General features: G+C 38.7%; 1 protein-coding gene across 2 annotated transcripts; it reads right to left on the reverse strand.

Moving 5' to 3' along the window:
- Positions 1-10,315: 10,315 nt before the first annotated feature.
- Slc30a8 (solute carrier family 30 member 8) lies at positions 10,316-48,945 on the reverse strand. Of its 2 annotated transcripts, XM_060390569.1 has the most exons (9): positions 48,578-48,648; positions 47,675-47,677; positions 36,663-36,859; positions 26,467-26,613; positions 21,452-21,605; positions 17,480-17,630; positions 14,561-14,666; positions 12,614-12,748; positions 11,024-11,214 (listed from the first exon to the last, which is right to left on the reverse strand). In XM_060390569.1, exons 1-9 carry the CDS (start codon positions 48,646-48,648, stop codon positions 11,069-11,071), a joined length of 1,110 nt encoding a protein of 369 aa, XP_060246552.1. In that variant the 3' UTR covers positions 11,024-11,068. The 2 variants fall into 2 exon arrangements, with proteins under 2 accessions (XP_060246551.1, XP_060246552.1); XM_060390568.1 differs by lacking the exon at positions 47,675-47,677 and having other exon boundaries at positions 10,316-11,214; positions 48,578-48,945.
- Between the last annotated feature and the right edge of the window lie 23,144 nt (positions 48,946-72,089).

Genomic DNA, 72,089 nt, shown 5'->3' on the forward strand with positions numbered 1-72,089 from the left:
CTACAACTCCTGACACACAGAAATACTCACCCCTTGCCTTTTCCAGCTCTATATCCGAGTAGTATCCAAGCACTAATGTTCACAAATAAACACTCCTATCATTGCCCACTTTTGATACTAACAATGCAGACACTGGCTTTCAGTAACTGAAGAAGGAAAATGGAGTGAAACTGCTCCATGCTTGGGAATGAACAGGAAATACACCTCAGGAAATGTGGCTGGCCTATGCTTTGATTGCACCTGAGCAGTTCTGTTAGGTACCATATTTACAGAGGAGAATCGGTGCAGGTGTGTTTCTCAGCATCGACGTCTAGCATATAAATACGAGGCATTTTTGGAGGACACCTAGAGTTTAGAAATTCAGAAGTTTCTAATCATGGATGTGAATAGGAGTCTTTGGGATGAGTATCAAGTTTTCTAAAGCACTAGTGTGCTCCCTAATATTGTGGTTGACTCATAGTTTATCTGTACTAAAAAAAAATGAATTCAACAAATTGAGTGAATGAAAACTCTCAGAGCAGAGTTAGATTTTTTTCAACTCCCTGTTACTAACATATCTCAGTTTTTGTACAGATGTTTCTACTTTTGGAGAAATGGCCACCACGGTTGAAAAATGAGTAGTAAATTTTAGGACACTTGAAAAATTAGCAAAATAATAGCAATAAGAAGAGAAGGAAAAATAATTGTATGTCCACATCACCAAGTGACTCAGTCTGATACTTTATAATCAATGTGAAAGATTATTCAATGTGAGATGTTGAAAATATCCTCTGTCACCTCCTGTGTAGAAAGGATTTGAGGTTGATTGGAGGGGTAGCTGAAGCTACTGTACCTGAGAAGCTATCTCAAGTATCCTTTTCATGTCTTAAAACATGGAAGAGTGCTTAAAAAACAGAGAATCAATTCCCTAAGTCCCTTTTTGAAGATGAGGTTAACCTTCAAAAATGGACCAAATTCACACGTCATTCTCTTTCCGTTGTGGTTTCGTTGCTCTCTGTGGTTTACAACATCTTCAGCATAACTGATATCCATCATCTGTAATATCTCCAAATATACCCAAGCATGGAAAATCTAGGAAAATAATATTTGATGGTACTATTGGAATGTGATCAGTAGCCATATCATTTTGATGGATGTCAATATGACAATTAGATTATTAGCAATCATCTATGCTTTTAAAGAAAGGAAATATAGGACAATTTTATGGATATATTATTTCCAGGGCTACGCTGATACTCCCGAAAGGGGTATAACTTAGACCAATCCCATCTCTTCTCAGCTCTTACATTTAAAGTTGTTCCCAACATTTGTCAAGTATTACCACATGACCTCTGACCCCCATCTTCCTCTCAAACTGGATTTTTATACATGTGACCACGATGATTTCAAAAAATGACCCCAATTCTTAGACCAATGTCCATTTCCCCCTACGCCAATCTGTTTGGCAAATAGGTTCTTTCTACCAATAGAAGACTGAAAGCTAAAATGAAAATTTCATAGCAGGCGTTTTTTTGATGCAATGGGAAATATTTCCACCATGATTTTGGTTATTGAAAGAAAAAAGACAAATTAACCTGAATGCTCTTCTTCCTGATTTTATTCTCAACAACATATATTAACATTTTAAAATAGAATTTAAACAGCTGCCCAGTAACAGAATGACAAGCGTTAAGTGTGAAATCTGAAAGTTAAGAAACTAAACCACATATGGTCACCATTTTTTCTTTAAAACATCCGCCTGTATTGGCCTGTTAAGTGGCCTCATCACTGTCAAGCCAAGAAGTAGGTATCCACAGACATTTGTTTGGTGCCTTTAATGATGTCTGTAATTAGTCATTTAGACAGATTGCCCTGTGATCCAAAACTAGCAGAGAGATGAACTGGGAAAATAATGTTCCAAAGGGACTTTTTTTTTTTTTTTTTTTTTTTTTTGGAGTTCAGTGTGGAAAACAAAGCTTTTCTCTGTGAAAGAGTCTTTGGATTATGTCTCATTAGGTGCCAATAGAAGTAGAGAACAACAAGGACTTTATAAAATATATGTGACTGAGAATAGATATTTTTTTCTTTTCTTTTTGACACCAAAATGCTATAAGGATCCTTGTTGGCTTGACAGTATCAGGTGATCTAAGTTTTCAATTGGCTAGCAAGAAACTGGAAGGCAATGTGCTTGGTAAGCGGGAATTGAAATGGAGACTGAGGAGTAGCTCTCGGGGTAAGAGTGCCTAGTTTGCAAACATGGGAATATGATTTTGAACTTCGGCACTCACATAAAAAGTAAGATGGGGCTGTGTATGCCTGTAACTCCAGCTCTGTAGTGGGTGGAGTCAGAGGATGTCTGGGCTTTGCTGGATGCCGGTCTAGTTCCAGCTTTACTGAGAGAATCTGTCTCAAATGAGTCAGGCAAAGAGTGATAGGGCAGGACAAATGGCGCCTCCCCCTCCCCTTAGTCTCAAAAAAGTGTTCAAAGGCAAGCACAATGGCATGCATTCATGCACTTACAGCAGTCACACACACACATGCACACAGGCGTGTGCACAAACACACACCAAGTTATGAATAAATAAACATTTTAAGAATGGAGGAAACAAACTTGTATGGTATGAGCCATGGAGGAAGCCAGATGTGGCTTGGAATGACTTGGGGCAAAGAGACAGGGAAAAAGGTTGTGTGATACTTTATAGGAATTGGTTAAGGGTAAGACTTATGAAAGCTACGGCTGCCCTCTTGAAGCTGGCCAGTTGCACGCTTTTTTGCTAATAGATACGCTTTGAGTGACTAATTCAGCTTCTGCTTCAAAGATGAGAGTAGAAACTTTTAGTGACTGACAGGAAGAGATTGGACTGATTTAATTAGTCCATGACTCCCTCAGCAGGAAGCATTTTCTCAGTAAACGCCTTTATCTCAGCAAGCCTCAATTACTCCTTCTTATAGAAACGCTGTTTAATTTTCACCAGCCATTTTGCCTGTCTGTGGTGATGTTTGAGCTGATGACTTAGGAGCTTCTAAAGAGTTGGATGATTTAAAGCTATGTTTGCTCCATAGATGGACATCCTCACCTTCATATTTAATAGCTTAATATGTCCTGAATGATAACCACACAGGTCCAAACTCTTCTAATTATTATTTTTTAGATAACCAAACACGTACATAAGAAAGTTTTCCCACTCAGGAGAGTGGTCAGAGTATTTAAGTAATCAGCTTGAGAGGTTACAGAGCCAATAAGATGAAGTGCCGAGATCCAAATTTAGGTAATCTAACTTCCAAATCAATGCTCCATGCAGAAACATTCTCTCGGTCATGTCCTTCAGAATTCCCATTTTCCATCTGCAACCAAACATATGGAACACATAAATTTCCTTTATGAGACCTAACGTCACCATAGAGCCCTAGATGAATCTCAACTCGGTGCTGGATGATGGAGAAGCATATTAAGGATGGAGGTGGCAGTGAAGTTGACCTGATGTTAGTACTCAGAAGAATGAGACATTTTTGCTTTGACGGAAATGATGTTTGGAAGGCAGGGGGCAATATACCACCTCAAAGCAAAGGATACTATACTGTCCCACTCACTTCAACAGCTCAGAATTCTGACCATGCTGAGGAAGTGGCAAAGGGCGAGTCAAAACTTCACAACTGACAGATGGCATATAAACGTGCTTGGCAACATCTGGTTTTTCATCTTAAGATTTTTTTAAATCCTTATTTTAAGTTGTCTTGTAATTTATCATCTAGATCTTCTCAGTGACCTGATTAAAGATGTGGAATTTCCAAAAGAAAAAAAAAAATCAGAGGATTAACTAGAAGCCATGAGACAATTTCTTTGGTAGACACATCACTCCCAACTTCATGATTACCTGGAATATGATGCATTTTTATATAAAATAAAATCTTATCATGATTTTAAACTGTACTAGAAACAGCGTGTCTTCCAGGTCATTTTATCATTAGTGCTCTGACCCACACAAAATATGACAATAAAGCATCATTCTATAGCTCTTGCGACAGAGGAAACAAACTTGCATGATCTGAGCGATGGGGGAAGCCAGATGTGGCTGGAGACACGAGAAACCTGTGCAGTTGCCTGAAAGTGCTCATTGAAGAGGGACACACATCGATTTGCCTCCATGAGCAGGGACAGATGTCAGAAGAATGCTAAAGAGCATGTCAGCAGAGGTGACTGATCTGAAAACATTGCACAGATGTGACCTCCCTGTCAAAGCCAATGTGTTCTTGGTCTTCAAAATTCCAGAAAAACACAAATATAAATGAAAAAACAGTGGCAAGGCCCACCTATAGGCTCAGAGTCATTGCCTCAACAATCATTAATGCCTTCTAGGCTTCTGGCATCCTGCTGGAGGCTGGCAATGATATAAAGATCATCTAAGACTGGACTGCTATTCTTTACACACTATTAACCATTGAGATGCAAAACTATATGATGATAAAAATCACAGAGCTGAAAGAGTCTTTTCCCATATGCTCACTTCTTTTTAAATAGTCTAACAGATAAACACGAGTGTGCCTTGCTCGTTTTTGTGCCTTTGCTGAGAATGGCCTATACTTAACCTTGTTGGAACCTCATTGTATAATTCAAAGTCCAACATGTTGTTACCAGGATGGCATAAAGCCTGATGCTCACTCAGCAACTCTCACCATTCCCCTTCATGACTCATCTCATCCTATAACGTGAGACACGGCTCTAGTTATCTAACCATATGTGTGACTCGCCTCTTCTGCAGCTTCCAGTTTATGACTGAGGTTCGTCCAGTTCGTGGCTCTTCTTTAGAGTCATCTCTAAGTAATTTACATAAATGCAGAAGTAGAGGTTATAAACTATGGCTGCTGACTTGTGATTTTCCAGACATCGGCCTGCACACTTTTATTTTAATTGAATTACCAGAGGAAGTGTGAGTTACTACTGTGGGTTAAAACATATACTATGTCTAATTCTTCTTTATAACCCATTGTTTAGCACAATGCCTGTTGCAAAGCAAGGGCTCAAGGCAATCTGGAATCAGTAAAGTCAGCACTTCTTCATTTCTCCTTTCAGGTTAATTATTATGTCAACAACTTGGAAAGTCAACTTTGAATTTTCTGTGTGCTCTTCTTACAAATCTCTGGGTTCCTAAGAGCATATTCTTTGGTGGGTCCCAAGATATAAACATAAGCAGAAATATAATTTTCTTGAGTAGCATCTCTTTGAAAATTTCATGAACTAATGGCCTATTAATAATCATATTAGAATTTAACACTAAAAAGGATTGTCAAGAGATTATAAAGGAATAATAAGGAATAAAAATCCTTGAAAATGATTTTGCATATTTATACACATGTTCAGATTCAAACTAGAAAAAATGTTCTATTTCAAGTACTGCAACCAATATTCTAATAACTTGCTGCTCATTTATTCTTTTATAATTAACATATTTAAATGAAATTTTCTTCCTTTCCTTCTTAGAGGTAAGCATGATGTTTAGAATAATATGATATTACACAGTCAAGATCTTGGAATGATACAATGATACTTGTCTTGCCCATTGTTCTTCTTCCCAGAAGAAATCCTGAAAGAAGACCTATAAGTAACAATACAAATAAAAATACCACTTAATTAATATTTAAGTCAGAGTCCAGTAATTCAGTGAAATGTTTTGGGGGCTGGAATATTAAATAAGCCATCCCATCCATTTTTTTTCTGTGTTTAACCTTACGTCTTGAGACCAGCTAGTTTAATCTCCCTGTGCAAAAGAAGGAATGAGAGAGAGATGGATTGGGACCCGCATTTGCTGTTCCTGTCTACTCACCCAGTGCTCGCCAGATTGGGAAAGATAAAGAGTTAAACACGTCTGGACACGTCTGGCTCACAGACACTCTCTGCCTAGTTTATATACCAAGGGGAAGAGAGAGAAAGGTACGTTAAGAAGTTTCTCTAGCTTTGATACACCATAACTTTACATAACATATAAAGTTAGCCCAGTGAATGTTCTATTTTCAGATGAATGGTACTGAATATCCTGCCTCCTTAATGAAGGATCTGGAAAATTAGTAGGTAGTATTGGACCCAATATGAAAGGCACCCTCAAATTCCCCTTCTTGGCTTCTTATTCAAGCTCCAAATCCTCACAACTTCCACTTTCCCCTGATAGTCTGTACATTTACCCACCCACTCCTGGTGTGTGTGTGTGTGTGTATGTGTGTGTGTGTGTGTGTACAATTAGCAAGTGTAAGTAGGCCCTGAGGATACTACTAGATATGCTGTCAAGCAAAAGACAAAGACAGTGTTCCTTGTAACAAAGAATGATTCAGCCCTAAATAGGAATAAATGCTCTTAGAATTGTTTAAGTTTACAAAGGTTCTAACATTTCAATCAAAGTCTTTCAACAAGGCAAAACTTTAGTCTTGATCAAGATCATCCTGAATGAGGTAACCCAGACCCAGAAAGACATACATGGTATATACTCACTTATAAGTGAATATTAACCATATAGTACAGGATAACCATACTGCAATTCACAGACCCAAAAAAGCTATGTAACAAGGAGGGCACAGGGAAGATGTTTGACTCTCACTCAGAAGGAGAACTAGAATAGACAGTGGAAGTGGTTGAAGAGAAGGAATGGAATAGGAGAGGGGTTGCTGTGGGAAATTAGGGTAGGGATCAGATGTGTGGAAGGTAGGGGATGGAGGACAGGAGGCATGCAGAGAGAAGCAAAGTTTCAGGAGCATGTCTGAGACAAGATGGAGACCTGGGACAGGGTAGACTCCTGGAAGAAGATGGAGGTGACTATAGCTGAGACCCCTAGTAGTACTGATCATGAAGATTGGAGAGGCCATTCTCTAGCCAGACAGGACTCTGAGTGGAAGGAAGGGAACACCAACCCATCCACAAAACTTTGACCCCAAATGTACCCTGCCTAAAAAATGTGTGTGTGTTTGCGACCATGCAGGGATAAAGGTAGAGCAGAGATTGGGGAATATCCAACCAATGCCTGGTCCAACCTGAGGCCCACCCTGTGGGAGAGAGCCAAACCTTGACACTATTAAAGGTACTCTGCTATGCTTGCAGATGGTAGCCTAGCATAGCTGTCCTCTGAGAGGCTCTACCCAACAATGGATCTAAAAGATGCTGAGACTCATGGCCAAACTCATGGGCAGAGAGCAGGGAACCTTGTGGAAGAGTGGAGGGAAGGATAGAAGGACCTGAAGGGGAAAGGAACTCCACAAGAAGACCAACAGAGCCAACTAACCTAGGCCCAGTGAGGCTTGTGGAAAATGAAACACCAACCAAGGACCATACATGGATTGGACCTGGGCCCCCTACACATATGTACCCAGTGGGCATCTTGGTCTTCATGTGGGTACCCTAGGAAGGAGAGCAGGGCTATCTCTAACAAGGACTCTGTTGCCTGCTTTTTGATCACTTCTCCCTGGTGGTGATGCCTTTCCAAGCCACCGAGGAAGAGGATGTGCTCACTCCTGATGTGACTTGATGTGCTAGGGTGGGTTGGTGGGGCTCACCTTTTCTGAGGGGTAGGGGAGGAGGAAGAAGAAGAGGGAGTAAGGGTGGACCAAAAAGAAAGGAGGGAGGGGGCTGTAATTGGGATGTGAGTGAATTAATTAATTAAGTAAGTAAGTAATTAAAGAGGGTGACTTGCTCACCAAGGCAGTGGAACAAGCATGCAGTCAGCTTAGTTTTTAATTCTAATGCAGGTGGCGACTGTGTCTTTTTTTAGCTCTTAGGTATCTGATCTCATAGTCTTTCCCAATAAAACATTGTGCAAGGGATAAAGGGTAGATGGATCTGCCATTTTAATCAGAGATCTCAGCAAGGCCTTTGTGTATACAAAGATTTTGCCAGATTTGGAGGAGGAGTGATTAAAACATTTTCATAAAAGTCTTACAAGGTGGGAAGATAAAAAGGTTTAATTCTTGTCAAAAACACAAGTTTTATAGTATTTTGTAGAAAAAAAAACTCATATTTAATATTTCCTAGAGTACTGGGGTTTAGAAACAGTGGGTAAGAAAGAAAGAACACTGTATTTTATATTTATTAGTTCATGAAGCTCAGACATAAATGTCTTTATAACAATAGAAACTTCACTTTCCAATGAGTAAACTAAAGCTCAGAGAAATAGGACCAGTTCTAGGTTAGAGATGTGGAAAGAAGCAGAAATAGATGGAAACCATATTTTCTAATTCTTTCATGCTCTTCACCCCACTGCCATCTCTCGCTCCACCCATGCTAATAGTGCCTCTCTTTCACAGCTCTGGGGTTAACAGCACAACTCAGACACATCTTTTATTAAATCACAACCTTTTCAATTAACTCTAATTCTAGCCAGACTTTTATTCAGAGTCAAGCTCAGTCTTGTCTGTGACTAGCCCAGTGTGTTCAGTCACGGATAGGATACATCAAAAAACTGCAGTCACTGCTTTGCTTTTAAAATCCACATTTTATTCATTCTGTTCTTTTGAAGAGTGAAAACTCAACCATTTGGACACACTTCTACAATAATAGCCAACTATGTATAAATATTACTTGACCAAAATGAGAAAGAGAGAGGGAAAGAACAGAATACAGGGAAATGTGTCAAAGAAAAAGCAAAGATAAGCTTCGGGATAAGGTAGATCTTGCATTGTGACTTGGCTTGCTTCTCTTTCAGCTTCATTTCTTTCATGTTCTTTAGTTTACCTGTTTAGGGCACCATTGACAACAAGGGTCTTCTTCAAGTCCTCAAATACACCAAGTTCTTCAGTGTGCTCAGTCTTTAGTTTAATTATTTTTTCTATATTATTATTTAATTTATTATTATTACTACTACTACTACTACATTCTGACTGCAGTTTCTACTCCCCCCTCTCCTCCTAGTCCCTCCCCTTCATCTCTCCATTACACCCCTCTATCCACTCTTTCTTTGTTTCTCTTCAAAAAAGGGCAGACTTGCAGTGGTGAATATCAACCAAACATGACATATCAAGTTGCAGTAAGACTAGGAACCTCCCTCATATTAATCTAGACAAGACAACCAAGAAGGAAGAAAGGGTACCAAGAGCAGGCAATCGAGTCAGAGACAGCCTATGCTCCCACTATTAGGAGTCCCACAAGAAGACCAAGCTACACAACTGTAACATATGTACAGAGGGCTTAGGTCAGTCCCATGCGTGCTCCCTTGTCAGTTCAGTCTCTGTGAGCCCCTATGTGCCCAGGTTAGTTGTTTCAGTAGGTTTTCTTGTGGTGTTCTTGACCCCTCTGGCTATTCCAATCCTTCTTTCCCACCCTCCACAGGATTGCCTGAGCACCACCCTGTGGGTCCTGCATCTGTTCCCATGAGTTGCAGGATGAAGCCTCTCTGATGACAATTGGACTAGGCACCAATCTATGAGTATAGCAGAATATCATCAGGAATCATTTCATTGAGTGTTTTTTTTTCTTTTGCCAGTCATGTTTGGTTCTATCTTAGATGCCTGGGTGACCCAGCTTCTGGGTCCAGGCCCTTCAAGCATTGCAAGACCCTCATGAAATAGGTCTCAACCTGGTTTGGTTTTCTTAAGAGCTGGCTCCTTCTATATGCCACCTAGCTAGCAAATTTTTGTTGTTGTTGTTGTTGTGCCCATATCAATTCAGTTGCTATTTTCTGAACTTGCATCAAACTCAAAGCCTCTCTTCCTTCTTATTACTGGGCTAGTTCTAATAGTAATTCCCAGCTGTCTTCATTTATTCAGTGTCTGTCTCCACAACAAAAGGAAAAATAGTTCTGTCAAGGCAAATGTTGGCATCCACTTCATTCACTGACAACAGTTTGAATAATCCCACTAAAACTAACACAGAAATGAAAGCCCCTAGTGGACTCTTAAGAGGTTAGAAGCTCAATCTAACCTTGGTTTGGGTCAATAGGACCTTTGAGAGTTAATGCTCAATAGGAATAAAAAGCCAGGGTCCTAATTCAGTGAAACTGTACCTTTATTTGAAGAGGAAGAGGGAAGTAAGCCAGGATGCTTAGCTGCTCTCATCCTGTGATGCTCTGCTCTGCTCTGCCTAGGGATTCTATAAAACCATTACCATCCACAGAAGCAACCACTCATGTATAGCTTCGCAACCTCCTGAGCCATGAGCCACACGCACGAACTTTTGTTTCCTTTTTAATTAACTACTATAATTCGGTTACAGAAATGAAGAACGAAGCTCTTCCCCAGTCCTCATCCCAAGTCTGTCTTCAAAAACATCTTTTGAATGATTGAATAAATAACATTTTAGATTACTTATCCTCTCTGATATTTATGTTCTGTCTATATAATACTTACTACTAAATTCTTAAAGTTAAGTTGTTGGAACATAAAGTACAGCATTTGAACAATAGTGCAATAGTGATCCATAAATATTGTCTAAACTTTGAGAGATATCTTAATTCTTTGATTGAATTGTTTCTATGTGTCCTGGATGAGAAAGATCGCATTCTGTGCCTCCTCATTTTCTTACATTATTAAATTACACTTTATGAAAGCATTCAAAAGTTAGCAATTTCAGAAATTTTTTTTCTTTTCTCATACCCTTTGCACAGAGAATTAAAACATAATTCAATACTTCACCCATACAGAACCATAATTTACAATGAAAGACTAAAAGAGGGAAGTTCTCCTCTATTTCACAAATGATGAACATCTCAGTGAGGATGATGGACGAGTCAAATCCTAATGCCTCAAGATTCACTTCAAATACTTGTTTCTCATGCCGAGGATTCCTGAATTCAACTATAACCATTACTGTAGGGAAGTGAACCATTTATTACCTGTGGTTGCAAACATCTGTTTTTTCAGCCACAGTTGGGAACAATCTGTATATGCATTCCTATAATTGAACACAACTACTGATTAGTATATAATCCAAGAAACTGATGAATCTCATATATCTTCATTCATGGTGGATGTAGCTAAATAAAAAGGAAGAGTGTGAGCATTGCACCATCATGACTTTCTCAAATCTATTCCACTGGCTGCTTAATTGTGCATTGTAGAAACTTTGCAGCAGCTTGTCATGGCCTATGAAACACAGGAAGCTGACAGTGTGACTGAGCTAGTCCTGTGGGTCTTCACAGAAAAAGCAGCTGGGGTCCTGGTCTGCTGCAGATTCTATCTGAATGGTGAGGGAGTGCAGATCAAAGTTACTGCTGAGGACATGAGCAATCCCTGTTTGCACAGACTGGCTGTCCTGGCTGGCAGCTGTTGATAAAGAGCCACAGAAAGATTAACACAGATAATGTGATAATGCATTCTCTCTCTCTTTCTCTCTCTCTCTCTCTCTCTCTCTCTCTCTCTCTCTGTATCTCCCCCCCTCCACAGGCAGGAGCTGATTTCAGCTTCAAGGGATTGGTATCTGAAGGACAGGGAGAGGGCAGAGCCCACAAAGGAAGTAGTTGGCTCTAAGATTCATCTTTGTTCACACAGACAATGCATCCTAGCAGAGCAAAGTACCTGTTACTATGGGTAGTTTTCCTACCCAGTTACCTCTTTAATATGGCACTGGTGGGAGCTTCATGTGGAAGGCAAGACAAGACTTGGAAAGAAGTAGAACCAGACTTAGCTATTGTGTCTTATTGGGCCCTGCTCGCCAGCCCCCAGGGATCTCCCTCTTGCTGCTCTTGAATTTAATTAGAATTTATATCAAGACAAGTGGCAGGAACAAGGAAACATTTAGAGCTCCCCACAGACCTTCCCTCGAGCATCCACTCTCACTGCCATCCCTTTTTTCTGTCTTAAATAATATCAGGAGGCTACAAAGTTCCCATGGTAACCTGATTGTTTACTATATTCTTCTACTTGTGGTTCTGAAATATTTGGACAAAGTATGCTGTAAATTTCTGGAAGTCAAAGCCAAGCCCCTTGGAGAAGATGAAGACATCTGATGAAGTACAGCCCTCAGATGACTGTCCCTGATGTTCTCATCCCTTGCCCCTAAGTAGTGTCTTTAACACTTTCACATCTTAATGTACTGTCCTTAGCCTGAATTTTCTCCTAAGAGGAAGAAAAACCTCCTACCTCCCATTTCTTCCAGTCCGAAAACTTATCATGGGCATAAACCCCTTCCACTTGAGAAAAAAAAAAACCAGGCTTGAGTTTCTTCTATGAAGTGTCTTGAATGGCCACAGGATTGAATGACCATCTTTCAACACACTCTTAGTTTGTTGGAATTTCAAAGCTCAGCCTCCATCTCCCTTCTTTCTTCTTCAACATCAGAAAAATATTTTGTACAAGGGAGATACTCTATTGAGATTTTGTTGTTGTTGTTGTCTAATCTGATCCTATTATTTAAGCTAAGGAGTTACCCAGACAAATAAGTAAAGTCATTTTTTTTGAGACTGAGAACTTGAAGAGAGACATTTTAGCCTTTATACTGTCTCTCTATCCTATGCAATCAGCACAGACAATGCCATTGGGACCACTGTTGCTATGACAACATTGATAAGGGGTTTGGTTTTCAGAGGTGCTGGGTAGAGCCACACATTTTACAGTTGTTTTGACAGACAATGGCTTGTAAGGGCAGCTCTAAAAGGAAGAGAAATGAATGACCTTCCTGGGTGTGGAGTGAATCTTGCCTGGGGTGTTTGCAAAACTCACTGACCTGTAGCCACATGAGCAGAGAGAATCACTTGGTTTACTGTGAGGGACCAGATGTGTAGATTGTGCACAGAGATCACGCCATCGACTGCAAGGATGAGCGCTTTCACACTGTCATAACTCAGGCCTTTCGGAACACCTGACAAAGAAAAAGTATGACCCTCTTGTTACTTATCTAAATGCACTGGCGATGAGGGCTAAGTCTGCACAATCTCCACCAGAATACCAACTTGCATCCAGTGTCTGTCAAATGTTTAAAATCTGACTTTGTTGAAGACTTTGTCATCAGTCTCAAGTCAGCGCAGACCAAATACTCTCAGAATTTACTCAGCAACATCTAGCAACAGTAATCATCCTGAAAATATTATACTAAGAGTGCTTTTCCTAGTGATCTGTTCATATTCTCTATGAAGCATAATGAAACAACATGGGCTTTGGTCTCCTAAATCTTGGGTTTGCATTCTGACTCCAATTACTGTGAATTTTCTCAAACTGTGATGCTTCTCTGACCCTCATCACATGCTTAGGAAAATATGGACAACAAGAGCAATGCATGAATCTGAATGATGTAGAACCTTTATGGAATAAGTCTGTTCTTTGTAAATTATAGTGCTGTGCAATGTTCATTAGCCAGTAAGTCACTCCAGAAACTGTGTTAGGAGGAAATGCTAATGTTGCAATGATACCTTATCATCTGGTTTGCAATTTCTCATTGTTTAAGCTGCCCGGGTCAGCATTCAGCATCCGTGTCACAGACTATTCTAATTTTACTGTTACTCTTCTTTCTAAACGAATCATGTAGAAGATATGGGAAGACTACCAGCCAATCAACTTGGTTTTAATATTTCAATTTATTTTCATCAGGTTTTCCCTATGTAACCCTGGATGGCCTGAATTTATTATATAGTTCAGGCTGGCCTTGAACTTATAGCAGTCCTCCTGCCTTTACCTCCCAATTGTTGAGCATATGGGCATTTGCCACTATACCTGGATAACTACCTATTCTTTGAGGCTGACCTAGTCTTGGCATGTATGTCACACCTAACTACATAGATGCAGCCTGGGAAGCTCAGAAAACATCAGTTCTTCAACTGTGTAATGCCAAATAAAAAGAAAAGCACCAAATACAGAATGAACAGGAGACATTCCCAAGTAAGCTTTAGTCATAAGAGCTACTGTCTTGACAGTGAATGTTACCCCTGTCATCCATCTCTGATTAATGGACGATGCATGGAGCCAGCTAGCCAAAACAGAATAGTTGGGGCTCCATTGTCTATGGGTAATGAGGTTGATAAGAGATAGATCCTACCATGGGCTAAGAATGAGCCTGGAAACATCACTTTCCCCAGCTGCTCATTAGCCAATCTTCCCCAGCCACATCAAAATCCCACAGCTCTTCTGGGTAGCTATTACTATTATTTCTCGTGGTTTAGATAATTCTTTCACTCAAGTATAGCTCTTTCCATTAGGAGAGTAGCGGTCGCTGCTTCACTCATCTTAGTGAGTCTAATTTTAAAGACATGATCTAGCAGAGTTCAGCAAGTACTTGCTGAACAAATAAATATCATCCTAGTGTTCTTGTACTTTGAAACACATGAGACCTAAGTATTCACTTATAATGCTGCCTAACAGGAAGACTCTTCTTGCCTTTCTTAGATATTTTCCAGTATACTTGGCAATATATTTATATTTTTGCAATATTTCCCTCTAATGTATCTATTGTTTATATTTGATATCTTTACATTGTGAGTTATAATTTAAAAGTATGTATATATACATACATAATTTGTATCTGTTCTATATAAGCAGAAATCAAATATTAAAAATCCTTATCACTCTAACTTTTCCTTATGATACAAATTAACAGAGAACATGACTTGGCCTCAGCCCTTTTATAATCAAAGGGAAAAAGAAGCATCAACCCTAGAAATATTGATGCAAGCACTCTTACCTTCCATGAGTAAGATGGAGAAGTCTTTTAAGATCATGACAGTGCTGGCCAAAACCAGGATGGAAAAAATAAATGTGCATACTGGGTCAGCAATTTTGTAGTCAGGCTGGAAAACAGCAACTTTGGTTAACCAAGCTCAAACTTTCTATCGAGAAACCCAGTTGATACAATAAGTAAACATCTCAGAGTCCTCTTTTCTCCACCACCCATTCACCTTCATGACCTTGGACATTCAACTCAAAAGCAGGTTGCATCTCCTGGGGACATTCTTTCTCTCAGTAGGATATATTCAGTCACTGATTTACATTTCCAGTGATTATTGGATGGAGGCTTCTGGAAATGTGTTCCCAATAACTTAGGAATTAAACTGAAATATATTCTTAAGTATTCTCTAAAAAAACACCTGATTTATAGTTTCTCAAATTAACATGAGAACACTGTAGTCATGGAAATGTATGAAAGATGGTCACACTAGCCAGTGCTTTTCAACCTTAATTATGGCAAGGGGGGAAAGGAAGAGTATCAATTATTTCAGCCTTTAAAGCACAAACCAAGGCATGATCCTTGATCATCCTCTCTCTCTCATCTCCTCTGTTTTCCTACCCCCACTGATTGATATTATTGAAATTGGAATGCCATATATGCTATTCTAATTGTGGTGCAGCTCAGTGGCACAGAAAATTCCGTGTTCCACTTCCTTTGGGAAATGTAGCACCAACTTAACCTTTGTGTGGCAACTTGAGTTATTTTTGTGAAGGTGTTACATGAGATCTTATTAGTTACACATCAAAGAAAATCATAAATTAAACTATTTGCCAAATTCACTGTGGAGGCCATGGACAGGCGGGTTACAACAAAGCTGAGAAAATTCTGCTATAGATTTCAGATGCTGTCTGATGGCATCCTTAGCTTTTGGACTGGTGAAAGCTAATGGTCTGTTAAGAATGCATTGCAAAATTTTGGTTTTTTAAAATTGAAATAGATTTCTTAATACACTATTCTGATTATAGTTTCCCCTCAGCTAATTCCTCTCAGATCCTCCCACTTCTCACCCACCTAACTCTCCACACCCTTTCTTTCTGTCATTAGGACATACACAGATATCTAAAATAATGATAACAACAACAATAATAATAAAGAATAGGATAAAACAAACAAACAAACAAACAAAACCCAGGAAAAATAGCCAAAGAAAAAGCTCAAGAAACACAAATAGATGCAGAGAAATATACATTTACACATACAAAAATCTCATAAAAACACAAAACCAGAAGCCATAATCTGTGTGTGTGTGTGTGTGTGTGCACTCATGCATGCACAAAGGACCAAAAAAAAAAAAAATCCTGACAAAGTAGTATGAAACAAATGAGACAAACAACCTCTAAAAATGCCATTGATTTCATTTTGCTTTGGCATTTACTGATGGGCATGAAGCCTTCCCTTAAGTACGGTTTGTATAACCAGAGAGATGCCATTAGAGAATAACTGATTAGAATAACTAATTTTTATTTGTGATTGGTTATCAATTGGAAGTAACTTCCGGATTGGGGATTGAGCTGTGTCCAGTTCCCATCCCAGCACTGGGACTGCATCAGACCCAGACCTGGACAACTCTGTGTGCTCTGCCACAGTCCATGTGAGTTCATATTTACCCAGGTCCTGCTGAGTGTAGAAGGCCTTGTTTCATTGGTATTCACCATCCCCTCTGGCAGACTCAAACTATTCATCTTTACAATTTTAAACTGTCTTTGCCTTTGGCTTGAAGCTTTTATTTCACTTTCACAGTTTATTTATTTACTGACTTCAAGCTTTTAAGGTACATTTTCCCCATCTGAGTTCAGATATCTTTTACTTTTTTTACTTATGTATTTTCACACTTTAGGAAAAAATACTCTTCTCTCAAAATTAGACAATAACAATAGCATAAGAAAAGGCAGAGTTAAATTCTATCATTTGCTGCACTCTCCCTGTCCCAAACATACATGTTTGTTGGTGAGTGCTTACATGTTTAGAGTGAGAGAGCCTTTTATGTGCTCATCCTATCATCCCAGAGCTCTGCTTTGGCAGAAAGGAGGGTCCTCCCACACTGAGAACAAGGTCAGCAGGTCCATGAATCAAGCACTCTTGACCCTCTTCCAGACAAGCAGTAGTCACAAGTTCCAATCTCAGTAAATTGGACTCCCTCCCAAGAAATATGATTCTCGGAGGCTGGAGAGATGTCTCGGTGGTTAGGAGCAAGTCTGCTCTTGCAGAGAGCCTGAACTCAGTTCTCAACACTTATATCAGGCATATAACAAATGTCTCCAGGGGATCCAACTCCTCTGACCTATATGGGTTACCTGAACTCACGAGCACATACTCATTCAGAGACACATAACTGGACATAATTTATAAAATAAGCATAAATAAATCTTTGAGAAATATGACTCTCTGTGGAGATAATAAGAACAGGTAAAATGCCTGATCAGACACATTCATTTCAGCATGATACCCAGAAATATCAAATATGGAGTAACAAAAACCCAAAACAGCAAAACAATCCTCTATAATAAAAGTGTGCCCTCTTTCTACCATGATTTATGTCTGAGTTTATTCTGTAAAATTCATCCAATAAACATTCTTTAAACAAACTAGATCTATCTTCCATTGTTCATATCTGAAGAAACCCAAGGTGTTCCTGGTTTCGTTGGTTCACATCTTGATACCACATCAAAAGGATCTTTCACAAAAGACTCAGAGCCCAACAAATAAAGACAGCTCTTTGGAATCCAGGAAAGACTGAGGCTTCAGGATTTACCAGTTCTAGATTTGTAAAGCAGTTTGTGCAGGGGAGCACAGGTTGAGAGTATTGGTATATTCGAGTCTTAGCTTCTGTGCTAGCTCATTCACAGAGCAGCTCTGATTACTAGACACACTCACCTTAAAGTAGATAATGAGGGCGCTAATTAGTACACTCATGCTCTGAAATACGTCCCCTAGGGCGTGCACGAAGCCTGCTCTGACACTGGCATTCGCTTGAACAGCTTTGTGGTTGTGGCCAAGGTGAGGTTGGTGCAAAACTGCAGTGAGTCTGAAAGAGATTTCAGACACAATAAACCTTTAAAAGCCTACACAGCATAATGAAGCAGTCATCAGCAGCATTTATTATCCAAACTGCCAGGTAGTTAAAATAGCAATGCTTTAAGGTACACCTTTAAGGACTCACATTTGAATATAAGTGTATCTTAGAATTTTTAAAACTCTCAAAAGGAAATATTTCAAAAATTCACCTCCCTTTTTTTCCTCAAAGAATTCACCAACATAATGCTACTCTGTTCCACAGCAAAACTGAGAAGCATTATAACTTTCATGAAAAGCAAACACTGACCCAATTAGACCACTATTGGTTACTCAAACAATTAAGTGCCACCATCAGTATATCTTGCAACCCTCAGTATATCTTGTAATTGTGGAACGAAGGCTTACAGCTGGCTCGGACTATCAGCTGTTTATCTCCCTTGGCAGTTTGCATGAACCTTCAAATACTATGAGAGTTAGTTCATAGAGAGCAAGTCAATTCTTGCTCAGTTCCTTCTGTGTATAAAATTTGTGGTGTGTTCAGCAGTAAGATCTTACCTTTGAGTTCTAGGAGACAACAATGGGCAACAATAGCTTATTTTTTGAGGAATCTCTTGGACTCCCAGAACCAACACTGGAAAGTAGGTTTCTTGTGTGTGATACAGGGCTCATGTTATACAGTCTATGGCTTTTGGAAGGAACACTATCAATCTGTCTGTGTGTTTGTGTGCTTGTGTGCCAGGACTTGTGCACGCACATGCTCAAGTGTACATGTGGAGACCAGAGAACCACCTTGGTATAGAACCTGGTTTTGAGACAGGATCTCATTAACCCGAGACTCACTGACTTGGCTAAGAATGCTGACCAGAGAACCTGAGGGATCTACCTGCTTTTTTTCTCCTCAGCATTGAGATAACACACCACTAAGCCTAACATTTTTCTGCAGCTCTTGGAGCTCAATTCCAGGTCCTCATGTTTGTTATACAAACACTTCACTAACTGAGCTATCTTTTTTGCTCCCAAAGCCTGAATCCTTATATTTTAAATTTTTGTTTAATTTGGTTCATTTGAATGATTATATACAATCTGTATAATTTTTAAAGGCATGTATATATACTTATTTATATAGATATATATGTCTCTATATATACTTATTTACATAGAGAGGGAAATCATCTGATATAATATAAAGGGCTTATGTGTATATATTATGCATGTATATATATGCACATTACAACATATTGCAAAGTTTAGCTCATATCTTTCAAGCAAACTGACAAAGAAGGAAAGACATCATGTATGGGTAACGTATCTGTTAAATGTCAGGCCATCACCGAAAGCATAATCACAGCTACCCACCAAGATTTGCTCATTCCATAATGCAGTTTTCAGATTGTCATAATTTGGACAGAAATTCACTGTCAACTATGAGTTACCATTCTACTCACCCCAGATAGGCTGGCAGCTTATAGATCATCTATATCTGTTATTTATGTTCATCACATTGTCATTCATTCTTTTACTTGTTTTATTTTAAGATGATGGGGAACACATATTTAAACACTGTTAAATATTTTTACTATAAACTGGGCATGATAGCTCCCCAGCAGAGAGGGATTACACACACACACACACACACACACACACACTCACACATCTACATTAAAATTGCCACTATAGTTGACCAACAGAGGAGTCTAGTTTAGATATACAGCAACTGGGTTGAATTTGCAAATTAAGCAGAAATATCTTCAGTTTATTTTTCTGTCTACAACTGTCATTAAAGACTCTCTTCATGGTTGCTGTTGGAACTTTCTATCCTATCTTTGGCCTCCCAAAGAGCAGATTTGGACAATTTCAGTTCTGATATCCCTGTATATTCTGAAATCAGTGTCTAGCACCACTTGAAGTCTACATTCTCAGTTCCTGGAGGAAACATTCTTGTCACTCTGTATGTTTATCTACAAATAACCATCTGTTTGCTTGCTCAGGGAAGGCAGAATGACCAATTAGGTAGTCTTTCTATGTATTAAAAATACTTGAAATGGTCAGATCAATGTTCAAAAGTAATGCAGTAAAAAGAAAATCTAGATGGTATTGTGAAGATCAAGATCCAACCTTAAGATCTCAGATCAATGTTTACTTGGTTGATCCACCATCATTGCATAGATTTGACATAACCTACTTGACATGTGACTCTTTGGAAATGAATACTTTCATTCTTCCTTTAGGACATATTGTTTCCTTATGCAGAGAAGGTATTATAACGCCCCCTCCAGTGACCAGGACAACTGTTCTCTGAGTATTTAACTCCTAGACAAGATAGTTTCACATTCATATGTCTGTATATTTTCTTCAAAAATGAAGCATAGTTTCAAGTTAACTAATTGCAAATAGGATCTAGTCATTAAATACCACTCTTAACTTTCAGCTCAGAGGTTTTTAGGTTCAAAATGTTAGGTAAAAAATGGAGTTGTCTAAATGTATTACTCTTACAGTTGTTGGGTTCAAGGTGGAAGCCAAGAAAACTCACTTCAGAGATGGCAGCTTAAAATGAAAGCTTTCAATAACCCGAGGAGACATTTTCAAACTATTAATGCTAATATATCTATCAATTGCAAAGATATCATTTTGCCCTCTCCAAGCAGACAAACAAACAAACAAATGCCATTGTAAGTACCATTCTAATTTTTTTAGCCACTGTCAAGTCTTTGTTGTCAAATCTACCATATAACATGTAGCAGTTTGTGCGGGAAGAGTGGAAAATTATATGTTTGGAACCAGAAGCGTTTTAAAATGTGATGGTGTGTGTATGTGTATATGTGGAGCACACACATGCGTGCAGTCATATGCATGGTAATGTTTACATAAAATTTACTAGTTAACTATTTTTATATAAAATTTAGCAGCTAATTATTACCAGTTGACTATTCAAAATGTTCAAAACACTCCAACGTCCAAAATTTTGAGCCTGAAACATATTCCAAAATTTCAGGTTTCAGGCCAGTTTCCATTATGTAGCAGGGATCATCAAACTGTATGTGATTTTCCTCTTACTGAATTAATAAATGACCACAATTCTTTGGGAGCTTAAAACAGCATGAATTTATTATCTTACTGTTCTGGAGGAGAGAAATCTGAAGCATGTTTGAAGGACTGAATTCCTTCTGGAGGCACTTGCGAAAGAAAATTTTTTCCCCTGACAGCTTTTCATACAGTAGCATGTTACAAAGACAAACTAGACGTTGATGGGGAAGAAACCCCTCCATTTTTGGTTTGGTTGAAATATACAAAGGTGAAGAGCACTTTATAAAGATGCTACAGAAGATAATTTAAACACAAAATCCACACCACAGTAAGTAATTTCTAAGGTGTCTTTCAACTCAGCAATCTGGCAATTCAGAATCTACTTACCTAACTGAAGTTGAACCATTTGCAAGTCACATCCCATGGGGTCATCAACACGCAAGAGAAGGCAGAATAATTCCAATTTGGCCATCTAGATTTGAATACAAATTCCTCCTACCTATTTAACATCACTGAGTTTCCCTGTTATACTCTGCAGGTGTGGAACATTGTGAAAATTCAGTTTGTTATGTATATCACAAGACCCTTGCCCAGTCTCTGGCATGGTGGAAGCTTTCAAATATGGTAACCAGTGGAAGCCAATGTTTTCAAACTCCTTAATCTTTATTGACCACCATTATTTCCTTAGTGTCACTCAAATACCATGTCAGAACCTTAGCATCCTCATAGTTACAGTTTATTTAAAAAACATTTCTCTAGATAAGACTGAAGATAAGCCAAACAGATGCTCAGTATGGAATGACTTACACAATGTTGGCTGCCACTGCACAGCCTGAAACAATGATCATGATGCTGGCTTGGATCTGGTAATCAGGATACAGTAGGCGCTCGCAGGCAAGGTACAGCAGCACACCAGTCACCACCCAGATGCAAAGGACAGACAGCAGGGCACCAAGGATCTCTGGGAGTCAGATTCACAGAAAGTGTCATGAATATCCCCTTCACATCCCCACTCTGCACACAAGAACCATAGACTCTTTGATCCTCCTGCCCATGAAAGTGGCTTCATCTTGTTTTTTTCAGTGATTCATGGAGCAGAAGTATGAATGGATTTGAGAACTGAAATAAAGCACTTTAGCATTGCATCTGTAAAACATGAACATCACAATTCATTATGCTCCCTATTACTGAGTAATTTTCAGCAAATTTTTAGAACGTATTAATTGCTGCCTGCCCTCCCTGTTCTCCTTGGGGATTTTAATTTACACAGGTGCTAAAAGGATGGAAACTTATTAGTGGGGGATGAAATAATGAGATATGAATGAGTAAAATGTGTTTAGAAAGTCCTAATTTCATCATAAAACATTTACAACTTGCCAGCACTGGCACCTTTAGAAGAATAAGCTAGTAAAGAGGAAAGGCTTCGGAGTGTGCTTTATGAAAATGGGTTTCATTTGCCAACCCGACATATTGTAAACACAGAGACAAACTCAAGGGCTTCTAAGCACTTTAACTGCTTTTTAAGAGTAACTGCAAGGAAAAGAAACATCCAAATGGAAACATTTGCATTAATATTTGAAGATGAGAAAGATCTCAGGGTGCTTGTTTAAGGAAGAAAGTACTTTGGCTCACATGGACATTCCTTAATACCTTGCCGTATTCTTTCACTCAGCCTTGTAGATGGATTTTTAAAACCCACAAGGGTCTACAGATAACCTGTGAGCCACTAGTCAAATGAATCCCATTATGCTATTCTCTACTCACTGTCCTGCTTTCATTCTGTTTCTGTGACAAACATCAACCTAGGAGAGGAATGGGATTATTTGGCTTAGCTTGCAAGCCACAGTCTGTCATTTAGGAAAGTCAAGTCCAGAACTCAAGCAGGAACTTGAAGTAGAAGCCATGAAGGAATGCTGCTTGATGGCTTTATGTTTAGCTAGATTTTTATAAAGATTTTATTTATTTTCTTTCTTTTTAATTTTTTTTTGCAATTTGTTCATTATGTATTCCAATTGTAGCCCCCTCCCTCAACTCCTCCCTGTCCTGCAGAGACTGATGCACCAACCAAGGACTGATGCATGGAGAGGTCCTAGACCCCCAGCTCATATGTGGCCGATAGGCATCTCAGTCTCCACGTGGGTCCATGTATAAGGGGAGCAGGCACAGCCTCTGTCATGACCTCGGTTGCCTGCTCTTTGATTACTCACCCCTGACGATGTGGCCTTGCTAAGCCACAGAGGAAGAGGATCCAGGCAGTCCTGATGAGACTTGATAAGCTCTATTTCTTATACAGCTTATCAAGACCACTAGCTCAGGGAAGGGTGCCACACACATTAGGCAGGTCTCCCACAGCAACCAAGACTCCTTGGACATGCTCACAAGCCTATCTAATCTGGGCAATCCCTTAGTTGGGAGTTCCTTCTCTGGTGACTCTAGGCTGTGTCAAGACAGTAAATAGCAACTAGGACATACCCTTTACATTATTCCTACATACTAGGACCCGATAAAGCCGAATTATGTACTATTACCCATTATGTGGCTGTTGCTTCCCTGACTTTAGTCATTTACATACAGTCTTCATGTTTTCCCATATTCATGTGCCATTTATCTTAGCTGCTTTGTATTTTCCTCAAATTAACTTCTTTTTATGCTTAGCTTCTTCCTAAATAAAGCTCTCCATAAAATTACAAGTTTGATGAACTACTTTATGTTTCATGCATAATAGAATGTATGTGATTATTATCCATGCAACACTCAAAACATCTGCTCATCCATCATGCAACATTTTTCACATAATAGAAAGTGCTAATGCAGATATTTAGGCCTCCAAGTATCAGACTCTTATGGTATAGCAACAACTGCCTTTGTAGCTTTTTATGAGTAAGAGTCTCTTATCTATAAGGCAGATTTTTAACATAGCATATGGATACAAATTGGCATGTGTGTGGCTTGAATTCTGTCACTCAAAGATTTGTATGTATAAATACTATTCATCTACAACTCATATTGTCACCGTATTTGGAAATGGGGTCTTTGCACATGACTAGTTACGATTCAGTCATTTAGGTTTAAGGTGTTTCTATAATCAAATATGGCTCATTTACTTATTCTAAGGGGAAATGTGGAAACAGATATGCATACAGAGAGTGCAAGAGGATATGAAAATTAAAACAAAGATATTTGAACTAAGGAACAACAAAGCTTGCCAAGAGCTACCAGCAGTAGGTCTGAGAGAGGTTTGGTTTTCAGTGACAGACCTCATAAGAAGCCAACTTCAGGCATGCCTTTTTCTCATATTTCTGTTTCTCTAGACCCCTAAGACAGTGAATGTCTCTTTGAGCCATCCAGTTGGAACCATGTGGTTAAAGCAACTCAAGGATACTAGTAGAACACGAAACAAACTCTCAAGAATTACTATTCAACTACTCAGATTGCTTAAAACTCCTTTTGACAAAGTTAATGAGAATCAAGCTGAAAAGTTTCTGTTTAACGGAAAACAGAGATGGGATTCACAGCTGTTGAGCAGTATGATCCCTATGCATGTGGGATATTAATCAGTATGTTCAAGTTGAGCAAGTCCCACACTAAGCCCATGCTTAGAGATGGCTCAGAGGTTAAGAGCACTGGCTACTCTTCCAGAGGTCATGAGATCAATTCTCAGAAACCACATGGTGGCTTACAGCCATCTAAAATTAAAAAAAAAAAAAAAAAATCTGGTGCACTCTTCTGGGATGCAGGTGTACATGCAAACACACATTGTATACATAATAAATAAATAAAATCTTTAAAAAATAGAAATATATAGTGAGACAGGAGTTGGGACAATAAAGCCTTCATACCAACCTCAAGGACCAGCACTGAGATCTAAACATTCGGCAGGGATCCAAAAGCAACTAGTTAGAAAAGAAACACATGAGGACACATCCTAAGTGCTTCCATGGTGCTACATGATTTCCAAGAAAACAGCTAAGCAAGGCCAGCACATTGGCCAGACTGGGCTGTGGATTTACAGGGCCCACGGAGGTACTGTTTGACATGGCAGCCACCAACCATGTGCAGACTTTTAATCAGACATTAGATCAAATTAAAAATATTGTTATTAAGTCATACTAGCCACACTTAAAAGTCCCGATACTTACATCGTATCCTGTATTTCAAAATATTTTGTCTAATAGCAGAGAGTTTTATTGAACACTCTTGGTCTTTTAGAATATCATAGATTTCCATAGTCGGGGGGGGGCATAATCTAAGCAGAGATGTGAAATTCTGGCTCTACTTTGCCTTAAAAAGGAAACATTCTAGTGCTAGAAAGTGTGGAGCACATGTAGAAATTTGTGCCAACAAATGCTGAGCCTTCAACCAAACTTCCACGACTTCCAAGTGTACGTTGCTCAGTGGCAGGCACAAGAGTTCCCTAAACTCAATCTCTCCAATTTTCTGTCACTGTTTATTTCTCTCTAACTGTTGAAGGGAGGCCAATCCAGAACACCAGCACGGATAAACTGCTTAGTGTGAAGACAGAGTTTCGTAGTATTCTAACCTCTTAAACCAGTAGTCCCCATTGTTAGTGAGCACACTGTCGGTGTGTGCCAACAACTTTCACTGCGAAGGCCAGCCATGAGGATTGGGCCACCCATGCATTGCCATCAGCTCCCCTTTTCCTTGACTTGCCAGCCAATGTAAAATCATAGAGCGGTAGCTACATATTTGCAACTCTGACACAAAATATTCCAACAGAAATTCCTCCAGCCAATATAAGAAAGCACAGAGAAGGGAAATACTGCTGCAATGCAGCGGGGGTTGGGGGAGAGATGCTAAAAACAACCCATAGTAAATACTTCCCAGACACTGAGCACTTCTCATAGGTCTAGCCACTTCCTGGGCAAGAGCTGACAGTCACTCCGTGAAAGAAGCAGCTCTAAGAAAGGACAAAAGAGTGAATTTTATTTCCTCCTCTTCTTTCTTGTCATCTCTTTCTCCCACTTCATTGTTATTGATGATTAGCTAAAGAAGTATTGAGCTGAGTCATGCATTCACTGAGTGGCTGTCTTGGTGCATTTTCTGCTGCTGTAACAAAATACTATAGACTGGGTAATTCATAATGAACAGATTTTTTTTTCTCACAGTTCTGGAAGCTGGGAAGTACATGACCAAGGTTCCTGAAGTTGGCAAACATTCTATACCACATCATAGCATGGCAGAAGAGCAAGCATGTACAGGGCAAGACCTCATCCTTCTTACCGGTATCCCACTCCCACAATGACAGCATTGGCCCACTAAAGAAAGCACAGATCTCATGCCTGCACGAAGTCCCATCTCAAGACCATACCAACAGCCACTAAATTCCAACATGAGATCCAAAGGCAGTATTCAAAATGTAGGAGTGACCTTGTGAGTGATTGAGAAAGCCCCTGTTTTATGTGTGACTCTTGAGGGACGAGTCTCTGAACCCTGATACTCTGTGGCTCTAATTTGTGATACGGCAGAAACTTTGCTTTCATCCTCTCTCAGAAGGATGCAGAGTAACTGAGAGAATAATTTCCTAGTTGTTGCCTCACAGAGACCCTGGGGATGGGGTGGCTGCTGACATGATACAACATTCTTGCTGTCCCACAGGAGCAGAGGAACTTCCTTTAATCTCGCTGTCAGCTGAATTAATGTTGAGAGCATACATCCCCACATGGCTGTTCTCTCCTAAGCACCAGCCTTGTGGTCCAGAGGGAATTTCTGAACAAGGCTTTGCTCTTTATCTTCCAGATTTTAAAACTCTGTTTGACTCTGCATCGCTCTGCTTTCACTGTTGCACAATCACAGAACTTTACCTGCTCGATACCATCCAAATGTCAGCCGCTTGGAAGGGGGCCTTGAGGACAACCATAAGGAGAAGAGGCTGAGCAGGAAGCTGGTCATGTCAATTAAGAGATGAGCAGCATCGGTGAGAACGGCCAGACTCCCAGCAACGTGTCCACCTATGAGATGCACAAAACAACACACTGGCCTATAGGCTCGGAATGCAATTAGGACTTACGTGCATAGTAAGCACAGTAGATTCACACAACTGGGGAAGAAAAAAAGTTATTGAATTCAAATTAAACCACCTCTTTTCCCCAATGTGAAAAATAACCATGACCCCCAAAAGCAAATAAATTTAAACACGTAAAAATAAATGTTAAGGGAGTCATTTCTGAGGTTGTGGAAGCACACAGAGAGAGGCATGATGAGGGAAATACAGACAGCATCTCACTTAGGCTAGGCAGGAAGCCTCAGGAACAGGCCTACAAGTATGTATGGCTGTAGAGGTGTTGACGAGATTCATGGGGTCTCATGATCCAGGCTGTAGGCTTGAATGTCTGTCTGAAAAACAGCATTACATTCTGGCTCACAGACTTGTTATTTACTTGTAATTTTACCACAGTCTCTACTGCTTCCCTTTGTTCTGATGAATTATACTACCTAGTTGCACTGGAGATCCGTGTTCTAAATAGTGAGAGAGCAGAGCAGAAAGGAGAAATGGAGGCACCAGCCAGTGGACATACCAAGAGTGTGAACAATCTGACAAAGCATAGGCTAGAAAACCGCAGGCACATGAGCCCACCTTAATTTTCTGGGCATTTGTGACACTCCTACCCCTTCCCTCTGTTTCTCCTTCTAAAAGACCTCCAGTCTCCAGAAGAGAAATTAAAGAAAAATTGTGTCCTTTCTTCCTGAACAGGGCTTGTTGTTTGAAAGCAATAACCTTTATTGCTCTCACTACCTCTTCCCGGCAAAGAGCGTGTGCTGACTGATGAGTCGTTCCTGCAGCTGTTTACTGCCTGTGTGCTACAAAGCAGCCGAGACTGTCAGTCATCAGACCCTTCATCATCTGACTCACCTTGTCTCCCCTAATGATTAAAAAAAAAATGCATAGACGGCTTATAATTGCAATGATCCCCACAGACTGGTGGCTCGAGCTGTACTTAATAACTGATTTGTCAAAGTTTAATGGTCTGAAGCAAAGTAGTCTTCAAGCTTGTTACAGAGCTGTCGGTGCAAAATCGGGAATGATTCATTAGCCAAAAGGCAACATTTTGCTAACAAATCAGCTGTCCTTCCAATTATCCTCTAATGTTCCTCTATCTGCCAAACTTGGTTCTGATAATAAAGCTGTGTTAATAATGCATTATTTCTTGCCTGGAGAATGACTACATGCAGATAAGCAGCATGCTACAGTTTCAACCATGAATGATGAGGTTTCTATGTGCCATGCTGCAATTGCCCACTAAGTCAAGGGAAGAAAGTATTGAAGGAATTCTTTAGCAGGCTCAGCTGGTCAAGAGGCAACCAGGAAGGCAAGAAGCTTGCTTTGATGCAGAGACCTGGGACCCCACAATCATTTTCCAACCATCAGAGCTGGTAATAAGAACTATTCAGAAAAGTATGGGCACTGCCGAGTGCTACAGAGAAAGCTGTTTGCAAGAGGTAGCATGTGCATTTGCCTCTGCAAGCATGAGGCATTATTGACCATTAATTCAACTATCCAGCCAGCACTTATTGAGTCCTTGCTGTGCATGGTAACACAAGCAAAGTACACAAAGGTAAACAAATTATAATTCCTTTCTTCAGTGATCTCCTAACACTGCACTGAAGACTTGCTACTTTCCTGGGACACCAGAGCACTGTGGTATTCAGGAACTTTTCAAAGAAGGGCTGAGAATTAGCAAGAAAATAGTGGGTTTTCACTGATAAGCAGGAACTCAGAAAAAAGAAATAAAAGAATGTTTCACTTTTCTGTAAAAAGAAAGGAAAGGAAAGGAAAGGAAAGGAAAGGAAAGAAAAGAAAAGAAAAGAAAAGAAAAGAAAAGAAAAGAAAAGAAAAGAAAAGAAAAGAAAAGAAAAGACATGAGCCATATCAGAGGATTATGGGAAATGAGACTGAACAGGTGGACTGGAGGCACTAGAGGAAGTGTTCCATGTCAAGCAAAGGAAGTTGAAGGTTACGCTATTGGATAAGGAGATCAGGAATTTCAGGCAAGGTTACAGCATGTTAAGATTTGTGTTTGAGAGAGATCTTTGTCAGCAATACAGAGGCTGTCCTAGGGGGAACAAGAAACTGATGGTTAGAACACACGGATCTGGAAACTGTTATGTGACACAAACTCAGAACGACAAATATCACATGACATGAGGATCCTAGCTTTTAGTGTGTGTTGGGGGGTGTGTAAATGTGTATAATCTATGAAACTAGAAAGAAGTCCATGAAATGAGGGAAAAAAGAATTATTGAGGAAGGAGAAGAAAGTTGAAAGGAGGATCTAGCGGTTGAAGGGTATAAATGGCGAACAGGGACAAGAAGGTGAAGAGGGAGCAAGAGAATAAACGAACAATTATATTTCAGAATACTATAATGAAATTTAATACTTGGCGTGCTAATTTAAAAAAGCCCACACAGCAGTAATTATTGAAAGAAGCTATGGTGAATACATGAAGCAGAGTGCTGTCTGCTCTATTTCTAGCCATGCAATATGTGTGCAGAATGAGCTTATAGCAAGACAGCGCAGTCCCAGAGGAGACTCAGCCCTGGAAACAGGTCACTTGCGCCCTGTGGAGTGAAGGTGACAGTACGACACTGAGCCTGCATCCCCCAGACTTAATCATTTGGCTGAAAATTCCCATGGCACTTTCCATGAAAAGACAGATGCGCTGGCAATGCTGAGAAAAAGAACCGTTCGCCTGATGATATTAATTTTTGTGGGGGTTTGGATGAGAATACCCCCATATTTAAATACGCCGTCCTCAGTTGGTGAGACTGTTAGCAAAAAGAAAAAAGAAAAAGAAAATTAGGAAGTGTGGCTTTGTTGTGTCCCTGAGGTTCCAAATGTCTCCATCATTACCCGTTAGCTCTCTCTACATTATGCTTGTGTCGAGATGTGAGCTCTCGGCTACAGCTACAGCCCCACCTGCTTGCCTGCTGCCATGCTGTTTGCCGTGATGGTTATGAATTCACACCCTCTGAAACTGTCAGCCTCAAGTAAACTTTTTCTTCTACAAATTGTCTTGGCCATAGTGTCTTACCATCCCAATAGAAAAATAACCAAGACAGCCTTGGGTCCATTCCTGGGCTACACTATTCTATGGTGTTAATTCTCACACAAGAATGACTAAGCTAGTTTATGAGTGACCTTTAATTACACTGGACTATTTAGTAGGGTGTCTCAAAAGTTTCAGCTATTATTTAGCAAGTATTTAAAATATACCATACTTTTCAGAGTCCTATTTTTAAATTTTCCTAATTTGCAGGAACCTCAAAAAATATGTGACCTGAAATGGGATGACAGACACAGGAGGAATTAGACAGAGAAATAGGAAGGGCAGTGTGATGTAGATTTAGTGATTATGTATAAAGTTCTCAAAGGGTAAATATTTTAAACCAAAACTGTTTGTGACCTGAGTCTCTGTGATACTGTAACAGAACAAAGCAAATAATAAAAAACTAATAATCAAATATGTGAATGTCACGCATTACAGCTACATCTTTCTCTTAGCAAGATAAATTCTCACTCTCAAATGTGTGTCTTCCTCATCCTGCTCCAGCTCTACATCACTGCCTGGCAATATCCTTCTTCCTCATCCTTATGTAACACTGAAAATGGTACCTCAGATGCCTCTCCCTGCCTACCATCAATTGCTTCCAGCAATGACACACTTGAGCTTATTTTCCTGAGTTCTCAGTGTCTGCACTTTATCTTTCCAAACAGAGATGTGTGTTCACATCTGCAATATTAACACCCCTCCCTTTATGGCCTTTGAACAATGAAGAATTTTTACAAGACACAAACACAGCCCCAGTTTGATAGCTCCAAAGATCCAAGAGTGAGTACACTGTGCCTTTCTCCTTCACTCCTTCTTCCCCTACACTGCTCAGCACACTGTGGTAGTAACTCACCAGATGCACTCCGATGGCCTGATTCTCTCCTATTCTAAATACCAGTTACAAAGCAAGCTCTGCTAAAGGAACTGCTTTCCCAGCTGGACCCCCAATTACTATTCTAGCTGTGTCTTTGACACAGTCTGGTTTAGGTAGTCTCTTTCAGGTCTTTTTTCAGAGTCATAAAAGCTTAATCTATATGAGATTAAACAACAGGCATATGTTATTAGCTTCTATAAATGAAAATGAATCTGGGGATAATTGAGCAGGTGTGTCCTAATCTAAGGATCAAAAGATGTCACTGAAGCAGATTATTGAAGGCAGGTAAAATGTAGATGGATTTCTGGAAGCTGCTGGGTTTCGTCATTCTATGTTAATACTTCTAGAGAAAAGAGAGTAAGTTTTTATTCAGCCTCTTTATATGAAGACTAGAAATGCTTTGAGAGGATCAGGCTTGTAGCCATGGTAGACAATGAGAAAGGAAGATGAACAGAAATATCCATCTCCCTTAAGCTGCTGTGCCTGCACCTCTATAGGTGTTACTCCCTGTCCTGTTTCAGACATGCCCACAGAGATATCTGAAGATAGAGCCTGAGAACTGCCACCTCTCAGACCACAGGCATATGTTTATGATTTTATAGACTGATTTATACATTTTTAATTTAAATAGAATTGCATCACTTTTGGCCTTCTATCAAAATATAATTGTACATTTCATTTGGAAACTTCTTAACTTACCCTTTAGGCCTTGCTCAGAGTCCGTATCTTGAGTAAGGACTTTCCAGACTCCCCTAAGAAGTCTTGAGAATAATCATTATTTTATCTGACTTCAAGCAATAGGTCTGCTGAGGACTGGTCTTGAATGATGGCCAGGGCTTTAATGAGAGTAAAACTTAGAGAAGATTTTTGTATTTAAACAAAAAGACAAAAGCTACAAGGACCCTAAAGCATAGATTTATTTCACAGAGAATGAATAATCTCTTTGAGTTAAAACTGAGTAAGTATGTAAGGATGTGGCAAGAGAAAAACATTACTAATTTATATGGTAGGCTGATTGTGGAGTATCTCAAAAGATATTTCAAGGAAAGAAATTTCTTTTCTTTTTCTTAGATGTCTAAAACTTCCAATATATTGATCACTTTTCATTTGGGAGAACAAAGTGGGGTCTGGCATAGACGCAGCTTCTGCACAAGTCTCTTTCAATTACATATGCCCTGTCGGTTTAGTCCCATACTCAACAAGCAAAGGGAAAGTGCTGAGGACTTTTGAAGATGGGTGTAGTGCTTTAAGAGCCGTGTTTAGAACAATAATCAGCTTGATGTTGACTCAGCAAGTATCAATCAATGTCCATTTTATTTCTGTCCTGATGAACTCTCTTGTTACTTTAATAGATCTACAGTCATAATCTGATTTTCAAAAGCTCTAAAATTCTAAATATGAGAAAACTCCACGGTAGAAACATGGCTGGTTTTGGTAGCTAGAAAATACAGTGCAAAAAGGAGCTAGGTAGAACCTATTTTCATCTATTCTCCTTTTTCTACTTATTTCTGCTTGCCTCTAGGTAATAGAATGCAAAGGGAGCCCCTAAAACATTGGTAGCAGTGCTGAACAAAGGAGAAGTGACAGAATTGTAAAGGGAGTCATCATCCCATGTATAGCTAACTTACAGTTTTCATTTACATATTTGGGGGGAAAATGAGACAACACTGAATTCCGAAAGCTTCAAGCTGAGGAACTCAAAGAGAAAGCCATCACATCCCATTGTAGAAAATAATTTTGAAATTTTCCATTAGGTGAATGGTTTTAGAAAAACTATAGGAGAGAAAAAAGTACTGAAGAAGTAGACATTTTGAGTTTACCAGTGAATGAGACAAAAGCTAAAGTATAAATTGAAAAAGCAGCTAAAACATTCTCTAGAAGAGATGATTACAAACCATATGGCTTACTTATTAAAATAAAATTATTAAAAATCAGTTTTACACATTAACTCATGCAACTATGACTCAAGAAGCTTACAATGCATCAAGACAGAAAACTACAGCTAAAATTTAGTTATTAATAAATGTTCATATTTTTCTGTTAACTCACATGACAATAATATCATAATTAGATTGGGTAAGAACAGAATGAGTTTGTGTTTAATTTAAAAAACAAAAAGAAATTAATAACCATCTTACTTTTTTGATAATTAGAGGGACAACAGATATTGTAATGTTTAAATCATATTATGTTACTGCCAGAGAATAAAAACTCAGATCAAAGAACAATCAGAAACACTTTGTTACTTATAAAAGGTTAATACATGATAAAATATATTAAATATCAATGGGAAAATAACTATACCATGATGTTGAAAAACTTTTTATCTGTTTAGAAAACGTATTTTAGTCTTTGTTGAATACAAAATATCTAATTTTACATTGATGTGAAAGTTACATACAAAAAGCTGAAGAAAATGTATTAAAATGTCTTTATTCTCTAAGTGGGTAAAGATTATCAAGTAAAAATAAAAAATCAACTCAGAGTGAAAGTTTCATAGTTACCATTATTTAAAACCTAAATTTCCTATAGAAAATTTTAATCTTTTCAAGTCAAAGCACAAATAAAAAGGCAACCAACAAACTAAAAAATTAATTATAAAGACTATAGCCTGGACTTAACATCACAAAACATAAGTGGTTCCAAGAGATAAATAAAATAATTTGAAAATTTCTCAACTAAGAAGGCAATAAGATGTTTTCTGATGGGAATTGCACTGAATCTGTAGATTTCTTTTGGTAGGATGGCCATTTTTACTATGTTAACTCTACTGATCCATAAGCATGGACAATCTTTCCATCTTCTGATATCTTCTTCAATTTCTCTCTTCAGAGACTTGAGATTTTTACATACAAGTCTTTCATTTGCTTGGTTAGAGTTACACCAAGATACTTTACGGTTTGTTTGTGGCAATTGTGAAGGGTGATGTTTCCCTAATTTCTTTCTCAGCTTCTTTGTCTTTTGTACACAGGAAAGCTACTGATTTTTTTTTCTTTTTTTCTTTAATTTGTATCCAGCCACTTTGCTGAAGGTGTTTATGAGTTGTAGGAGTTCCCTGGTAAAAATACATGAGTGACAAGGGGTCACTCATGTATACTATTATATGAGCTGCAAATACAGACCTTAAAAGAACAATTCTCAAATTCATATGAAAAAAAAAAACCCAGAATTGCTAAAACAATCCTGTACAATAAAAGATCTTCTGGACATATCTCCATCTCTGATCTCAAGCTGTACTGTAAAGCATGAGTAATAAAAATTACATGGTACTGACATAGAGACAGACTGGTGGATCAATGGAATCAAACAAAGACCCAGAAATAAACCCACACACCTACAGACAACTAATTTTTGACAAAGAAGCCAAAAGCATACAATGGAAAAAGGGTAGCATCTTCAAAGCAAATGGTACTGGTCTAACTGGATGTCTACATGTAGAAAAATGCAAATAGACCCTTATTTATTACCCTGCACAAAATTAAAGTCCAAGTGGATCAAAGAACTCAACATAAAACAAAACATACTAAATCTTTCAGAAGAAAAAAGTCTTGAACTTATTGCCACAAAAGACAACTTCCTGAACACCAACAGCTCAGGCTCTAAGATCAAAATTTAATTAGTGGGACCTCATGAAACTGAAAAGCTTCTGTAAAGCAAAGGACACTGTCAACAGAACAAAACAACAACCAATAGACTGAGAAAAGATCTTCACCAACCCTATATCTGACAGAGGGCTAATATCCAGAATATATAAAGAACTCAAAAAATTAAACACCAACAAACAAAATAATCCAATTAAAAAATGGGGCACATTCTCTGTTTAGAGAATTCTCAATAGAGGAATCTCTAATGGCTGAGAAACACTTAACATCCTTAGTCATCAGGGAAATGCAAATCAAAATGATTGAGATTCCATTTTACACCCTTCAGAATGGTTAAGATAAAAATCTGAAGTGACAACACATTCCAGAGAGGATGCAGTGATAAGGGGAACCCTCCTCCATTGATGGTGAGAATGTGAACTTGCCCAACCACTTTGGAAATCAATCTGATGCTTTCTCAGAAAACTGGAAATAGTACTACCTCAAGACCCGGCTATACCAGACCTAGGCATATACCCAAAAGATGTCCAACAAGGACATTTCCTCAGTTATGTTCATAGCAACTTTATTTGTAATAGCCAGAATCTGAAAATAAACCTAGATGCTCCTCAACCGAAGAATTGATAAAGAAACTGTGGTACATTTACACAATGGAATAATACTCAGCTATTAAAAACAAGGAAGTCATGAAATTTGCAGGCAAATGGATGAAACTAGAAAAGATTATCTCTGAGTGAGGTAATGCAGAACCAGAAAGACACAGATGGTATATACTCACTTATAATAATAGGATAACTATACTAAAATCCACAGATCTAAAGAAGTTAAAAAAATAAGGAGAACCCTAGGGAAGATGCTTAATTCTCATTCAGAATGTCAAACAGGATAGACACTGGAATCAGTGGAAGAGAAAGAACTAGATGGGAGCCTACCATAGATTTCTCTGAAAGACTCCACCCAGCAGGAGATAGAAGCAGATGCTGAGACTCACAGTGCCAAACTTTGGGCAAAGCTCAGAAAGTCTTGTGGAAGAGTGGGGAGACAGAAGGACCTGAAAGAGATAGGAGCTCCACAAGAAGACCAACAAAGCCAAAAATGTTGGGCTAAGGGGGCCCTGCAGAGACTGATAAAACCACCAAGGACCATGCATGGAGAAGACCTAGACCACCTACTCAGATGTATCAGATTGGCAATTCAGTCTCCATGTGGGTACCCGAGTAAGGGGAGCAGGGTCTGCCTCTGTCATGAACTCGATTGCCTGCTCTTTGATCACTTCCCCCTGGTGGGACAGCCTTCCCAGGCCACAGAGGAACAGGATCACTGCAGTCCTGATAAGACTTGATAGGCTAGGGTCAGATGGCAGGGGCATAGGACTCCCCCTTTCAGTGGACTAGGGGAGAAAGGTAGGGGAAGAAGAGAGAGGGAAGATGAGACCATGGGACCGGGAAGAGATGAGGGAGGGGGCTACAATTACATTATAAAGTGAATAAATTATAGAAAAAGTAAAAAGACCAAAAAAAAGCAATAAGATGGAAGTAGATGATACACAGCGGGACTAAACACTTTCAACTAATAAGTGTGTAAAATATTCTAACTAGTAATTGAAGCAGTGACTACTATAGGACTCTTATATACATCAACAAAGATTTTATTGTGTTTGTGTACTTGTGTGTGTGTGTGTGTGTGTGTGTGTGTGTGTGTGGTTCAAAAGAGTGTCAGACCCTTTAGAGCTGTATTTACAGGTGGTTGTGAGCTGTCCAACATGGATGCTGGGAACTGAACTCAAGTCCTCTGAAAACAAGTACTCTTAACTACTGAACTATCTCTCCAGTTGCAACAAAGATTTTTAAAGAGTTGGATGGAAAATCACTTTTATGAGGATCCTCCATACTGTTGAATCATTTCATATGTCTGGATATAGCTTTGACAGAATGATTCAAGGAATAAGAAAATTATTCACGTCTTTCAATGAATTACTTCAATTATTTCCATTTTAAGAATCCCTTTCAAGGGATTAAATAGAAATGTAGGCATAATTATATCAAGATTTTCTTCATTGTAGTATAATGCAGAAGCAGGAAAAAATCTCCCTAAATGTCTAACAATAGAGAAATGCTTATGTGAATTATAGTGGCAAGTATCGTTTGGGCATAAAAAATATTTTAAACAGTATTTGATAGCATAGATAATAGCATTCAGCATGGTCTCAATAATGTAAAAGAAAAAAAAAAATCCATGAGCTATGCACAGAAGATGTGCTGTAGGAAATACTCTATGGTGTTATTAGAGGTTATCATTTGAATGACTTTTTTTCTTCTATTTTTCAACTTGACTACCATGTGCCTGTTGTCATTCTATACATGCAGGAAACATTACATAGTTCTTTAGAATAAGAGCTTAGTTGTTCTTCCCAGCATGATGCAGGGTTTCACTAGTTTGCAGGGTAGGCAAGAGTTTTCCTGGGCAGCACTCACCCACCACCTCTGCCAGCATAAAGATGAAGCATATTGCTGAAGCAGCACAGAGCCTCCACTTAGCATGCGCTTGCTTGCTCGACCTGTTCTCTGTGGCCTTGTTGCTGCTGTGGCAGTGATGGATGCCTCCTGCCTCTGGCTGCTCTGGCCTGTCTCCAGGACACTGATCTTTATTCACAGGTTTCTGTCGAAGTTCTCTGTTGAGGATGATTTTGACAGGAGCAAGAAGTGAACATGGTTGCAAACACACACCCTTCCTGGCAGCCCAACCCTTTCCCTATGAGGCTCTTAGGACATTGGCAAATCAGCAAAGGAGTTATAAGTCAGGGCTCTTTTTACATTTCCTTCCAAACTCACAGTGGCTGTCAAGCATTGCCCTTGTTGAGCTATGGGAATAGAAGAAAAGAAATAGACATACTTAAAGGCAAGTCTTTCTTAGTTGTTTCATTAAAAGATTCTGGATATTGTGCTGCTAAACCCACCACCATCATCAGGGTAGGTTGTAAGGTATAGTTAATGTACAGCCATACACAATACTTCTCCAGGCTGAGTTCATGGGGGACCCTCAGGCACCCATTTGCAGAAAACTTATATCAAACACTCACTGTTATGATGAAATCTAGATTCTACTTGTGTGTAATAATAAACAGTGATCCTGCTCCAACACAAGCTTAATTTGGGGGTTTCCATAGAATCATAGATGGAGAGACTATTGATAAAATTTTGCCCAACTGAATCATTTCATAGTATTTAACTGAGATAAGTATGTTTCAGAAAGATAACTTGAGGTCAAATAGGCACAAAAGGAAAAGACAAAACAAACAAAAACAAAACAAAACAAAAAAACCCACTGTTTTATCACCATGCCACAGACTAGTTGCTGTTTCAATATCAGTCTACCTAAAATCAATTTATTTTGGTGCAGATTACACTGTCCATGGAGCTTGAACTAATAGGATGTTTTAAATTCAATAAACTTATTTGAGAACACTAACGATGTTCTCAGAATTAAGAACTTTACATTTCCATTTCTCAAAGTTCAAATTATAAATTAGCTTCTATTTGAAGCCTATGTCATTTGGATTATCACCATCTGGAATTAAACTTTGATGGTTTTGGCTTAGCAAATAAGTATTAGGATCACTCTAATTATTGTCATATTTGATTTTTTTCTGAAAGCTAACATAGCTGATTTTCATTAGAGAGAAGATAGAATTACAAAAAAGCACAAAGCACATGAAAATTACTAGTAACCATACCTCCCAAACACAATTACTGATATTTCACTGGACAGTGTTGCAACATATAGATATACATTTTCATACAATGAGAGTCCATACTGGTTAGAATGTTTGAGTTGTACATACACAAGACAAAAATTGTGTTGAAAAAGTAATGCATGAGAATTGCTGATTCCGCTACTGAAAACACTCAGAGGTGCCCAAGCTTGAAGAACTATTGGGCAGGGCCCCAGAGCCTGTCTCTCCTTCTCCAGCTATGCTTAAGCCTCAGACTCTTCCCACCTCACCTGACATGCTTGATGGAGTTTATCAGACTACATTTGTGGGGTTTCCTATGCAAGTGGAGAAGTTATCTGCCATAGTTTGAAAGGTCCCCCACACACTCTTGTGTTCCATTTCTTGATTTCTATTTTCTATCTGTGAATTTTATAGTTCCTCCTTGACTTTGGTCTTTCTCTGTGCTTCCTGGTAAAGCAGCCCTGAGTGCTCAAGGTGAATGTTCCCGTCACAATGGAGCTACTTTGTCATGTCACGAAATACAGAAATCTCCTGAAGCCATGGCTAAAGCTAAATACTTGCTCCCTGAACTTGTTTTTGTCAGGTATTTGTCACAGCAACGAGAAAAATAATAATCTCTCTCACAACTGACCTGAGAGTCTGGAGCAAGTCATTTTTGTCAAATGGGACCTGGGGCACTCTATGCAGAGGACTATTAGCACTGACCTCCTTACATGTAGCTGCCTGAAATCTACCATGCTGCCTCCTAGAGCTTAGAGTAGAACAAAGTCTACCCCCATCAACTCTGTGCAGAGCGGGCATTGTCTCTACACTATTGTCTGCAGAACAAAATGTTTTCTTTTGTTGTTTTTTAAATTTATACCATTTTAATATTTATGCCTCACATATCTTATCAAGAAAACATTCCTAATCCAAGATTCATAGGTTTATACTTGTTTTCTCTTGGAAGATTTAGAACTATATAATTTTAGTACCTTACCTTAATGCCCATAATCCATTTTAGTGAAAATTCTTAGTATGGTGTCAGAAACATATGCAAATTATTTCTTCTGTTCATGAATATTTAATTGCCCCAAAAAAGTATGTTGAAAAAAAATCCTGTTGACAGGCAATTGAGCCATCCAGTTGGTTTATATGTGCATTTATGCTGGTCTCACATGTTAATTTAACTGTGTATTTATTTGCCTTTCTTCATGTTTATGTTCTTTGCTGGTTTCATATACATACATAATAAATTTCACTTGTATTTTTTATCCTTTATTACTCTCTTTTGTCTCTTTACTACTGAAATCCTCTTGCCTCTCATACATTTATGTCTCCTTTTTCTGTGTGACTTTGTGTGTGTGTGAGTTTAGCTGGATGAAAAGAAAAATGTGCTCTCTAGAGTAATAGTGGCATGACTATTATGGGGATAACCAAATGTTAACTTTTGAAAACAGAGTATATGACAACTTGTGAAGTTGGTCCCAAGGACTAGGGTGTTGCCATGATAGGCCTGACCTTGTTTCTTCTTAGCAGAATGTGGACTTTGGATTAGAAAAGCAGTTGAATGCTTCAAGCAGGACTTAATGGGCCATACTAGCAAGAACACGGAAGACAGCGGTGCTGAGAATGATTTGAACTACGAAGGTCCAGTTTATGAGGTTTCAGAGAAGAGTATTACTATTTGGCCTAGTCAAATTCTTATGGTATTTTGGTGAAGAATATCGCTGCTTTTTGCCTTTCTTTGAAAGGTCTTCCTGAAGCTAAATTGGAGAGTTGTGTATTAACAGCTTTGGCTGAAGGGATTTCCAGACAGCCAAGTCTTGACAGTGTTCCTTGGTTATTAGTAACGGTGCTTATACAGAGCTATATGAAAAGAGCGAGCTGCGCAAGAAAAATAAAATAAAATAAAATAAAATAAAATAAAATGCACAGTTTGAAAAGAAAAGGAGCTTTTTGGTTTTTTTGTGTGTGGTTTTGCTTTGTTTTGTTTTAAATTATACTTTATTTACTTTGTATCCCCCCTCTAGTTCCCTCCCTCTTCCCCTCCCAACCCCTCCCTTCCTCCCCCTTCTCCACACATTCCCCTCCCCAAGTCCACTGGTAGGGGAGGGTTTCTTTTTCTTCCTTCTGATCCTAGTCTGTTAGGTCTCATCAGGAGTGACTGCATTGTCTTCCTCTGTGGCCTTGTAAGGCTGCTTCCTACTCAGGGGGAGGTGATCAAAGAGCAGGCCAATCAGTTCATGTCAGAAGCAGTCCTTGTTTCCATTACTATGGAACCCACTTGGACACTGAACTGCCATGGACTACATCTGTGCAGGGGTTCTAGATTATATCCATTACATGGTACTTGGTTGGAGTATGAGTCTCAGGAAAGACCCCTGTGCTCAAATTTTTTGGTTCTGTTGCTCTCTTTGTGGACCTCCTGTCCTCTCCAGATCTAATTATTATTTCCCACTTCTTTCATAAGATTCCCTTCATTCTGCCCAAAGTTTGGCCATAAGTCTCAACATCTGCCTTGATAGTCTGCAGGGCAAAAGGGGCACCAGGAAGTATAAACAGATTAAAGAAAACCCTCATGCTAAATTGAATAAAGAGAGTGGTGACCCCAGACCAAGACCCTACAAAGCTAAGCTTCCAGCTTGTGAAAAGGAATTAAAGAAAAGTTTAGGGCCACCTAAACTTTTACTGAATTAAAGAAACGTTTAAAGATGTGGTGGCACACACACCTTTAATCCCAGCATTCAGAAGTCAAAGACAAGTAGATCTCTGAGTTCAAAGCAAGCCTGATCTACAGAGAGAGTTCTAGGACAGCCAAGCTTAGGCAGTGAAGAAAAACATTGAGAGCAGAAAGCTGATGAATGGTGGGGGGGGGGGGGAGTTTCCAGGCCCAGAAAGCAGCAGAACTTGGCAACTTCTGCAACTTGTTTCTAACTTTAGAGTCAAGGATACAAAAAAAAAAGTGTGTTTGTATAAGGAGGTGTTGGAATCTCTCTCTGCAACTAAGGATAGCCACTGAGGCCAGACAGGTGTCGGTGATATCCCTGTATGAAGGCCCAAATAGGCCATTGCATACAGCTATGAATGTGAAGCCAGAACTGTCTTGGAGACTCCAAGATGTTGGCGATGCTAGAGTCATGGGATGGCTGCTGGGGAAAGCTGCTAATAGGAAGTGTAACTAGCCCAAGAGAATGCAGTATGTTGCAATCAACAAAGCTTAAAGGAGTTGGAGATCTGAAGAGTGCTTTGACATCAGACATGGAGATGAGAATTTGAAGTTTGCCCAGCTGGTTTTCAGTCTTGCTTTGGTCCAGTATTTTTTCATTATGCTCCCTTTTCTCCCATATAGATCCTGTGATCTTGTATGTTGGAAGCATTTGATTTTGATTTTACAGTGGGTTACCCTTGAGTCTTAAAAGAGTCTCTGAACTTTGGGTTGTTAAACACTGTTATGTGAGACTTACAGACAATGGGGACAGTTGAAGTTGGAATAAATGCGTTTTGCATTATGATATGGTCAGAATCCTATGGGGTCCAGGATGTGGAACATGGTAGTTTGAATGGCCCCATAGACTAAAAGATTTGGCATTATTTGAAAGGATTAGGACAAGTGGCCCTATTGGAGTAGGTATCACCTCATTGGAGGAAGTGTGTCATAGGGGGAGGACCTTTACACAGCAGAAGCTCAAGCTAAGCCCAGTGTCTCTGTCTCTTCCTGATGCCTACACGTGCAGATGTAGAAGCCTCAGCTACCTCTCTAGCACCATGTCTGCCTGTGTGCCGCCATACCTCCTCCATAAAGATAATGGACTATCCTGTGAACCTATAAGCCACCCTCAATTAAATGTTCTCCTTTCTGAGAGCTGCTGTGGTCATCGTGTCTCTTCACAGCAAGAGATACCCTCATTAAGACAGACCTCCGTGTTTAAGAGGGTTGTTCTGTTCTTATTCTCTTTCGTTACTATATAAACTGTGGTGTCTGTTTGTTAATTTGTCTTAAAGGGCATCTTGTGTGTTGTCATAATTATATTGAGTTCCCATATCAGGTTTTAAAATTTGACATCTTAACAAAATTAATTCTTCCACTGTACCAACATGGGTTATGTTCTAATTGAATTCTTTAAGTCCTACAATGTTTTGTAAATTATAGTATAAATTTGAGCGTTTTTATTTATTTAATGAATTTTTTATCTCTAAGTTATTGTGTATAAATGTTTTGCTTGCATGTATGATGTCTATGTACCACATGCAAAAGCCAAAATAAAGCATTGGATCCCCAGGGGACTACAGTTGCAGGTGGTGTGAGTCTCCTTGTGGGTTTTAGGAATGAAACCCAGGTCCTCTGGAAGAGCAACCAACGCTCTTGATCAGTGAGCTGTATCCTCAGCCCCTGTTTAATGAATTCTTAGGCAATGTGTGTGTACGTCATTGTAAGTAGAATTGTTTTTTAACTTTGTTTTCAGGGGTTTTTGTTATTCCTATACAAAAATACAACTACATTTGTATTTATCTGAGGAAGAAATCTCTTGTGTCTGTATGGAAGCATCGCCCGTCAATAAAAAGCCAATGGCCTGTTAGCTGAGGCAAGAAATAAGGAGGTGGGAATTCTGGAGAAGGGGCCGGGGACTTGGGAAAATAGCGAGAAGTGGAGGATTCACCCCGGGATTCTGAAGAAGATGGAGGTATGAAACTGAGCAGAGGTAACCAGCCATGTGGCAGAACTAAGGACAGAACAAATGGGCTATTAGTTATGCCTAGCTATATTGGCCTAGGATTTTGTAAACATATTTAAGCTTCAGAATCATTTCAGAAGCTGGGGTGTGGAAGGAAAACATGCATTTACATTTATCATTTACTACCACTTTACTGAACTTACTAAATCTAAAGTTTCTCAGTGTAATTTTTTTTAGTGTTTTTATATATAAAATATATAATCATTTGGAAATAGAGGTTTTTTTTCTTTTTTTTTTCTTTCTAATCTAGTCTCTCACTTAGTTTTTGTGTACAGAAGTAAGTCCTGGCTAACATACACAGTGCAATATCGATTAGAAGCAATGAACCTGGACACAGTTATCTTCTGTCTATTCTGGAATATTTTCAGACTTCATAATTATGACATTCCATTTTATGAGAGTAAAGAAATTCTCCTTGGGGCTGAAGAGAGATCTATGGTGGTGCTTTGTCCCGAAGAACCTGGTTTCAGCTCTGAGTGCATGGGAGCTGATAGCCACCTACCAAGTCAGGCAACTCACCACCACCAGTAGCTTCATAGGGGCCCAGCGCCCTCTTTTGGCCTCCTCAAGAACTTGCACTAATTAATTTTTGGCTTTTTGACACAGGGTCTCTCTGTGTAGCCCTGGGTATTTCAGAACTCACTATGTAGATCAGGCTGACTTCAAACACTCAGAGATCCACCTACCTCTACCTCCGACGTGCTGGCATTAAAGGCATGGGACACCATTCCTACATGCTCTTTCTCTTAGAGTTCACTAAGTATAAAGAAACTACACAGTAATAGTCACCAAATTTGGGGGATTTGGGGGTACTACTCATACGTTTCTCTCTCCTTCTAGTACTGCTAGTATGTGTGAGTTAGTAATTTTAGTAATTTTTGTCCATGTACCACATTTCTGTAATGTTCTGTTCATTTTTCTTTAACTTTTCCCCTCATTTTCATTATAGTACATGATAATTATTGTTTTATTTTCAAGCTCATTTACGTTTTTGTTGGCTTTTTTTTTCTTTCTGTCAGTTGATGTCAATAGCAAAGGTCTGTTATTAGGCCTTTCTAGCAATTTTTTTTTAAATTTGCTTAACATGCCTTTCAACCCTAGAATTTGTATTTTAATCTTATAAGTCCTATTGTTTTGTAAATATTCAATATTGGTAGACTGTCACCAAGTCTCTCATTAATTCTTTTAACATAATTACATTTTGTTCTTTTGCTACATTATAGAAGCTGCTATTAAAACATTTTAATTATAAGTCCAACATTTAGATTCATTTAAAGGTGCTTTCTATTATTTGTTTTTTCCCACAATTTATGCATTTATTTCTGTTTCTTTGTGTGTTGTAATTTTGTTGAAAACTAAAATCTTTAGTATATTTATTGTCATAATGCAGATAAAAATCCTTGTGGATTTTTGTTGTTGTTTGTTTGCAGTTTTGTTGTTATCGTTGCTGTTGTTCATTTCTTATTTGGTGACTTGGTTTATCCAGTTCAGTGGAGTCTGTTTCCTCTGGTTTTCCATGCCTGTGAATCCTCTGTGTTCCTTGAAAGGATCCATTTCTGGAAATGTGTCTTTAACCTATCCTCACCCTCAGAGGAGGAGGGTCATTTTAGTTGCATTTACTTTGCCTTTTTCCATGGCCTCACTCTTAAGCTTAAGGTCATTCTGTCTATAGCAGTATTTCACTCAGAATTTGGGCTCTTTAGTTGCGCTACTGTTTTCAACTGTGCTCCAAAATATGAATTACTCCACAATGTACGTGGTTCAATCAAATTTAGGGCTTGTGTTAGTCTGCTTGAACTGCAAGAAAATATCACCGGGAGGATAACTTAGCACAACAGAAATGCATCTTCTCACAGATCTGGAGTTTAGAACTTCACGGCCACTGTGATAGTAAAATTCTGCATCAGAGACGTTCTTACTGGATTACTGATGGCTTTCCTCTATAACTTCACATGACTTTTCCTCATTGTACACATGGAGAAAACGAAAATGAATTCTCTGGTTTATCATACATAACATTCATTCTTTTAAGCACATTTAAACTTGGTTACATCCTTAGAAGCAATACTGTTCTTCATAAGTTCATAGTGGGCCTTCAAGTGCCAACATGTGAATTTGGGAGTGGGAAACACAATGTTCAACTAATAGCAAGCCTCTTTGATGGATTACTTTTTGGTGCCCATCTGTGGTTAGCATCAACTCCAGACGGGATTTTTATTTCTGACTTTTTTTTTTAATCTCTTGCTGTTGCTGCTAAACTTTTAGCTGCTCTTTCTTTTACTGGCTTATTTCTGTCAGGAAGCCTCAAGCCCACCCTTCATCTCTCAACAGAAAAACAAGAACTCTATTGTTTTCCTCAGTGTTCTTCTGCTTGGAAATACCCAGTCTCTCCCTTTTTACTGAGATGAGTGGGTTTTGAGAACATGTTGTCTTTCATTTTCTGCATGTACCCTTAGGACAACTCCAGAGAAAATAAAAACTATAAAACTTGCCAGTTCAGTGTTTGTTAAGAGCTGGGGAGAAAGCTCAGTCAGTAAAGTTCATATCTGGCAAACAGAAAGGCTTGAATTTAATTCTTGGAAACCATTTTTTTTAAGCCATGTATATGGCATGTGCTTGTAATCCCAGCACTGGATAAGCAGAAATGAATGGCTCTCCAGGAATCGCTGATCAGCCACCCTCACCTACCTAACAAGTGCCAGACTAATGAAAATGGTGGGAAGCACCTGAGGATTGTCTTCCATGTGCACACACATCAACACACACACACACACACACACACACACACACACACAGGCACACCCACATTGTGGAAAAGATCCTAGCAGCTTATCTCTACCCTCCATCCCTATTCATGTTTCCACTGCACTTCTTTAACAATGAAACATCACCGAAATAAGAACTGCAGATGAAGAAGAGTGTGCACCCTAGTGACAATGGCACTCACAAGGCTCAATATTCCTTTGTCCTATAGTGAAGTATGTACAAAGATGCACCCAGCAATATCTGTCATGTTAAAATCCAGGCCTTAGGGCTGGCTATAACCCGTTAACATGGTAACAGTGATACTGCTGTGGGCTTAGGCTATATGACAGTTACTATCTTCCTGTCCTGCTCTTTTTCTATCCTAAACTGCCATATCAAGAATCTCAGGCTGATACAAACATATAAAAGAAAAACAGAGACTCTAGCGAAAAATCAACACAAAGACCCCAGGCATATAAGTGAATGCACCTTGGACCTTCTAGCCTAGATACCAGAAGAAAAGAGCCTCCAGAGAAGCTTAAGTTATTACTCATAGGATTATGTGCTATAAGCCACCAGGTGTGGGAGTAGCTCATTGCAAAACAACAGCTATAGAAAACAATCCCTCTGTGGAATTAGGCAACAAAGGTTTCCTTCAAGATTAAGGATCTTTACAGCATATAACAATTTAACTAGGAAGCTAGTGATGGGTAAAAGAAAGCAACAGAGAGAAGATTCTTAGGAGGCAAAGCTCTGAAATGTAAGAAAGTCCACAAGCAAGAAGACAGGAAGAGTTTGGGGAAGGACTAAGAGATCTGAAAGATACAGATTTTCTCAGAGGCAATTAGATTAGGTTTGGGGGCCCACACAGTATGGTGTGGATGCAGGATAGGAAAAGATATTAAACTGACCAAGTAAGAGCATAGATCCTCTCAACTTTCAAATCAGCCATCTGGCCTTACAAATGAAGAGATCGGAATTTTAAAAAATGTTCAAAATTTTATCTCTGTATTTAAAAAGAAAATACTGAGACAAATAGGATGATCATTGGAAATAGGAGAAAACAAGTAACAGGACAGGAGCCTACCACAGAGGGCCCCTGAAAGGCTCTACCTAGCAGTGTATCAAAACAGATGCTGCGACTCATAACCAAACCTTGGGTAGAGAATCATATGAAAGAAGGGGGAGTTAGTATGATCTGTAGAGGACAGGAGTTCCAAAAGGACCAAATATATTTGGGCACAGGGATCTTTTCTGAGACTGTATCTCCAACCAAGGACCATGAATGGATATAACCTAGAACCCCTGCCCAGACATAGCCCAATGCAGCTCAGTGTCCAAGTGGGTTCCTTAGTTAGGGGAACAGGGACTGTCTCAGACATGAACTCAATGGCTGGCTCTTTGACCTCCCCCGCAACCCAACCCCCGAGGGAAGAGCAGCCTTGCTAGGCCACAAAAGAGGACATTGTAGCCAGCCCTGACCTGAAGAGACCTGATAAGTTAGGATCAGATGGAAAGGGAGGAAGACCTCCCCCGTCAGTGGATTTAGAGAGGACAGGGAGGAGATAAGGGAGGGAGGGTGGGGTTGGGAGGGAAGGAAGGAGGGGCTACAGCTTGGGTACAAAGTAAATAAATTGTAATTAATATAAAAAACAATAAATAAAAAACCTGAAAAAAGAAAACGCTGAATATTTTTATGACTTTTATAAGCACTATGTCTTGAAAACCATACCTCATTCACCCTGTGAGGTGAATAAGACCATTACTATAAACTTTTGGCTGCTTGTATTACAGAATTCTAAAAATCCATTTTAAGGGAATTATTGTTATTTCAATAATATTGAACTATTCCTAGGGATAACAGCATGTTGTTCAGACTTCATATGAGGCTTTGTTTTTATTATTTATGATATCAGCAATTGACACCTCAAATTTTCTCAATGTGTGATAATAGATGTCTCTCATATAATATTCATTTGTAAAACAAAGTTATTAATAATCTTAAGGGAAAGTCCTTTTTGCAGTTTTAATATATTTGATGTAATCAAATACAGTGCCATTTTAGATTATGACTTTGGCTCTAAAATTTTCTCTACATGCATCTATTTTAAGTTTTCACTTACAGACTTAACACCCACTTGGAGTGAGCTTCTCATGTATACTAAAGTTCCCATTCTGACATATCTCTTTCTTTACTTTGCAATGATCTTGTTATGAAAAAAAAAAAAAAAACTCTCTCTACTTTTTTTTTTCAGTGCTTGGAATTGAACCCAGGGTTCAATTCTCTAGTCACACACTCCACCACTAAGCTACATTCCTAATTCCAATTTCCTTACTTTCTTTACAAATATCCCTTAGATCTATTGTGATTCAAATTTTTTAGACTTTATTCTGTTACTTCTTATTTTTATACCCAAGTAAACAATAACTTCTTTTAATGTCTTCTTTTAAAATTCTCATTAAATGTCCCAGTATTATTCTATATCTACTCTGTAATTACTTCTTTTTTATAGACAATTCATATCAGCCTCTCATTTTTAAATAAACAGACATCTAGAATAGAAAGATTTTTCCATTATATACACACCACATAAGATAGATATGTTCAATCAATAATTGTTTTAAAATGAAAATCAAAGAATATATTTATTACATATGACACTGTAGAAGACATTAAAAAAGTAGAACTATGGAAAACATGAAATTCAGCTACATTTATTACAAGTACATCTACTAATAAAAGATAACCCATTTATCACTTAATCTTGAGATGACTATAACCCTGGTTTGAGCCATTATTGAAAAGTATGATTTTTCTTCCTAAATATGATTTTGACAGTTTACTCTCTAACTTAAACATTGAAAGACAGCAACAGTAAACAATTAGATTGTTCTTGCCTATTTTCTGTAATAAAAACCATAGAAGATTGAAAAAAAAAAATAGAAGAAAAAGAAAAAAAAAACTTCAGTTAATGCTTCCTTTATGGCTTATAATGTTGAAGGAATCAGAACAACTATGCAGTCTACAGCATGTTTCAGGATATTAATCATACAAATCAGTGAAGCTCTCCTCAAATGCTCCAAAATGATCCTAATTTGCAAAGCAGAAATTTGCCATTCTAAAGTAATAATATATGTTATTCTTCTGGGTACTCAACCCACAGAAAATGGCAATGTGGACATAGTATCTAGTTACCTGTCCAGAGTGAAAGCATACATCTTGGTGGCTTGATCATTCATAAGGTAAGTTCTCTCAAGAAACTCCATAGCAGCCGGCACCGAGCTGCTGATGTTCGACTCCCTGTCGAGTTGTGGAAGCAACAGAAGCACGGAGGTTATTATCGTCACACAGTTTCCTAAGAAGACAGAATGAGCCTTCCAGTACTTGGGTTAACAGGCCTCCTGCATCAGTGTTGTTGGTAGTTCTGTGAAGACCACAGTCTCCTTTGAAGATCACCTGCACTCCTTCTATCACCTACAGAAACTGCTTTTCTGGGAGAATTGAAGGTAGAATCATAAGAAGCGTGAGTGTGTGTGTGTGTGTGTGTGTGTGTGTGTGTGTGTACATGTGCAGATGTATGATCTCTCCGTGTTTTCTAAGGGCTGGAGTTGCTCTGGGATGGCCTGCTAATGCTGATGTTGGACACTGACCTTCAGCACACACCCGAGTGAGCTGCAAATAATCACCGTCTGTCTTTCTCTACACTAACCTCATTTTATTTGCTTTTTTTCATTTTTTTTCTACAAACATTTCTCCTGGGGTGTAGCTCAGAGATGAAATCTAAGCAGATGCTAGATTTTAATTCTCCTCCTCTAGGACCATTTTGGGATTCCACTCCTAAAGTGGGGAACAACAATTATCACCCACTGAAATCTATGATCTGAATGTACTCTGGATACGGCATCTTTAATACGTCCTTGACAAGCTTTCTGCTCAGTAAACAACAATGTGCAGGGTAAACCGCACCTTTCGTGGCTGGACTGTCCTCAGCTGAGTATGGAGTGATGGTGTAGACACATCAATCACAGTTGATCAGGAATGAAGCCTTCTGGGTTGTTCCCAAAAGAACTTCAAGTCACAAAATTGCAAGCATTAGTTACCTTCCTTTGCACAGATGAGAAAGAGTAAGAGCCTGATCAAATGACAGTCATTTGACTGTAGAGAAAAGATCTATTTAGACTTCCTGGAAGAGACTGAATGGCAGAACAGAGAAGGATGAGCACCTAAACCACTGAGCCCTCGTTGCCTTTTCCCTTTTTATTCCCTCTGCTGAAAACTCAGAGAGGTACCCCTCACCCTAACGTCATGGCAGTATGCCATTTTGTTAAGCAGAGATCACTCTCAGTGATTGATAGGACCAATGTTATCCTTTACAAGGAGAATGGGATGTCAGTGGTGCTGGGGGTAGGCCATGAGAAAGAAGCTGCCCTTGTCTGAGGTCCTCTATCACATCAGTGGGGAGCCATACATATAGGAAACCACAAGACCTCAAAAATTCTCATTTGTAATGTGAATTCTAAGAGCTCTGCATTGAACACTGTTGTCTGACTATTAACTTTGCTCTGAGAGTGAAAAGTCAAAGAAATAACTCTAGGGAGGCAATCTGTCCTTGTTGGAGAAGGCATGGATCCCCGAAGCTAATGTCAGCAGAATAAAAATCAAAGTATTTCTTTCTCACGTATCCTAAGTTACCTGAGCAAAATACCAAGTTATTCTATAGAGACAAATTAGACAAAGCAGAAGACAACTACTAATCCATCCAGCTGACACAGGACTGTACGCTGTTGAAGGGATAATTTGTGAACAGTTTCTAGCACAGAGGAGGGAAATAGAATCTGGAAGGATGAATGTTTGAAAAACAAGGAAGCAATCAAGCTGAAATGCACGAAGGATGAGAGCAGAGCAAATACCGACAACACTTAAGTACAGAAAGGGGAGTTATTGAGCTGTAGAAATCAACAGAAGAGAGTAACCTGCAAGTTTTAGACTGTGCCACAGGCTGTTATTAGTGTAGACAGGGACATACAGGCATATCTGTAAATGTTCTTGAGTCCATGAGTACAGAGGTCACATAGTACCCGACAATGTGGATTGCCTGTGGGTAAGAAGAGAGGCAATGGATCACCTTGGCATAGCATAAAGTGAAGCAGAGATGAGAAGAGGCAGAACAGGCAATCAAAGCAAAAAAGGAACAAAAAGTGTGTATTCATTCTATTTAATTATAAATTTAACTAAATGAAATTACCCTGGTCATCGGCTCGGTACTGAAATTTCATATGTTGGGATCTTATTAAATATGCATAGCTATAAAATATGTATGGACATAGATAATACATTTAAAATTAAAAATTAAATGTCTATATTTATAAAGTATTGAGAAATTAGATACCATTTTCATCAAATATTTATAAATTTCTAAGTGTTATTCTTGAAGATCATTATTGTACAGCAAAGTATCTCATGCAAATAGCATAAAAGCAGAGAATAGTGGATGAAAGCAAATAAAACTCCCATGTTGGAAATGGAAGTAAGCTTTGTGACTATAAATTAAGGTGCAGATAAGTTATGATCAAGAATTTCCTTTATGTGAGACTGGGGAGATGGTTCAGTGGTCAAGAGTGCTTGCTCTGCAGGCAAGAGGACTGGAGTCAAAGCCAGGTATGGTTGCCTTCCTGATATTCTAGCACAGCAGGGCAGAGATAGGTGGATCATGAAAGCTCTTTGTTCAGTCATCCTACCTTCAATGGTAAGCTTATGCTTCAGTGACTATGGTGGAGGGAGATAGAAGAAAACACCCATATCTTCCTCCAGCCTCTGCGTGGGTGAGAATGTATAGGCATGACATACACAGGCGTATTCACCATCTACACACAGAAAGAATATTGAAAAATTTAAAACCTACGTTAAATATTTAAACTGTTCACATGTTGATCACCACTTTATAAATTCACTTTAATTGCACTATCATCTTTCTCCCAAATATTTAGTCAGCATAATGCTTATGAAAAGTTATCCTCTCCTGGAGAATGTGAGTCACTTTGACACGAACCAATCAAGGGTAAGTAGTCCTAATCGGACACCACAAGAGACATAGGGCACAAATTAGGAAAGCAACACAAATCAGAACAGAAAATCCCCTCTTGTTGACAGCTGGTTTTGGTGGGCATTCTGCTGTTCATCTTCGTTTCCTAGGCAACCAGCTTCGCAACCATCCTGAACGGCAGGTTGTCCTCTCCACCCACTCTCTATCATAAGCTTACAACAACTGAAGGGGCAAAATGCAATTTATAACCATTACCTCTGAGAATAAATATTGTCAGCCACAGAACATCACTGACACAACAGCCTTGGCTTCTTGGTGCTGGCTGTTTTCAGCACCAATTTCTTAATAGGATTTTACAAACAATAGCTAATCCTTGTACAAATATCATTCTTACAAGGTTTTTTAACATTTTATTTTCTGGGATAGAATGGCATGTGTGTTGTAACATATAGAAAGGTCAGAAGACAACTGTGGGAGTTAACATTTTCCCTCTACCATCTGGTCCCAGGGATTAAATTCACATTGTCAGTCTTGGTGGCCTGCTCCTTTACCTGCCAGGCCATCTCACTGGCCCCAACTCAAGCACCTTCCACATTGTTTTATGTTTTATTCACAGAAAATATATGTTTTTATGAAACACTACCAGGATCACCTCAGAGTCAACACTACCAAATTCTCACAGTGTGTGATCCCCTAAATAAATTTATCTCAAAGATATTTGTTGATGCGATTGTATATAACTGTCATCTGAAATGGGGTACAAAAGCAAGCCTGTTTTCAAATCATGCATTTGGGTTTTCATCACTTTTGGTTCTTTGCACATTTTGTGGATAAGAAGGGAGATGAATTAGTTTAATACATGAGCTCATAAATTAGAGAGGCTCAGATTAGAGCTCTGGTTTCAGCACTTCCTTAGATGTACGGCCTTGAACAAATTGGGTACCCTTTGTGTGTGTGTGAGTGTGTGTGTGTGTGTGTGTGTGTGTGTGTCTTTAAAATGGGAACTATACAGAGTTTCCCAAAGCAAAGAAGGAAGAGTACCTAATATAGTTTATAATCTACATGTTCTTAGTTTAATCTCTAGCACACTATAACAAGCTCTAACAGTCACACACTGCTGTGTTTTCAGTCACATTCAATAACAATGTCCCAGTCTTAGCAAAAGGCTGACAATTTCCAATGAATGAAAGTATTCATGAAGAAAGTAGATAGAGGAAATTGGAAAGAGCTAAGGGACTTAAAGTCATCACACGTTTAAAATTTTCAAAGGCTCTGGACTAAACAGTCTCAATTTAGACATTCATGTCTGCCTCACACTGTCCCTTTCCCAATAAAATGCCATTTCACATTACATCGTTCATTACAAGGTTGTCTTCAACAACAGGGGACAAAATTCAGAGTCACCTACTGTAGTCAACTTCTGAAAAGTCCAGGCTCTGTGTTACAATGCAGACAGTAATGGTCTTATTTCCAAGTTGAAATGCATTTCTATAGAAAGTTAGCTTTATGCTTTATGGTTATTTCCACCATGTAAGTTTCTCAAAAGTTCTAACTAGAAACATTAAAACAAGAACACTGACATTTTAATTTGGCTGTATTATAAGTAGCATCATTAAACTTTTATTTTAATCTAAAGTAAACATATACAAAACATCAATCATTTTCAATATTTCATATATTATTGACAAACAGACTGAAAAGCATCCAATTTTATTTTCTTTTTAATAAATTAGGTCCATATAACTTTTTTCTTTAACCATTTTTATTTTTAAAGATGTTGAGCATTAGAATCATGTCAGCAAAAGATTCAATTTGTATTTATTGAAAAAAAGAAGAGATGATAAAATATTGATACTAACACAATAAAAGAAATCCTTTATTAAGTCTCATAGATCCAAATAAATAATAGAAAAATATACAATGTGTTGGAAAATATTGCGTCTAGATGGTTGACATGTTTATGCTGGACATATTTTATCAATTATTCCGTATTAGACAGTTGCTGTGCCAAGCATTTTGCAAATTTGGACTTAACCCTTAAAATTATTTTTAACCCTTAAAAATCACTCTCTCATTCAGACATGGCTGATTTTCTCTTAAAAATTTCAAAGAGATTGTTTTGAACCTAATTTCACACATACTTATGTCTTTCTCATTTATGTTGTATATTCAAGCAAGGGGGATCTCAGGACAAAAGCTGTCTTTGGGAGGTGTTAGAATACAGAAGACAGTTAAATATATCCACTGCTGTTCCTATTCCTTTATTATGTGTGCAAAGTAGTCAATAAAAAACTAAAGCCCAAAGTCCCTTGAATTAAAAGTCACAGAAATACAACTTTCTAGTCATGTAGTATTAGAATTATGTAAGTACTGCCTATTTTATGTTCATGGCTCATTTGAGAGGCCTATAACTTGTCTTCAGGAGAGTTTTCAAAAAGTCCCCAGACTAGCTGCAAGAGAGCAGAAACTCATCTTGGCCTGTGAATTCCAAAGCCTGGATTTATGTGGCTCTGGCTGCCAAGACCATCTCTAAGGAGGCAGACAAAAGGGACCCCAGAAGTTATCCAACAATGAAAAAGCCATCGCTTTACACTTGAACTTCTAAATGCTTGGAGAGATGGCATTGCCTTTTCCTCTTGGCAGCACAACCACAAGGCTTTACAATTAATGTCTTTTCTGGTACTACTGAACTCACTTCCTGTGAGCTCACAATTTCAAGTGCTGCTGCTCCAATTGAGGCAAACTTCACCACTAGCATCAGAAGATGAGTATTTTGAGTTTGCGTCCGAGAAGTGAGGTTTCTTATTAGCTTCTCCATCACTTAGCTCTATCTGATCACTCAGATGTCGGTCAATACCTGCTTCAATTTCCTGCCAGAGAGAAGGCAATGATAATGGCCCCCTAAGAAGACTTCCCTCGGCAAAACTCATCTCCTTCCTCCTTCACACTAAACAAAATATATTCTAATTATTTACTATTTTAAATATTCTCATTATATATATATATATATATATATATATATATGTCATTCATTGTTAAATAGATTGAACTTTTTAAAAAATAGCTCTTGGATGTAGCAAATTATGTTCAAAATATAAAAAGGCATCTCCTTGAAATCAATGGCTAAGGTGCTTTGAAATAAGTCAGTCTTTAAAGAATACTCTGTCTTCACAGAATTATTAATACATCTGTGAACATATACATATATTTTAAAGGCAAGTTTGGCAGATTTTGAATCTACTAACTGAAGTTAGAATGATGACTAAGCAAGGTATGGTTTTCCCAAATACCTTAAAGGCTCACATGCCTGTCCTCTCCTGGACAAGGAAGGTTAGACATTCTTCGCACTGCTCCATAACTTTCCACAAGTGAACAAGGGTAAACTCATTTCTACTTTATGTCTTCTTTACTAGCAAGATGCACAGGCTCAAGTCCACAAAAGTTGTTTGTCAGTGGGGGGGGGGGGGGAAATTCCAAAAACAAACAAACAAACAAACAAACAAAAAAAAAAACCTCAAGGAAGAGCCTTAGGAAAAAACTCAGCTCACCATTCAACCCCAAAACAGCCACTCCATCTTCATCGTTCTCATCCTCCGAACTCCTAAGGAAATTCACATAGCTAACGATTAAGCTTTAAATTCGAACTAAGATTGAGCAGTTTAGACACTTATACCTTCTCCTGAGAATTTTTAGGAGGGAATTGCCCTTGAAAAGCAATGCATCCAGTAGTAATACCACATAGCAATCATAAACTTGTCACTCTAATGCCAGCATTTCATCCATAAAATCTATAATATTCATCCACAAAATCACATCAAAGAGTTAAGGCCCCAAGAAGTAAATATCACCAGTCTAGGTACCTCCAACATCAATGTTCAGTATTATGAACTCTTATTTTCACCCCTCAGGCTATTTAATCCAACTCTACCAATCAAAAACAGTATCAGACATCATACATTACCGTATAGTTACAGTTCTGCATGGCTTAAGGGAAATCTCACCGCCTGAGATGACAGACATTGAAACTTAAAACAACACTATTCTTCAGAGTGACATGATTTAAAATGAAACCTTCACATTGTCACATGCATGCAAATATTTTCCTATCTTTTAGAAAATGTCACTAGAAGGTGAATCTTTTCTGGCTTAGTCTAATTGTGGGAGTGATGACAGTTCTCAAGATATAATTTCTCTTCTAACACCCTTAGGGCAAAATTAGCCTGTATCTCTGCATTGAGGATCTCATTTACTGGGGCGGGTAGTTATTCCTCCTCAGCGTGGTGTTTACAAACATTCAGCAACTTATTATTCAGCTGAGGAGAGGAAGTGGGAAGGCCACCAAACAGAAAGCAATTTAGCTCAGACATTAAGTAATGTGAAAAGACTAATTAGAAGTGTGAGTTGGCCATCACTCTCCCTTAAAAACTTCCACGGGAGACTCCATCCTACCAACTTCCACAAATAAATGCGGCACACATGATAATCTGAGTGTAAAGATGCTAAGCCAATGAAGAGGAGTGTAGCACTGACTTCAATGTGATCAGTAAGAACCCAAGGGCTGTTAGCACTGAGCCTAGCACCTATGCATACTAGGCAAACATTCTACCGTTTCTTTACATCCCACACTTTTCTAAAAGAAAGTGTGGCACATCGTGGTGTGTAGGTCATGCCCGTGATACTGTCTACCTTCTCTTCAAGACAGGCATTCAAGAGGGTAAGTCTCTGTTGATTTGCAATAACACTGCTAGGCAATTGCTGATAGCATGTCCTTTCCTAGAACACTCCCTTTTTAACAGTGCAGAGGGACACTGCCTCTACCTCCTGCCAGGTTCGTTCTCACATCTTTCCATGAGAAGGAAATGGTGAGACCAGCCATTTCCAGTGTCTTCTTCATTTTGCACCCAGCTGAGATGATCACCTGCAGATATAATAGCAGTCCAAGTGCAATAAATAAAAACCCCAGGAACATGACCAGTGACCTCTACAGATTCTTAGAAAAATACTATTATTCTTTGCAGAGCCTCCATGACTGTCTCTACTATACTCCTGTTTTATTTTGTTTAATTACTTGTTTTCCTCGTCACTGATCAACTCTACAAAAATATAAGCTCTTGCTGGGCAGGGACACGGGCTATTTCCCTACTGTTATACCCTAACTTTTAGTAAACCATGTCTAACTTACAATGGGGGCAGAACATTCCTTTAGAAATAAATAAATGGATGGATGAAGAACCCATGAATTACTAGAAAGACACAATGAAAGTGTTTCAAGCTAAAGCCCTTGAACTCACTGAATTTTCATAATCTTCCTGATTTTATGTCCTTAAATGTAGGATGGGATTTTTACTTTTCCTCTACTCCAAATGTTTCTAGACTCGTTACAAAAATTAAACATATCAATTGACCTAAGTATCATTTCATAAATAACATTCTCAGTAATTGTTCAGTATATGAAAGATATCAAAATAATTCAAATGTATAGTCTGTTATTGTATAAGCTATTTTGTGATAATAAATAACTAATCATTAAATACTTTGAGATATAGCTTTGAAATCAAGCAACACAGAAAAATCTACATTAAGTTAGACTTTCCTATCTTTAAAACCTAATGACATGTGGAATTGTCAGGGATATTAAGCCTGAAATGATATTGCTAACTGGCAGCTCTTGCTTTTATGTCTCTTGCCTGTATGCTTCCTTGAGAAAAGAAAATAGCTGGGAAAAGGAAAGTATAACTGATGTTTCTGTAGTTTAGAAATAACAACAAAAAACACTTCTGACATTGACTACATAAATTAACATAAACCTAGGTCCTTTTTCATTGTTCTTATTCTTAGAATTCAGATATTTCATAGCCTATCAAAAGTTTCATCTTTTGATAAAACTTACACAATATGCTTATTCCCACGCTCTTAAATTGTATGTACAGTAAACATTCATTCTAAAAACATATATAGAAATAGCCAATTTATTACAAGACATGAAAAGTTCTGCATTATTTCTCACTGGTGCAGAACTAATTGGCTTTTCTAGTCATTGCACAAATATTTATTTTTCCATTTTATCCCTCTCATAGCTGGAGCTGAAATTAGTTATGGGCAAAACCAGCTGGCAAATGCTAGCGCAGAAGGAGTTTGATTTCCAAGTACCCCAACCCTGCTGACTTCCAAAGCCTTGAGAATTCTTGCCCATAGAGAGCCCGTATTACCCTCAGAGAGCTCTCTCTGCTGGACAATACAAATTTCCCAAGATCATCTTCACTCAAAACAACATCTGGTGACTTTTTTACACGAATTGAAAAAGGCCTTAAAGTGCAGATATCTGCTGGTGCAGAAGCAGCGATGAAAATTGGTGTTATAATCTCCTGGTTCCTCCACTGACCTACATACGAGTCATGAAAAGGCAAGCTGTTTATACCTTCATGTAAAATATAAAAATATAGAAAACTATAGAAAATTTTAAAGGGAATCAAAATTCATAATAGTTCTGGCCATTTTTTTTTATTTAACCCTAAATTTCAGTCTATGGAAATCCAAAGCCTTCTCTATATGTGTATTTTAATAACTTTCTTAAAAAAACACCTCCCCCTGAGGGGGGAACAGCCTTGCCAGGCCACAGAGGAAGACAATACAGCCAGTCCTGATGAGACCTGATAGGCTAGGGTCAGATAGAAGGAGAGGAGGACCTCCCCTATCAGTGGATTTGGAGAGGAGCAGGGTGGAGATGAGGGAGGGAGGGTGGGATTCGGAGGGAATGAGGAAGGGGGCTACAGCTCTACAGCTGGGCTACAAAGTGAATAAACTCTAGTTAATATAAAAAATTTAAATAACAGAAAGAGCAAAAGAAGGAAGACGGTGTCTACATCCAAGTGTCTATGCAAGCTATTGTCCTAAGCGAAGAAAGAAACTGGCCTCACCTTGTGCACAGAAGAAATCTCTGTATGTGAGGAATTGTATGTGACTAATTTACAGAAGACTGTAGGTCATAACCAAAGAGGAGTGCCTTTGCAGTCATGTGAACTGTTTCAGTGGTGTGAAATGGAACCAAAGCACTTCAGTTGTTTTGCTAACGTATTTGAGGTGTTTGCTATTTTCTCTTCTGGTCTACTGTGTCTTCGTTTCTTTTATAAAATATTTCTCTTCCTTCTCATAAAATCATAGCAAAATTTTGAGTTTACACATTCAGAGATTGGTAATCTCCTGCTGCCCTCTTTGTTAGTTCTTAATGCTCTGACACAGCTGTGCATCAAAGACAGTTTTCTCAAATAAAAACTTTGCTCTTATTACAAAGAATTCTGATGCTATAATTTAAATATCTATTTTGCTTATCATTTTGTAGCATAAATTATATTAGTAATATTAAAGTTTGGCACAGTGCTTTGCCTTCACTGTCTTCTGGCCAAAGATTCCACTCCTTTATACAGATCTTGTTGTTAAGAAAATGAGCACTAAGGAGCGTTCCTCATATCCTTTAAAATATTCTCTGAGTCTCAATGTCTGGCGGGGATGGGAGGGTGCGTTCAGCTGGCTCTGACTTTGTCAGTTTTTGTTATGATCTGCATCCTTTGCCTTGGATATCTTCTACCAATTATCTATGACAAAATCTGGAACAAGTGATGTAGGCCTATAATCCCAGCTACTCAGGAGGCTAAGGTAAAAGGATTACAAGTTCAATGTCCTCCTGGACTATAACATACCTTCAAGGGCAGCCTGGGTAACTTAGAGAGAGTGTGTCTTGAAAGATATATATATTTTTTAATTAAAAGGGGTTACATGTAAGAGGCACCGGGTTTAATTTCTAATACCGCAGACATACAGGTGGTGTGGAGGAGAGAGAGATGGAGGTGGCAAGCGAGGACAGGGGAAAAGAAGAAAGGAGAGGAGAGCAGAGGGGAAGGGAGGGAAGGAGAGGAGAGGGGATGAGAAGGGAGAATAGAGGAGGGGAGAGGTGGGGAGGGGAGAGGAGAGGGGAAATCATTCATCAGAAGCTGAGTCTGGCAGCACACAAGAGTAACACCCGCACTCAGGATACTAGGGCTAGTGGGTCACAAGTTCAAGACCAGGCTGAGCTATGTAGCAATACCTTGTCTCTAATATTTTCAGTGTCTTTTCTCTGGCCTAGCAACAAATTAAGGAATTAAAGTCATTAACTTGCTTTATTGGAGGCACATTAAGAATGTTATAGCCAGCTAGGCATGGTGGCACATGTCTTTACTGCCAGAACTCAGGAGGCAGAGGCAGGTGGATCTTTGTGAGTTCAAGACCAACCTGGTCTACAAAGTGAGTCCAGAACAGCCAAGGCTACACACAGAAACCGTATCTCAGAAAACAAATTTTTACATTCTGTTCTAAAATTGTAATTTGGTAATATAACATAATTTTATGAACTTAATAAAAATCTTTGTATTTTATGCTTAAGACAAGCAAACTTTGTGACAGGTGAATGAATTATCTGTTTAAAAACTGTTAAAATAATAAAATAAAATATTTCTTTTAAAAAGTACAAGTTTAAAAATAAAATATTGCCTTATTTCATGAAATTATTATATTATTCTACACATAAAATATAACTTACAAACTTCTGTTTCAGTATTTTAAGTTGTATGATCATGTTTCAAGGGTATCAATGGCTAATAATGAAATTAGTTCAGGTTTCTAATTAATGTTGCGTTTAAAGTTTCTTCGATGTTATTTTAATATTGATAGACTATTTATGCAAATGTCATCCATTAGTCTCATTTTGATGTCAGTTTATGCATTGCATTAAATCAGCTAGGTGACATTTTTAAAACATGCATTCATTTGGTTGGGGAGTAGACCTTTAGTCTCAATGTCAACTGAATAAATGAGAAAGTTTAAATGTTGTCATATTCTGGTGCCATCTATTAAAACTATGGCCCAGAGGAGCATGGCTAAAATCTGAATGACAAGCATCAAACAGTAAGGGTGAAAGCGGTGGTGAAGCATTCTGCCTTCTTACAGAGCCCAGAGAAACTCCTCAGGAATCCACTCTAACTTCCTGCTCCTCTACACAAAGCAAAATGCTCAGTGCTAAAGCTGGCGCAGTGAATTCTCCCAGCCAGCCCCTCTCGTGGGGTGTGAATCCCAAAGATATATAGGTGTGTCTAGTCATAAGGTGAATTCCATTATGACCCACTAAAGCAGAGGAAAAAACCCAAAGAGCAGAATGGACCTCTGTGGGATTAATTTACAGGGGAAGAGCATGGTCTTCAACAGGACACAGAAGACCTCACGAGACTCTCCGTTTTTATTGTGAAACCCAGATTTAGTGAAGACGGCTTTTGGAACCTCCAGGACTCAACAATGATGGAGCTAAATGGGTCAATGACAAGAGTTTGGGTGACAAGACAGGAACAGCCATATGTTGGCTGTTAGAGGCATAAGCAGAAGGCCTGATCTCGAATTTCGGTTCTGCTGTATTGAGTTAAGCATCTTTGAGAAAGTAGCTTAATTCATTTCCTTATATGCAAAAGGCAAATGTCCCTGATAATATTTAATTTACAAGATATCTGGAAGAATTAAATGACGTAATATGTGAATACTACGTAGGACAATGTTTAGCACCCCACAGGCTCTCTTGGCAGGTTAGTATTATTAAAGGATGCCTCGCTGTTGCAGGAGAAGTCGCTCTCTTAATTTCGTTTCCCCACATAGAATGCTGCAGCCATCCAAAGTAAGTCTGTACCTATCCAAAAGTTGCCACCATTACTTGAGGTATTTGCTTGTAAGTAAGTAACTTTACTTTATAAATAGCCAATAAAACCACATCATCTGTAAACGGGCACTGTTCTAACATCCTTGGTTCCATTTCTATAATATTCCTTACATCTTGGACTATACTGCAATGACATCTTACATTTTAGCTTTTTGATTTATTGTAGTAAATAAAAGATAATGACCACCGTAAGATCTTTAAGTATATAATATAGCATAGCTCACTAAAGTTACAATGCTATATATAACAGCTCTTTAGAACTTACTAACTTGCTTAAGTGATGTTTTATATTTTAGGTTTTTTTAGTCCAGTTTCTACTACTAGGACAAAAAAGTACCAGCATGTGACTAACTTATTAAGGCCTTTACAGCCATTGAAGCAGGACAGTCTCCCCAAGCATGGTTGGCTACCATAAAAAGCTAAAATGTTATGCTCAGGATGTGAAGCTAAGCACTGCACTCAGGGTCAGCCACTTTCGACCCAGAGAAGAGCATGTCTGATTGCATGCGGGTTGATGCCCCAGGTCCCGCCTCTGAGAAACAGGTATCGGACGGGTCTGATGCTCTTTGGGTGGATGACACCTAAATGAACATCGGTACAAAGTCCCAATTTATTTCTAATATCAGAGATCAGACCTCTACTCTTGCCTGATGCCTCTAAAACAAAAAGGGGGAACTGTAGAGAGCTGTGTAATGCCGCACCTTAAAGATGGAGCTGGTTTCCGCCTTCCACCTTCCCGATGGTGAGTGCTCTCTGTCACAAACAACTCCCTATTTGGCTAAGGCTGAGGATCTGGCTTGCTTCCATGTATGTGGACCTATCTGCACAGCCCACGAGGCAAGAGGCTATTTAAGTTGTGGGCTGGCTTTCCCCAGGGTCAGAAGATTGCTCAAGGTTCCTGAATAAACTGCATTGAGAAGAAAAAAAAATTTTAAATTTAATCAAAAAATAAAAATAAAAAAAGAAACAAAAAAAATTAAAAAAAAGAAAATCTATTTATTTGTGCAACTTTTGGGGATTAACTGTCTTTGTGGCAGTGGTGCTGAGCCATCCCTCCCCTGAGTATGTAATAGTGGATGGCATCGTGATGTAAGCATGTGGGGGAAGGCAGATTGGATGATGTCCTGGGCTGCTTTCTGTTGCTATGGTGACCGAAAGCAACTTGGGGCGGAAAGTGTTTACTTCTGTTTACAGATTACAATGTATCACGCAAAGAATCCAAGGCAGACACCTAGAATAGGAACTTAGCCAGAGGCCATGCAAGAGCACTCACTTCCATGTTCTGGCTTGTGTAGCTACCTTTCTTATACAGGTCCAATCCAGCCACCAAGGATGACTCCACTCACAGTGAGCTAGGCCCGCCTTCATCGCTTAGCAATTAAGAAGATGCCCCACAAGACCAGTCTGATGGAGGCAATTCCTCTTCCCCGTATATCCAGGTTTGTACCAAGATAACCAAAACTATGACATGGGGAGACAGGAAGTTATAGACGGGACACTCTATCTGCTTCTCCATAATAGCTCTTCTCATAGAGCTAACTTACAGCTGTGCATGAACTCTTTTAATCTGGGCGGAAAACAACACACTAAATGATCTAATGTTTCCCACTAGGCTACATCTCTTAGCATTGCCACACTGGAAACCACAGTTTGTGGGTAACAAACCATAGGCAACAAACAGCAACTCACAAATCTCCGCTACCCCAGGAATGACTTGGCAATTATTTCTTTACTTTCAGCTTCTCAGAACTTCACTGCTGGATTACAGCTTCTATGCGCTGAACACAAGGAAATGCTTCTCTGAGGATCTGACCTCATTGATGCTGGGCACTCACTAATCACAGCGAATTCTTCAGCCCCAGCTCACCAACACTGACTGCTCTGAATAGCAAACTTTACTTCCACAGAGTGGAAGAAAAGTTTCCTTTTCCTTTCATTGATTGTTTTCCTCACATATTATATTGTACTTATGCTTTACCCTCCCTCTGCTTCTCTCAGGTCCTCCCTGAGGACTTCTCCTACCATCTCGACAGACCATTTTTCTGTCTCTCTGTAGAAAACAAACAGGCATTTAAGGGATAATAATAAAATTTATAACATAATATATATAATATAATAAATATAACAAAACAAATACATTGAAATAGGATAAAACAAAGAAAAGGAAAAGAACCTACCTGAGTAAAGGCACAAGAAACAGATATATATGCACAGAACCTCTTTTCCCACACTCAGAAATCCCATGGAAATACAAAAACTAGAAGCCATAATATATACACAAAGCCTTTAGACAAATAAAGAAAGAAACTAAATTAAATAAAAATAAACTTAAAGGCCCTCTGTGGTAGGCTCCTGTCCTGTTCCCTGTTTTCTCCCTCTTCCAATGTCCATCTCGTTTGCCTTTCTGAGTGAGGACTGATCATCTTACCCAGGGTCCTCCTTCTTGCTTAGTTAGCTTCTATAGGTGTACAGATTTTAATATATTTATCCTATATTATATGTCTAATATCCACTTATAAGTGAGTATATACCATGTGTGTCTTTCTGCTTCTGGGATACCTCACTCAGGATGATCTTTTCTAGATCCCACCATTTGCCTACAAATGTCATGATTTTCTTGTTTTTAATTGCTGAGTAGTATTCCACTGTGTAAATGTTCCACAATTGTTGTATCCATTCCTCAGTTGAGGGACACCTGGGTTGTTTCCAGATCCTGGCTATTACGAATAAAACTGCTACGGACATGGCTGAGCAAATGTCCTTGTTGTATACTTGAGCCACTTTTGGATATATGCGTAGGAGTGGTATACCTGGATCTTGAGCCAGTCTTGATGAGACCTGATAGGCGAGGGTCAGATGGAAGGGGAGGAGGGACTCCCTTATTGGTGGATTAAGGGAGGGACATAGGAGAAAAAGAAGGAGGGCCAGTGGAATTGGGAAGGGGTGAGAGATGGGGCTACAGCTGGGATAAAAAGTGAATAAATTGTAGTAAATAAAAATAAATAAATTTTTAAAAATAAATAAATAAAAGTCAGAGTTGTAACACAGAAAAAAAACCTTAAAAACAAACAAACAAACAAAACTCCTGAAAGGACATTATGAGGCAAAGAATCAACAAAGATAGCCTTGAGTTGGTTTTCTGTTATTGCTGTTGTTGGCCATCTCCTACTGGGCATGCAGACTGCCTCAAGAGTAGTTCCTTTCCCCAGTAGACTCCCTTAGAAAAAACTACACTTGCATTTGCAAATGGTTATCAATTGGAGATAGCTTCTTGGTTAGGGATGGGGCTGTGCGTCCCATCTTCTTTCAATTCTAGGACCCCACCTAGCGCATCCCTGTGCAACCCCTGTGCATGCTACCACAATCTCTATGAGTTCTTATATGTATCATCCCTGCAATATTTAGAGGGCCTGATTTCCCTGGTGTCCACCATCTTCTCTGGTTCTTACACTCTTCCTGCCTATTCTTCCTCAGTGTTTCCTGAGCAGTGAGGAGAGGGATTTGATCAAAACACCCTGTTTATGCCCTAGTATTCTAAGGGCTCTCACTCCCTGCATATTGTCTGGCTGTGTTTGTTCCCATATGTTGCAGAAGAAAGTTTCTCTGCTGGTGGCTGAGCAAGCCACCCATGAGCCTAGCAGAATGTCATTAGGAGTCATTTTATTGCTACATTCCTTTAGCAGAATGGTAGTATTTGGTTTTCCCCTAGGTGCCTGAGCTATCCACTCTTAATTTGTTTGTTTGTTTGTTTGTTTGTTTGTTTGTTTTTGTCATTCAAGCAGTATTGGGTATGGGTCCCATCTCATGTAGTGTGTCTTAAATCAAATCATGTCTTTCTTGGTTCCTCCCACAGCCTTTGTGCCACCATTACACTAGTATATCTTGCAGGCAGGACACCATTGTAGGTTGAAGGGTTTGTGGCAAGGTTGGTTTTTACACTTCTATTTTGGTGGCATGCAGAGTAAGTACCTTTCTGTACCAAACATGCTAGAAGAGAGATGAAGGCATTGCATAGGCTCTATCTCTACTTCTCCATGTTCAAGGAGCTGTATAGGTGCTGTCTTCAGCAATGGAGATTTGCTGTCAATTTGTGAAGAGCAACCTATAGTCTTGGCCACAGCCTAGGCTGCTTGAGGTTTTCCATGAGCCCTTTTTGGCCAACAATTATATGTAATCTATTTCTAGTATCAAAGCTGCATTTGTTGACAAGGATGTCCAGTTGGAGCTCCCCTTCCCTATTACTTGGTTATTTCATTTACATCACCTTCATATATACTTATTTTAGGAAGCTTTAACTGTATTATGTTTCCATACTACCATTGAAATGGCCCTTAATTTTAGCTGTCTTTCCCTCCCTGCATTCCATCCCTTGATCCCCTTTCCTCTTCCCAGCTCTATTTGATCCTCCCATTCCAGCCCCACCCCACCATCCATCCATAACTACCTATTCTATTTCCCCTTCCTCGGAAGAGCTGTCCCTCCCCACTACCCCTTACACTGTGGTTCTACCAATTGTAGCTTGCTTATCAATGACTTAACTTCCATATATAAGTAAATACATACCATAAAGTCTTCTGGGTCTGGGCTACCTCACTCAGGATCACTTTTTCTAGTTCCATTCATTTAACAGCAAATTTCATGATTTCAATTTTAATGGCAGAGTAATAGTCTATTGTGTAAATGTACCAGATTTTCTTTATCCATTCATCCATCCATGAATATCTAGGTTGTTTGGAGTTTCTGGCTCTTATAAATAGAGCAACAATGAACAGGATAAGAAGTGTATCTGTAGTAGGATGAAGTGTCCTTTAGGTATATGCCCAAAAATGGTTTAGCCAGATCTTGAGGAAGAGCTATTTCCTTCTTCCTGATGAATGACCAGACTGATTTCCATGGTAGTTGTAAGAGCTTTGCACTCCCACCAGCAATGGATGAGTGTTCCCCCTACTCCAAACCTTTGTCAGCATTAACTATCATTTGGCCATTTTGATATGTGTAAGATGTTAGGGGAATAGGGACTGTCTCTAACATGAACTCCGTGGCCTACTCTTTGATCACTTCCTCCTGGGGGGTGCAGCCTTGCCAGGCCACAGAAGAAGATGATACAGCCATGCTTGATGAGACATGATAGGCTAGGGTCAGATGGAAGGGGAGGAAGACCTCCCCTATCAGTGGACCAGGGGAGGGGCATAGGGGAAGAGAGGAGGGTAGGAAGTAGAAGAGAAGAGAGAGGGTAGGAGAGACTAGGAGTAGATGAGGGAGTGGTGATACAAAGTGAATAAATTGTAATAAATAAATAAATAGATAAATAAATAAATATTTTCTTAAAAAGATGAAGTCTCAAAATAATATTGATTTGCATTTTCCTGATGACTAAGGATGATGAACATTCAAATATTTCTCAGACATTTGAGTTTTCTTTTTTGAGACTTCTCTGTTTAGATTTATATCTAATTTTTAATTGGGTTATTTTCTTAAGTTTTTAATATATTTTGGATATTACCCTTCTATTAGCTATGTAGTTTGTAAAAAAAAAAAAAGATTCTACTTTGTAATTTGGGGAATTCAGAATCATACAACAGGATTCCCTCTTTTTCAAGACTGAAGAACATCTCATTGTATACATATACAATATTTTATTCTGTATTTCATCAATGTTTTTGTTGGCATAAAAAATAAAGGGGTTCATGATGATATTTCATAATACATGTTCTTATAATTTTCTCTAAATACTATTATTTTTTTATCCATTTATCCATCAGTGGACATGGAGGTTGCTTCTACATCTCAGCTACTGTGAATGTATTAGGTACTTGTCTCATGCTGTGACCAACAACATAAAACAATGTAAAGAGAAAAGGGTTACTTTTGCTCACAGTCTGAGGCTGCAGTCCAGCCTGGCAGAGAAGTCATGACAGTGGGAAAGACTTTGATGTATGACAGCAAGATGCTTGTTTATGCCTGGGTGAGCCAGAAAGCAGAGATGGGACGAGATATGGGGCTGAAAACTAAACCCAAAGCCTTGACCCTCAGAGAGGTGCTTTATGCATCTTTGGGTAAGGTGATCATTTGAACAATATTAATTCTGCCAACTCATGATCTCAAGATTCATTTGTATTTATTTGTGTTTTACACACTTTCTTTCATCAATATTTAAACATTTCAATGATTAATCTTATTACCTCCTTAAGTTTATTTTTAATGTTTTTTTCTCATTTTTAATAATGTTGTTAATGTTATTTTTTATTTTCCTACTCAGAACTTTGTCAGTGGGCAGAAATCCAAAAGTTGCTCTATATTGATTTTACATCTCACGATCTTACTAGATTCATGCATTAAAACCCTTTATTTTAATCTATATAATGGTAAGGACTGTGAAACCTCTCTTAATTTAGAATATATACTTCACCTTCTCAGTACCACAATTTCTACAATAACCCTGAAATTCTATGGACATTTTAAGGTTAAGATGTTACATATACAAGCCATGTGAAACAAAACCTATGTTAATGCCCAGGCTTGGGAGCAAATGATGTGTTGTGGGATTGGGATATTGTCTATTACAGTGCAAGGGAAGAATGGCTGAACAGATGGTCAGAGTAAAATAGTACCATGATACTTGAAGTGATTCTTCCCTCATACCCTTCAGCTTCCTCTTGGCTGAAATGGATGAGGCAAGTCTGAGGGAAATGCTGGTATTAGTCAAGAAGCCCTCTTTCTTATTTTCTCCCTTGTAAAACCAGGATGAATTATGAAGATACAAAAAAAAAAAGACAATTTCTTGCAGAATTCCAATCCCAATGCAAGTCTCAATATTGTCCCTGCACAAAGCAAGTGAACGAAGGGTGAGAGAGATAAGAGTTAACGTTGTGAGGTGTTTTGTGAATGTACTGGAACTCTGAGGAGATGCATAGAAAGCACCCTCACCTTTCATTGGTTAGGTATCATATTCAAGTTTCTGTTCTTTTCTGTATCAAGCCTGTGGGAAACCTTTTCAGGCCCTATAACTTCCTCATACAGTAATCAAAACCTGGTTTGTACTCTTATTTATTTATTTTTATCTATGCCTGTTTGTATGCCACATGTATTCAGGTATCCATGAAAAGCAGGGGAGGCACTGGATTTCCCAGGAGCTGGAATTAAAAGAGGTTGTAGGTCTTGGGAACTGAGTCTGGGTCCTTTAGAAGTACTCTTAATCCCTGAGCCAACATCAATCTAGCACTAATTTGTACTATTATAATTAGAATTTCTGTATTTGCTACAGAACAAAAAAGAAGAGAACAGTCATGACTGACTTGTACCAAAGCCGAACCCTCATAGACATTAGGTATATTTCAGAGGCTCAGGGTCATTTATCTTAATTCCAATAGAACATTCTGTCTTCAAATCACTAGTCACTGAATCATTTATGCTGTTTTCTTTCTATAAATTTACCCAAATGTAACATCTCTGATAGCTGAGTAAAGATGAATAACTCAAATTTTCACCCCATTCCCGGTAATAAAAGACATAAGGAGTTAGTTTTACATATTAAATGAAAACAATAGTGTCTTTCAAAGGAAAGACTGCACTAAGAAAAGAAGTCAGGTATCTAGAAATATTTAAAATTGGCCTCTCTGATACTTCTAATATATTCATGCAAAAAAAAAAAATGTAGCCATAAAGAAGTCCAATAGGCATACGTTAGGCTACTATAGAAATTCAAGTTCTGAAAATTCAGCTTCTCTACCCTATTGAGAATGTCCTGTGGCTTTAGAAGTGAGCTATTGGTCTTAGATTTTAATTTAGATTAGTTCTTCATTTAAAGATGAAGTAAATGGTTGTGCTCACATGTAATACCATCAAAGCAGCAATTATCATGGGAAAAAAAACAAACAGCCATCTGAACTTCCATTTTGATCCAGTGCCTTCATACAGTTTGCAGACAATATTGGAAATAACAGTATCACCTGCCTGTGAAAAGTTGTTTTGAGTTGCATGTCAAAAGTTGAAGAGAAATTAGAAAAACAAATTGTGGTTTTCAAAGACCAATGGTGACAGATGGGCAGTAGCTTTTATTTTATCTGTGAGCAACTGTTGTTTTGTAAGATTTTTTTTTTTACTTTTGAGAAATAGAGTAAAGGTGTAACTGGAAAAATAAACTGAAAATGTTTCCGAGTTAAATTTACAAACTTTAAGAAGTTAGAAAAGGAGCAATTGCATGATTTTGGTGGCTCCCAGAACATGAATTCTTAGGCATGTTCATGAAGAAAAGACAAATACCATAAAATGGTAAAAGAAAAGATGAGCTTGAAATTTTACCATAAAAGCCATATATTCAGTCCTAAAGGCATCTTACATCTGATCTTTCTGATCAAGTTACCCCAAATATTTCATTATGTTGGTCCTTGAGACAAAAATAGGTCTCTAGAAAGACAAAGACAGCCCTCCACCTCTAGGGTAAGGACTGTGAAAGCTCTCTTAAGTGCTATAAACTTTATCTTGAACCATCTTTCTTGACATCTGTACATAAAGCATTATAATATAAATTGCATCTGGGCTTTTTGTCTGAAGTTTTATTTCACTGTTTAATAATTAAAGACTGGAAACCTCTCCCTAGCTTTATTATATTCTTTAACAAGAATAAATTATCTTGATACAGCATCTTTCTCCATAACAGTGGAAGCCTTTGGCTCATTCTACAAAAAATGAGTTTAATGATTAATAAATCATATCCCGTGGGACTAGAATCCATGTTTGAAGCTTTTATTGAAACAATGTTACATATTCAGACGTCCCAATTGTCTACATATTTATAAGTGTGTAAATTTACCACAGGTGCCTTTTTATTGTCTATAAGATAGGGATTACAAGAGTACCTGCTATAAAGGGTTCTTGCAAAAATTAAATGAGTTACTATAGCTAAAGTGCTCAGACCAGAGACTGACACACAGATAACACTACAGGCATCAGCTTCTGTTTATAGATGTTAATTTGTATATGTTAGTCAGAAAACGCTATTGGCATCATGTGAATGAGAATTTCCTTGTGGAAAGTCCTTCCTAAAAGCTCTCAACAAAAAAAGTTGAGAGCTACAGATGACTTCTCTTTGCTTCTGGGGCCTCATATATTTCCTAGAGACACAACGGAAGGTAGATCTTAGTATGTCTGGCCTCTTCTTAAAGTGCTGGTCTTGAACCATATATCATAGCCTCAATGAGCAGTCACCTAGCCACTCTGGAAACAAGAACTCCTCACCTTTACTCCATCCTCACCCTGATAACTCCCAAACTGCCTTTCGAATTCTTACTGAGAATTAACTCATTTTGATGGTTTACTTCTTATCTGGTTGCCTGGCAAATAAAAAAGAATTGATGAGAGAAAAAAACAGTTTTGTCTGTTGCCTAATATACAGCAAGTACTGAATGCCTACTTATGGGAGGAAATAAAATGACAACTATGAGAGAAAGATTTTAATGAGAACATCCATTTCTACCTTGAAAAGTTTGTAATAAAAATGAGGAGAAGGGCTTGGGTTTGTTGCTGAAGGGTCTTGGGTAGAGGTCATGCACTTTTATCCCAAGTAAGATAACACCCCCAAGTTTAGGCTTTTCCTATGATAAAACAATGGCCCAAGCCAACTCAAGATGGGAAAGACTTTATTTGGCTTAGAGATGATTACAGAGCATCATCAAGGTAAGCAAGGTAGTAAATCAAGGCAGGAACCTGGAGACAGAACTATATGGGGACCATGGAGTCATGTTTCTTTCTTGCTTGCTTATCACGGCTTGTTTGCTCAGCTTAATTTCTTACACAACCAAGGGTCGTGTTCCCAAAAGTGGCATAAGTCATAGTACTCTGAGCATTCTCAAATCAATCATTAATCAAGAAAATGTCCCACAGACAGGTCCATGGGCCAACCTAATGGAGGCAACTCTCAATTGAAATTCCTTCTTTGCAGGTGACTCTAATTTGTGTCAAGTTGAGAAAAACTGAAGATAACAATACAAACAAACAAAGTAGTAGAAAAGATCAATAAAGAAGGGCATAATTACAGAGAAGGAAGACACATTTATCTAGTTACAAATTCACCTAATCACATGGGAACTAAAGCAGTGACTCTGGAAGGAAACGGTGATTATTTTGGAGCATCTAAAAAGTGACTCCGATTTTCTCACTCTTGAATCTCTGTAGTTGCTATCCTGGAGACTGTCTAAGATAGTTGAAGAAACATGATCTACAAGAGTATGGTTTTCATGATTTCCTTATTTTTTCATTGCAGAGTAATACTCCATTGTGTAGATGTTCCACAATTTCTACATCCATTCTTCAGTTGAGGGGTATCTGGGCTGTTTCCAGCTTCTGGCTATTACAAACATGGTTGAGGAAATGTCCTTAATGTGTACTTGAGCCTCTTTTTGATATGTGCCTAGGAGTGGTATGGCTGGATCTTGAGGAAGCACTATTCCTAGTTGTCTGGGAAAGCGCCAGATTGATTTCCAGAGTGGTTGTACAAGTTTACATTCCCACCAGTAGTGGAGGAGGGTTCCCCTTTCTCCACAACCTCTCCACCATGTGTTGTCACTTGAGTTTTTCATCTTGGCCATTCTGATGGGTGTAAGGTGAAATCTCAGGGTCTCAGGAAATCAAAGAATTCGGTATGTTGTTGGGAACAAGTAAACCATTGATTCTCTTGCCTCCATCTCCTGAGCACTGGGATTACAATGTGTGCCCACCACCAGGTTCTGGGCAACTCTGTGCATACTAGAAAAGCATCCTTTCTCCTCTGCAGCCTCTGGCTTTCATGGTGGGACCTGGAAAGGACCATCCTGAGTGAGCTGTCCCAGAAGCAGAAAGACACACACAGTATATACTCACTCATACAGACATATAACATAGGATAAACCTACTAAAATCTGTACATCTAAAGAAACTAATCAAGAGAGAGG

Source organism: Meriones unguiculatus, chromosome 8 (assembly GCF_030254825.1).
Source record: "Meriones unguiculatus strain TT.TT164.6M chromosome 8, Bangor_MerUng_6.1, whole genome shotgun sequence".
NCBI classification, from domain to species: domain Eukaryota; kingdom Metazoa; phylum Chordata; class Mammalia; order Rodentia; family Muridae; genus Meriones; species Meriones unguiculatus.

Coding starts and splice junctions, on each gene's coding strand:
- Slc30a8 (XM_060390569.1), bottom strand. CDS start 48,648: ATGGAGTTTCTTGAGAGAACTTACCTTATGAATGATCAAGCCACCAAG. Junction 21,606..26,466: donor ATTTGGATGGTATCGAGCAG/GTAAAGTTCTGT, acceptor TCTGACTCCCAG/AGATCCTTGGTGCCCTGCTG. Junction 11,215..12,613: donor CTCTGCTCATGTGGCTACAG/GTCAGTGAGTTT, acceptor CTTTATCAACAG/CTGCCAGCCAGGACAGCCAG.